The 72,089-nt window shown below is 46.1% G+C and overlaps 1 protein-coding gene and 1 long non-coding RNA gene across 7 annotated transcripts; both read left to right on the top strand.

Moving 5' to 3' along the window:
• The first annotated feature begins 7,350 nt into the window (after window positions 1-7,350).
• On the top strand, window positions 7,351-30,415 carry LOC129708732 (uncharacterized). 2 transcript variants are annotated; one of them, XR_008725400.1, is made up of 5 exons: window positions 7,351-7,556; window positions 10,067-10,180; window positions 13,142-13,241; window positions 25,148-25,218; window positions 28,260-30,415. It is a non-coding gene; the product is annotated as an uncharacterized LOC129708732 (long non-coding RNA). The 2 variants fall into 2 exon arrangements; XR_008725401.1 differs by lacking the exon at window positions 25,148-25,218.
• A 5,737-nt stretch (window positions 30,416-36,152) lies between these two features.
• On the top strand, window positions 36,153-46,691 carry LOC129708729 (hepatocyte cell adhesion molecule-like). Of its 5 annotated transcripts, none has more exons than XM_055654681.1 (6): window positions 36,154-36,303; window positions 39,431-39,748; window positions 40,791-41,075; window positions 44,580-44,765; window positions 45,055-45,114; window positions 45,707-46,691. In XM_055654681.1, the coding sequence occupies exons 1-5, from the start codon at window positions 36,255-36,257 to the stop codon at window positions 45,081-45,083; spliced, it is 867 nt and encodes a 288-aa protein (XP_055510656.1). In that variant the 5' UTR covers window positions 36,154-36,254; the 3' UTR covers window positions 45,084-45,114; window positions 45,707-46,691. The 5 variants fall into 5 exon arrangements, with proteins under 5 accessions (XP_055510659.1, XP_055510656.1, XP_055510660.1 ...); XM_055654683.1 differs by having other exon boundaries at window positions 36,182-36,307; XM_055654685.1 differs by lacking the exon at window positions 44,580-44,765.
• The last annotated feature ends 25,398 nt before the right edge of the window (window positions 46,692-72,089 follow it).

A 72,089-nucleotide genomic window follows, 5' to 3' on the forward strand; every position in this document is an offset into this window, starting at 1 on the left:
TGTCCACAGGCTCCGTCCCCAGCTGATCCAGGGAAGGATCAGGCACGGTACACCACGGCCGCATACTCAGTGGAGGCAATCTCACCCCGGTCCTCCGGGCTGACAAACTACAACAAAAACAAACCAGTCAATGCCACGCTGGGGCAGATCAGCAAGACGAAGCGAGGCAGGTCAGAGACAGGAGCTCGGTCACCGAGTCGGCACCGGCCCGCAGATATCAGGCACTTACCCTGAAGTGGTGTGTGGGGGATAGAATACCCCAGTAACTGGGTGTGTGGGGGACAGTGTACCACGGGTCTGTGATTGCCTGACTTGTGAAGATGGACAGTGATGGGGAGGAACATGTGCTTTCTCTTCTGCTTCATGCTGGTCTGTGGCCTGCTGGAGAAGCCCTGTCCTGCAGAATCTCTGTTGCGAATGTCTCTGAAATCATCAAGGAGGGTGGCGTGGGGAGTGTACAGTAGAGAAAGGGGAGTGTAAACGGGAGAGATGGGAGTGTACAGGGGAGTGGGGAGTGTACAGAGGAGAGGGGAGTGTACAGGGAAGAGTGGGGAATGTACAGGGGAGAGTGGGGAGTGTACAGGGGAGAGTGGGGAGTGTACAGGGGAGTGTGGGCAGTGTACAGGGGAGAGTGGGGAGTGTACAGGGGAGAGTGTACTGGGGAGTGTACAGGGGAGAGTGTACTGGGGAGAGTGGGTGCGTGTGTACAATTTGCGCAATGTCTGTCAGAGCGAACAAGGTGGACACTGAGGCAATGGTTGAACTGGGTAATTATGTGGGATCTTGCTTATGCCCAGTGGTCGTCAGGTCAACAGCAGTGGGTTGTGACGGGGACCTCGGGCTGATTCTGGGACTGAGTAGTTCACATGTGGGGCCTTGTGTATGGTCCGTCCCGGGTATAGTGGGGTCCCGCAGGTCCCCCCTCCCTGGTGTAAAGTGTCAGCCATTACCCTCTTGTTTCCCTCCGGCAGCGTCTGGTCAGCGCGTTGGTTCCTAATCCACTGAAGATCTGCATAGTCGATTTCAGTCTCAGCTGGGCCTGAGGGACAGAGGAGAGGTGACGAGGTCCGTACTGAAACCCTTGCTCACTCAGTACCCCATCTGCCCCTTCCCTCCATTCCCCCACCATCACCATTCATACCAATCCCCCCCCCCCCCCCCCCCCCCCCCCCCCCCCCACCCCCCCCCCCCCCCCCCCCCCCCCCCCCCACCCCCCCGTCAAACCACAGACTCGGACTGGGTGTCAGATCCACTCGCCTTCAGTGCCTGAAGACACTTCCCTTCCTGCGGCTCTTCTCCACACGAGGCAGAGAATCGTGGTGGAAGCAGAGATCAGGAGGGTCCCCAGCAGCGACAAATTGATCAGGAGGATCACTCTCTGAGACACATGTGCTGTCGTCTTGTTGGGCACTGTCGTAATATTGGTTGTTGTTGTTGTTGTTGTTGTTGTTGTTGTTATTGTATTTGGATCTGTAACAGGCAATGAGAACAGTTTTCGTGACTAATCCCATCCTCTCACTCCCAGTGACATAGGATTAGAGGATCCATCTCATCCAGCCTCAGGCTGGGAAAACTGTCATCCCAATTCCTTGCCTCAGTCCAACCCAATTAACTGATATCATTGCCTTCCATTCCCTCCCCACATTGTACTCCTCAGTCTTCTCAAATCTCTCCTCTCCATTCCCTCTCCTCCAATACCCATCACATCTACTCAATGGATCTTCTATAGATAACCACAAGGACAGCCATGGTGTTGACAGATGGATTCGGCAGAATCTGCAATGGAAATTAAGGAAAAGAATTAACCAAAGCTTTATGTCTAACTTCACAAAGAAAGGCACAAAAAACGTCCAGAAATACTGGAGATACAGTGGTCAGCGTTACTGAGGAATAAAATAAATTGTATTAGTGAAGGGATATTCCGAGAAGTTACTGAGCCTGAACGCTGATAAATGCAACACTGTCCCTCAAGTTACCCATCTTCCCCAGCACCCTGTGCCACTGACTGTATCTCCACTGATGTTACTCCCACTCCCTCACATTTTTGACACAAGGAACTGCTGACACTTAATAAGCCCCAACCCGAAACATCACTTATTGAAATTCTCCAGAGATGTTTTCTGACCTGCTGAGTTACTCCAGCACTTTGTGATTTTTGCAGCCTCATTCACTTTGTAACTGTGAATGAGGCTGCAAATTTACATTTCACATTTATGCTCACTTCTCACACTGCAGACATGCTGTGGAGAACCTGCCCACATAACCCTGTTCCTTATTGACATCTGCACTAGGGAATGGTCATGTTGGAGGTGGGACTAGCAGGGAGGGGTCCTGTCACATTGTTCAGTGAGGGGTCCGGTGCCATTGCTGTAGGGAGGGCTCCTGTCCCATTGTTCAAGGAGAGCTCCTGACACATTGTATTAGGGAGGGGTCCTGTCACAATGCTGCAGATGCCCTCACCTCCCCTGGATCCCAGGGAGCCTGTTGGAGGTGGGAGAGACCAGAGCAGCCCATGTCCTTGTGGTACATTGTGGGGTGGGCATGCCAACTTCTTGCAGTGACAGCCAGCACGAGGACGAGGATTCAGTGTGGGGCATGGGGAATAATTCTGATCAAGCTGCAGCGAGACTGTGGACCGCTTTGTGCCCCCTGTCTGGTAATCCCACATCTCCATGGAGGAATCCAGGTGTTCCTGGAAAAGACAGGAATGGCTGCACCAAGGTCCAGCTGTGCATCGATTGCTGTTTGGAATGGACACTGTTTGTGGATCTATCTGTCTGCGCCACCCTCACAAATATGGGGATGGACCCAGACGTGACTCCAATCGAGCAGCGCCGCTTCAAGGGTTTCCTCACTGGACTACTAACGGAGAGGAAGGCTATGAACATTTCCGCTGCTTCTTCACAGGAGTTAAAGTATTCTTGCCACGAAGATCATCACAGCCAACCTCAACAACAATGTCAGCAGGGGGTCTTTCTACAGGATTTGCAAACTCTCAGCCCAAGGATCGGGCAACCCAGACCGTTCTGGAAGAACTCACCAAGCGACTGGAGTGGAGAGCCGGGTCACATGAGTCACTTTGTGTACATGCACTCCCCCCCATTCCCAGCATGATACCCATAGCTTATTTTGAGAGGTGTCCACTCTCTTGAGCTCTAGCGATAGCAGAAGGTGTGTCATCAAAATACAGAGCGGATTAGTGCTCACGTAACAACTTGTCACTAAACACCTCCAAGACCAAGGAGCTGATTATTGTCTTCAGGAGGTCACCTAATGGGGAATACGCCACAATCTCCATCTACGGGGACAGTGTGGAGAGAGTGTCCAGCTTTAAGTTTCTGGGCACTCACATTTCAGAGCACCTCACATGGTCCACCAACACCGCTGCACTGGTCAAGAAGGCACAGCAACGACTGTTCTTCCTGAGAACATTAAAAAAGACTGGTCTGCCCCAACAGCTGCTGACAACCTTCTACAGCTGCACCACAGAGAGCATATTAATCTATGGCATCTCTGTGTGGTATCTCAGCTGCACGGAGGCGGAGAGGAGAGATCTTCAGCGTGTCGTCCAGAGCGCAGAAGATTATTGGGACACAGCTACCAGCCTTGGAGGGCATCTACCACACACGGTGCCTCAGGAAGGCCGTCAGCATCCATAAAGACTCCTCACGCCCTTGTAATGGACTGTTCGAACTACTTCCCTCCGGCAAACGTTACAAGGCCTTCTACGCCCGCACCTCCAGATTCAGGAACAGCTTCATTCGCAGAGCTATAGCGGCTCTGAACCGGCCCTGCTGAGTGCCCCCCACCCCCCATGGACTGTCTCCCTCGGATGGTCACGTCGCACAGACACATCTGCACTTTAGTCTGTTTGAACCGTTTTTACTATTTTACTGTTGTAATGTTCTTTATACAAACCATGTTCTCGGGGTATCTAAATCTAAATTTTATTAGTTATTTAAGTTATGACATCGGATGGAAGCTGCATACCAAATCTCGTTGCGCTTATATGAAATGACAATAAAATATATTATTATTATTATTATTATCATCATCTTCGGGGGAGGGGATATCAACTGTTTTCCCGAGGAGAGGCTTGCTCTAGTGTGGACAAGTGTTGGTAAACATGATGTTGGGGAAGTCCAGGAACGGGTTGGGAAAGAACAATACACCAATATCTCTTGATTTCTCCAAGTGGAATATCTGCATACTGACTTGCATGTGTCAGTCTCTCAGAGGGACATCACTGTTCACATATTGGTTTGTGCTAGTCCCTCGCTCAAACGGGCATATCTTTATTTTTACATCTCTCTCTCAATCCCTCAGAGGGATATCTGTACACTGACTGGTGTCTCTCAGTCCCTGTATCTCAGGGGGAAGTTCATAAGGAGCAGTATTAGGCTATTCAGCCCATCGTCTACTTCGCCATTCAATCATGACTGATCTATCTCTCCCTCTCAACCCCATTCTCCTGCCTTATCCCCATAACCCCTGACTGCCATACTAATCAGGAATCTCGATCTTTGCCTTAAAAATATCAATTGAAGGCCTCCACAGCTGTCTGTGGCAATTAATTCCACAGATTCACCACCCTCAAAAGAAATTCCTCATTTCCTGCCCAAAGGAACGTCTTTTTATTCTGAGGCTATAACCTCTGCTCCTAGACTCTCCCACTAATGGAAACATTCTCTCCACATCCACTCTATCGAAGCCTTTTACTATTCAGTAAGTTTCAATGAAGTCGCCCCTCATCCTTCAAACTCCAGCGAGTAGTGGCCCAGCGTTGTCAAAAGCTCATCATATGTTAACTCACTCATTCCTGGGATCATTCGCGTAAACATCTTCTGAGCCCTCTCCAGCGCCAGCTCATCCTTTCTCAGATATGGGGCACAAAATTGTTCATAATACTCCAAAAGTGATCTGACCAGCTCCGTATGAAGCCTCAGCAATACATCCCTGTTTTTGTATTCTAGTCCTCTCACAATAAAAGCATTGTGTAAAGGAAATCTGTTACCAACCGGTTGTCTCTCAGTCTCTCTATCTCAGATGGGATATCCGTCTCTCAGTCCCTCTATCTCAGAGGGGATATCTGTACACTGACTGGTGTCTCTCACCAGTGGTATCAGGAAGCTGCCGCAGCTGGACTGGGGAGGACCAGGTCAGGTCGATTTGTCCCTGGTCTTGGCTCACTCACTCACTCCCTGTCACTGACCCAGTCTGGCCGTTCTGTCGTTCAGGACTCGGCCAGCTTGGGCTATCATGTGGAGAAAATGCTTGTAGTACAGTAGTGGGAATGTGGTACTTGTTCCCACAGGGAGTTGCTGCACTGATTCTCACTGAGGGATTTAAGGGGAGCTGGATCACCACACAGGGGAGAAAGGAACAGGTGGTTCCGGTGATGGGGAGGCAAGGGTGGACGTATGATTCTTTCTGCTCCCCGAGGGTGTGGATTCTTTGGAATTCTCTCTCCAGAGAGCAGTAGAGACTGAGCCATTGAATGTATATATTCAAAGCCGAGATGGAGTTTGGGTCAGGAAGGGTCAAGGGCTTGAGAGGAACAAGCAGGAAAGTGGAGCCAAGGCCAGGGTCAGATCAGGCCATCCTACCCCCAACAATCCCCCCCCCCCCCCCCTTCCTTGAGGAGCCACCTATGGCCCCATCCCCAGCCATCAAGGCTGTGCTACCTGCCGATTCAGCCCCTCCTCTCGACCTCGGAGATACACGGTTCGATCCTTTGCGGCCCCTGGCCCAGTCTCCGGGGATGTGGTAAGTCTGTCCCCCAGCCTGGCACTGCCCCAGTCCCACTACACTTGTGCCGTGACCCCACTCTGGACACTGACAGTCAGTGGTGTTCAGTAAATTGGGGTACACGTAGGATTTGCCCTCACCCATTAATTAGGGGGGTTCAGGAGTCGGTGGGAGCCGGGCGTCCGCGGCAGTCACACTCACCGTACACCTCCAGTCGAACTCTTGCCTGAGTTCCACGTCCTGAACTTGTAACAACATCCACCTCGTAATCACCAGCGTCCTCTCTCCGTAGACCACGGATTTCCAGACTGAAGTTCTCGCGGTGAAGTGTTACCCGTCCCGTGTAGTTGGTGGTATAGTATTCAATATTCTCATTCGACTTCCAGTACGCTATCCTGGTTTTGCTATCTAGCTTCGCTATCCGCTTCCACACGACCTTGTCAACGTCCGATGTGACTGTGATCCCAGTAGGTAAGGAAACCGAGTGTCCCCGAGCTCCGGTCACGTTGGCAGCGGCGGCCCAAGTCCCAGCTGAGGAGACAAGAGAGGCAGGTAGACAAAAGTGCTGGAGAAACTCAGCGGATGCAACAGCATCTATGGAGCGAAGGAAATAGGCAACGTTTCGGGCCGAAACCCTTCTTCAGACAAGGAAGGCAGTCAGCAGGAGAGCTCAGAGACTGGAGGAGGAACTGGAGCTGGGAGAACCACAGAGCACAGGAGCTGGCCATGCAGCCCATCGTCTGGCTCCCGGCTCTGTTAGAGACCCGGCCCACAGTGAGCCCACAGGGGGAACAGAGTGAAGACTCTGCACCCGGGCCTGAGGAAGGAAGTTACAGCTGCAGCCAGTTATCGATGGATAGGCCGGAGGATGTCATTCAGCCCGGAATATGTCAAGTGAAAGCATCAACAAGCCTCAGTAGTGGGAGGAATCCAGACTGATCTGACCTCAACTCAGCTGGGATTACAGTCAGAGAAACAGGCCCGTCAGCCCATTGAGTCAGTACCAGCCATCAACCATCCACTGTATTCTGTTCCACTGCCCCAGATTATACCCTTCACTGATTAACCTGTATGGAAGAGAAACCCTGATGTCTCGTCTAACGTTCTCACTCCTCACCTGAAACCTATGCTGTCAGATTTTAGACATCTCTGTAATGGGACGAGGTTCCTCACTATCCACCATATCTATATGATAATAATTGTGAACATCCCCCTCAGCCTCTGTTCCAAAGAAAACAACCCCAACCTTTTCATTCTCTCCTTCAATCTATTTGTCCACCCAATTTCCAGGCAAATAAGTTTAATTCTGTAGCCTACAACTTTCTCCTTATCGTTAAAAATGCCATGAATGTTCATGTTATCTGCAAACTTACTAATCATACCTATTATATTCATATTAAGATCATTAATTAATATGCTACACAGTAAAGACCCCAGCACTTTGGGTTACCACTTATATAGGCTAGGCTTCCAATCACAAAAGTCATCCTCTGCCTCCTATCACCAAGCCAACTTTAGATCCATTGTGCTTTAGATCCCACAGACTTTATCCTAGCGCAGAACCTTATCGAAGGCTTTACTATATTCATGTGACTAGTCTCTCTCTCTCTCTCTCTCTCTCTCTCTCTCTCTCTCTCTCTCTTTTTGATGACAAAGGTGGTTTTTGTCCTTGTACACATCATTGAAACAGGCAAGGACAGCAAGCAGCTAAGGGGGCAGATAGACTGTCAGCCTTCGTCACAAACACAGAGCAGGAATGTTTCGCTGCAATCCCACCTGGGCCTGCTCGCCCCGTGAACCACAGAGGAGTGAGTCAGAAAGAAATGCTGCCTGACCTGCTGAGTTACTCCAGCACTTTGTGTCTATCTTTGTACTAATCCCTCTCCTCCACTCACTCTTTTTCCTCAGTTTGTCGAGGCCCATTCAGTCTCGATCAGTCTCTCTTTGTCAATATACTCTCACTCTTTCTGTGTCACTGTCGTTTTGCTTCAAGCAATTCACATTACCTCCTGGTCCCTTCATATTTTTAGTGTCTCTCTCTGTGATCTGTCAGTTTTTGTTTCTGTCTGTCTGTCTGTCTGTCTGTCTGTCTGTCTGTCTGTCTGTTACAGTCTGTATTTCTCTCGCACACTCTCTATATGTGGACTCTAGCTCCATTCTCCACTTCACACATCTCTCAAGTTGTTGATCACATTTGTTCTGAGCCTCTCTCGCTTCCTGCCACCATCACTTGTAATGTTTAATTAACACCTCACTTTGTGAGAACTAGCTCATAGCACCTTGACAGCAGCCTCTGACCTCCACTGTCAGGGTGTGATGACCTGGGGCTCTGGGCCCAGCACAATGTAGCAGTAACGAAAGCCCATCAACACCTCCACTTACTTAGACGATTGTGGAGATTTGGTATGTCAACGATAAGCATTTGACAGCACTGGGCCTCTACTCGCTGGAGTTTAGAAGGTTGCGGGAGACCTCATTGAAACTTACCGAATAATGAAAGAATAATGAGTGGATGTGGATAGGATGTTTCCACTGGTGGGAGAGTCTAGGACCAGAGGTCATAGCCTCAGAATTAAAGGCCGGTCTTTTGGAAAGGAGGTGAGGAGGAACTTCTTTAGTCAGAGGGTAGTTAATCTGTGGAACTCATTGCCACAGAGGGCTGTGGAGGCCAGGTCAGTGGATATTTTTAAGGCAGAGGTAGACAAATTCTTGATTAGAACGGGCATCAAGAATTAAGGGAATGTCCCACTTTCCCGAGTTATTCACGAATTCTCCCGAGTTTTCAAACTCGCAGAATGTTCGTAATATATACATAGAAACATAGAAAATAGGTGCAGGAGTAGGCCATTCGGCCCTTCGAGCCTGCACCACCATTCAATATGATCATGGCTGATCATCCAACTCAGTATCCTGTACCTGCCTTCTCTCCATACCCCCTGATCCCTTTAGCCACAAGGGCCACATCTAACTCCCTCTTAACTAAAGCCAATGAACTGGCCTCAACTACCTTCTGTGGCAGAGAATTCCAGAGATTCACCACTCTCTGTGTGAAAAATGTTTTCTTCATCTCGGTCCGAAAAGATTTCCCCCTTATCCTTAAACTGTGACCCCTTGTTCTGGACTTCCCCAACATCGGGAACAATCTTCCTGCATCTAGCCTGTCCAAGATGCAGGAAGATTGTTCCCGATGTTAATACCCGCTGGCTCGTTATGCCAGCCGTAGGTACTCGGGGCTATTTTTTTTACTCGTGGACATTTTTCATCAGGCCGATAAAACGTCCCGACTTACCTGATGCCCCGAGTAACTACGGCTGGCATAACGAGCCGCTACAATATATCCACGGACTCCTACGACCTCCTACGGACTTGTTACGAACATTCTGCGAGTTTGAAAACTTAGGAGAATTCGTGAATAACTTGGGAGAATTCGTGAATAACTCGGGAAAGTGGGACAGGCCCTTTATGGGTAGAAGGGAGGAAAATGGGATTAGAAGGCAGAGATCATCCATGATTGAATGGCAGAGTAGAGTCGATGGACCGAATGGCCCAATTTTATTCTACAACATGTGAACGTGAATATGCTGTTGAACTTCTACAGGTAGTTGTATAACAATCTTGTTCAGCAAGATCACGGTGGTGCAGCGGTAGAGTTGCTACTTTACAATGAATGCAGCGCCGGAGACCCGGGTTCGATCTGTACGGAGTTTGTACGTTCTCCCCGTGACCTGCGTGGGTTTTCTCCGAGATCTTCGGTTTCCTCTCATACTCCAATGACATACAGGTTTGTAGGGTAATTAGCTTGGTAAAGGTGAAAATTGCCCCTAGTGGGGGTAGGATAGTGTTAATGTGTGGGGATCACTGGTCGGCGCGGACCCAGTTGGGACAAGGGTCCGTTTTTGTGCTGTATCTCTAAACTAAACTAAACTAAACTGGAACATGCAGGAACAAAGGAGATTGTAAGAAGTGCTGAACACCACCAATTTTTTTAATCATGGGTACTGATCACTTCACCATCAATAGGACACTGCTTCAAAAAAAGCAGGGAGCATCATCAAAGACCCACAACCCCCTGGAATGTCTCTCTGTTCACTCCTAGAATCAGGAAGAAGGTTTAAAAGTCTGAATACCATGACCACCAGGTTCGATTATAACTCCGGCCCAACAAACATTAGGCTCTTGAACACAACAAAACACTAACTAAACTATAAACCGTGGACTGACTTTGATTGCTCTAAGGACTTCAGCCCTTTTTGCATGTATTTTTTGAACGGAGGGGGTGAGGTTAATTACAAATTTATTTCTTTTATTTTTGTTACAGGCCCTTTTAACAAAAATGAACAGACTGCAACTCCTGCCCTCACTCCGCACTTACAGAATGTCATGCCATAGGAGAGACAGTTTCTCACAGTGATGGGAAGCGAGACAGAAAAAGGTGGGTTGCCTTCTGTAATCTTTCTCTTTGCCTCTCTCTTTTTTCTGTTAAATGAATAATGGTGCTGTATATACTGTAGCAAGGAGGATTATCTTAGTTAACATAATGATATTGATCAGATGGAAAGTGTCGAGTTATGCTTGTAATAAGGCTCGTACCACGACGTAAACAGAGTATACCTTTAATCTGTACAATAACAGCAGCCACTGCAACAGCCTCGTGTAAGCCCAGGCCTCTCTCTCCAACTGCCGACACCCTGGGTTTTCCAGACACAACCGGTTACTGGAGCCTGGCTTCTGGCAGGGTCCTAGTGCCCCTCTGCTCAGCCTTACTCTATTATTGCATAATACCACAGAAAGTTGGGCAGAGCAATGGCAGATGCAGTTAAATCTTGTCAAAAGCAAGGTGACGCTTTTAGGAAGTCAAATAAGGGAAGTAAATGGTCAGACCCTAGGGAGTGTAGATGGGCAGAAGAATCTTCAGGTGCAAGTCCACAGATTCATGAATGTGGCAACACATATATCCTTCCCTTATTTGACTGCCGAAATGCATCATTTTGCAGAGAGATAGGATGGTGAAGAAGATATATGGATGCATGCCCTCACCAACTGTAGCATAGAATCTAAGAGCTGGAACATCATGCTTTATCCAAATGCTTGTAGATCCTGTTCCCTAAGGATTCCCTCCAATAGCACTTACATCAGGCTCATCGGTCAGTAGTTCCCCAAGTTATCCTTGCTGCCCTTCTTAAATACAACATTAGCCACCCTCTAGTCTTCCAGAACACCTGTGGCTAACAATGATGCAAAAATCTTTGCAAAGGCCTCCACAATTTCTGTCTTAATTGTACTGTATGTACTTGGTTAGACCATGGGGATTAATCCACCTTCTTGTGCTAAAATATGTCAACATCTCCTCCTTGGTAATTCTATAAGATTTAAGGCAACACAAATCATTTGCCTCAATTCCTTAGCTTCCAAGAGAATCATCTTCACCGTCGATGATAGCACTTACTTTAGTGTCATCTGCAAACTTCCTTCCGTGAAGCCAATTCTGTATCCAGTCAGCAAGCTCCCCCAGGATCCCATGCAATCTAACCTTCTAGAGAAACCTACCATGCTGAATCTTATCAAAGGCCTTGCTGGTCCATAGAAACAACATCAATGGCATTGCCCTTGTTTAATTTCTTGATTACTTGTTCAGAAAACTCAATCAAATTCAAAAGGCACTTCAATCACTTGTCCTACCTCATTCCCTGGAGAAGATCTAGTGTTGCGGCCCTCTCTATATTGACTAAGGGAACTTTCTTGAACACACAAAACAAATTTCATTCCAACCAAGCCCTTTACACCTGGAGATGCAGTCAATATTAGGGAAGGTGAATTTTCCCACTAATACCCACTAAATTTCCCACTAATACCCCATTAAATGTCCCATTCTTATTTTTACAGGTCTCTGCAATCACTCTACACTTCTTTAAATATCCTGCTGTTGTGGGGGTGTGGGGATGGGGAATCTATAATAGTCCCATCAATCTGATCACCCCCTTCCTGTTTCTAAGTTCTACTCATGTAGCTTTATTGGACACTGGCCCATGAATATCCTCTCTGAGCATAGTATTTATGTCTTCCTTGTAATTTTTTACCATCAGAGAGCTGATGGGTCTCAATATCCAGATCCCTGTGGAGATCAGGGGCTATTGTCAAGGTGATGAGCGGTTCTCACAGGACGAGGGGTTAATGAAACACTAATCAAATGGTGGCAGGAAATGACGGAGGTTCAGAACACTACTGATCAACAAGTGGAGAGATGTGTGAAGCAAACAATGGAGCTGGGCTCCATCTGTAGAGAAAAGGTGTGAAAAGGATATCGAGGCAGAGGTAGGCAGGAGCAAAGACAAATTTAAAGGCTGATAGTACAGCTGAGCGAGACTAAAGATTTTGCAAGACCAGGGAGGTAAGAATCAGCACAGGAGCACCACAGGAGCACCTCAAGGCTGCGTGCTCAGCCCCCTGCTGTACTCACTCTATACTCATGCTTGTGTAGCCGGACATAATGTGAACTCTATCAAGTTCGCCGATTACACCACTGTTGTGGGACGAATCACAGATGGTAATGAGTCAGAGGATAGAACTGAGATCGACCGATTGGCCAAATAGTGCCAGCACAACAACCTGGCTTTCAACACCAGTAAAACCAAGGAACTGATTGTGGACTTTTGAAGGGGTAGGATAGGAACCCACAATCCCATTTATATCAACGGGACAATAGTGGAAGGTCAAAAACTTCAAATTCCTGGGCATGCATATTTCCGAAGATCTTTCCTAATTCCAGCACACTGATGCAATTAAAAAGAACTACTTCCTGAGAAGATACGGAGTGTCGGTATGTCAAGGAGGACTCTCCCGAATTTCTACAGGTGCACAGTAGAGAGCATACTGACTGGCTGCATCATGGCATTTCCCTCATCCGCATTTCCTCTATGTCCTGTAGTTCTGCTCTTATTCCACCTACCTCCAGACAGAATAATGATAGAGTTCCCATGTTCCTCATTAATCACATCACCAGCCACCACATCCATCACATCATACTCTGACATTTCACTCATCGCCAGGGTGATCCCACCAGTAGACGGCTCCTTCCATAATTCCTTGGTTCACCCATCCTTTCCCACCCAATACACCCCTCCCCAGGTATCCGCAGGAGATATAACACCTGTCCCTATACCTCCTCCCTCACCTTCATCCAGGGACCCCAGCAGTCCTTCCAGATGGGTCAGAGGTTCACGTGCACCCCCTCGAAACTCATCTACCGCATCTGTTATTCCTGATGTGGCCTCTTGTACATCAGTGAGACCAAGCGTAGGCTTGACGACTGCTTCGCTGAACACATGCAATTGGTCCGCCAAGGCTTACTGGATCTCCCGGTTGCTAACATTTTAATTCTCCTTTGCATTCCCAGGCTGACCTTTCTGTCCTTGGCCTCCTCCATTGCCAGACTGAGGCCACATGCAAACTGAGGAACAGTATCTCATACTCCACGGATAGCTTACAACTCAATGGTATGAACACTGAATTTTCCCCATTTTAGGTAACCTCTAACTAACCCCCTCCCTCCTCCCTCCCCTGGGCCCCACCTGGACTCCCACCTATTCCCCTCCCTGACTCTTCCTTCACCCCCACCACCCCCGCCCGCTTAACTCAGCGGATCAGACAATAGTCTGAAGTGGGGTCCTGACCCAAAATGTCTCCTATCCATATTCTTCAGAGATACTACCTGACCTACTGAGTTACTCCAGCACTGTGTCCTTCTGTGTAAACCAGCATCTGCAGAACTTGCTGTTCTTTGTTACTCCATCTTCAATATTCTGCTAAACCTCCTCCACATCCTTCCTGTACAGTGGCTTGCAAAAGTATTCACACCCCTTGAACTTTTCCACATTTTGTCACGTTACAACCACAAACGTAAATGTATTTTATAGGGATTTTATGTGATAGACCAACACAAAGTGGTGCATAATTGTGAAGTGGAAGGAAAATGATACATGGTTTTCAAATTTTTTTCCAAATAAAAAACTGAAAAGTGTGGGGTGCAAAAGTATTCAGCCCCCCTGAGTCAATACTTTGTAGAACCACCTTTCGCTGCAATTACAGCTGCAAGTCTTTTGGGGTATGTCTCTACCAGCTTTGCACATCTAGAGACTGAAATTTTTGCCCATTCTTCTTTGCGAAATAGCTCAAGCTCAGTCAGATTGGATGGAGAGCGTCTGTGAACAGAAATTTTCAAGTCTTGCCAGAGATTCTCAATTGGATTTAGGTCTGGACTTTGACTGGGCCAATCTAACACATGAATATGCTTTGATCTAAACCATTCCATTGTAGCTCTGGCTGTATGTTTAGGGTCGTTGTCCTGCTGGAAGGTGAACCTCCACCCCAGTCTCAAGTCTTTTGCAGACTCTAACAGGTTTTCTTCCAAGATGCCCTGTATTTGGCTCCATCCATCTTCCCATCAACTCTGACCAGCTTCCCTGCCCCTGCTGAAGAAAAGCATCCCCACAGCATGATGCTGCCACCACCATGTTTCACAGTGAGGATGGTGTGTTCAGGGTGATGTGCAGTGTTAGTTTTCTGCCACACATAGCGTTTTGCATTTAGGCCAAGAACTTCAATTTTGGTTTCATCTGACCAGAGCACCTTCCTCCACATGTTTGCTGTGTCCCCCACATGGCTTGTGGCAAACTGAAAACGGGACTTCTTATGGCTTTTTTTCAACAATGGCTTTCTTCTTGCCACTCTTCCATAAAGGCCCGATTTGTGGAGTGCACGACTAATAGTTGTCCTGTGGACAGATTCTCCCACCTGAACTGTGGATCTCTGCAGCTCCTCCAGAGTTACCATGGGCCTCTTGGCTGCTTCTCTGATCAATGCTCTCCTTTCCCGGCCTGTCAGTTTAGGTGGACAGCCATGTCTTGGTAGGTTTGCAGTTGTGCCATACTCTTTCCATTTTCAGATGATGGATTGAACAGTGCTCCGTGAGATGTTCAAAGCTTGGGATATTTTTTTATAACCTAACCGTACTTTAAACTTCTCCACAACTATCCCTGACCTGTCTGGTGTGTTCCTTGGGCTTCATGATGCTGTTTGTTCACTAATGTTCTCTAACAAACCTCTGAGGCCTTCACAGAACAGCTGTATTTATACTGAGATTAGATTACACACAAGTGGACTCTATTTACTAATTAGGTGACTTCTGAAGGCAATTGGTTGCACTGGATTTTATTTAAGGGTATAGAAACATAGAAACATAGAAATTCAGGTGCAGGAGTAGGCCATTCGACCCTTCGAGCCTGCACCGCCATTCAATATGATCATGGCTGATCATCCAACTCAGTATCCCGTACCTGCCTTCTCTCCATACCCCCTGATCCCCTTAGCCACAAGGGCCCCACATCTAACTCCCTCTTAAATATAGACAATGAACTGGCCTCAACTACCCTCTGTGGCAGAGAGTTCCAGAGATTCGCCACTCTCTGTGTGAAAAAAGTTCTTCTCATCTCGGTTTTAATGGATTTCCCCCTTATCCTTAAGCTATGACCCCTTGTCCTGGACTTCCCTAACATCGGGAACAATCTTCCTGCATCTAGCCTGTCCAACCCCTTAAGAATTTTGTAAGTTTCTATAAGATCCCCTCTCAATCTTCTAAATTCTAGAGAGTATAAACCAAGTCTATCCAGTCTTTCTTCATAAGACAGTCCTGACATCCCAGGAATCAGTCTGGTGAACCGTCTCTGCACTCCCTCTATGGCAATAATGTCCTTCCTCAGATTTGGAGACCAAAACTGTATGCAATACTCCAGGTGTGGTCTCACCAAGACCCTGTACAACTGCAGTAGAACCTCCCTGCTCCTATACTCAAATCCTTTTGCAATGAAAGCTAACATACCATTCGCTTTCTTTACTGCCTGCTGCACCTGCATGCCTACCTTCAATGACTGGTGTACCAGGTCTCGCTGCATCTCCCCCTTTCCCAATCGGCCACCATTTAGATAATAGTCTGCTTTCCCGTTTTTTTGCCACCAAAATGGATAACCTCACATTTATCCACATTATACTGCATCTGCCAAACATTTGCCCACTCACCCAGCCTATCCAAGTCACCTTGCAGTCTCCTAGCATCCTCCTCACAGCTAACACTGCCCCCCTCTTAGTGTCATCCGCAAACTTGGAGATATTGCCTTCAATTCCCTCATCCAGATCATTAATATATATTGTAAATAGCTGGGGTCCCAGCACTGAGCCTTGTGGTACCCCACTAGTCACTGCCTGCCATTGTGAAAAGGACCCGTTTACTCCTACTCTTTGCTTCATGTTTGCCAGCCAGTTCTCTATCCACATCAATACTGAACCCCCAATGCCTTGTGCTTTAAGTTTGTATACTAATCTCTTATGTGGGACCTTGTCGAAAGCCTTCTGGAAGTCCAAATACACCACATCCACTGGTTCTCCCCTATCCACGCTACTAGTTACATCCTCAAAAAATTCTATAAGATTCGTCAGACATGATTTACCTTTCGTAAATCCATGCTGACTTTGTCCAATGATTTCACCACTTTCCAAATGTGCTGCTATCCCATCTTTAATAACTGACTCTAGCAGTTTCCCCACTACCGATGTTAGACTAACTGGTCTGTAATTCCCCCCTTTTCTCTCTCTCCTCCCTTCTTAAAAAGTGGGGTTACGTTTGCTACCCGCCAATCTTCAGGAACTACTCTCCAGAATCTAAAGAGTTTTGAAAGATTATTACTAATGATCCACTATTTCTGGAGCTACTTCCTTAAGTACTCTGGGATGCAGCCTATCTGGCCCTGGGGATTTATCGGCCTTTAATCCATTCAATTTTACCCAACACCACTTCCCAGCTAACCTGGATTTCACTCAGTTCCTTCATCTCATTTCATCCCCGGTCCCCTGCTATTTCCGGCAGATTATTAATGTCTTCCTTAGTGAAGACAGAACCAAAGTAGTTATTCAATTGGTCTGCCATGTCCTTGTTCCCCATGATCAACTCCCTGTTTCTGACTGCAAGGGACCTACATTTGTTTTAACTAATCTCTTTCTTTGCACATATCTATAAAAAACTTTGCAGTCAGTTTTTATGTTCCCTGCCAGCTTTCTATCATAATCTATTTTTCATTTCCTAATTAATCCCTTTGTCCTCCTCTGCTAGTCTTTGAATTTCTCCCAGTCCTCTGTTATGCTGCTTTTTCTGGCTAATTTGCACGCATCATCCTTCGCTTTGATACTATCCCTGATTTCCCTTGTTATCCATGGATGTTCAATGTACCTTCCCTGATTTATTTCTTTTGCCAAAAATGGGATGAACAATTTTTGTAGTTCATCCATGCAGTCTTTAAATGTTCTCCATTGTATATCCACCGTCAACCCTTTTAGAATTAATTGCCAGTCAATCTTGGCCAATTCACGTCTCATACCCTCAAAGTTACCTTTCTTTAAGTTCAGAACCATTGTTTCTGAATTAACAATGTCACTCTCCATCCTAATGAAGAACTCAACCATATTATGGTCACTCTTGCCCAAGGGGGCACGTACAACAAGATTGCTAACTAACCCTTCCTCATTACTCAATACCCAGTCTAAAATAGCCTGCTCTCTCGTTGGTTCCTCTACATGTTGATTTAGATAACTATCCCGCATACATTCCAAGAAATCCTCTTCCTCAGCACCCCTGCCAATTTGATTCACCCAATCTATATGTAGATTGAAGTCACCCATTATAACCGTTTTGCCTTTGTCGCACGCATTTCTAATTTCCTGTTTGATACCATCTCCAACTTCACTACTACTGTTAGGTGGCCTGTACACAACACCCACCAGCGTTTTTCTGCCCCTTAGTGTTTTGCAGCTCTACCCATACCGATTCCACATCCTCCAAACTAATGTCCTTCCTTTCCATTGCATTAATCCCCTCTCTAATCAGTAACGCTACCCCACCTCCTTTTCCTTTCTGTCTATCCCTCCTGAATATTGAATATCCCTGGATGTTCAGCTCCCAACCTTGGTCACCCTGGAGCCATGTCTCCGTGATCCCAACTATATCATAGTCATTAATAGCTATCTGCACATTCAACTCATCCACCTTATTACGAATGCTCCTTGCATTGAGACACAAAGCCTTCAGGCTTGTTTTTACAACACTCTTACCCCTTATACAATTATGTTGAAAGTGGCCCTTTTTGATTTTTGCCCTGGTTTTGTCTGCCTGCCACTTTTACTTTTCACCTTGCTACCTATTTCTTCTACCCTCATTTTACACCCCTCGGTCTCTACGCTCACACATTTAAGAAACCCTTTCCCTTTAACTCCATCCTCCACTATCCCATTCGACACCCCACCCCCCTTATTCAGTTTAAAGCCACCCGTGTAGCAGTGGCAAACCTGCCTGCCAGAATGCTGGTCCCACACCTGTTAAGATGCAATCCGTCCCTTTTGTACAGTTCCCCCTTACCCCAAAACAGATCCCAGTGATCTAAGAATCTAAATCCCTGCCCCGTGCACCAGTTGCTCAGCCACACGTTCAGGTCCCGTATCTCCCTGTTCCTGCTCTCGCCAGCACGGGGAACTGGAAGCAAACCGGACATAACAACCCTGGAGGTCCTGCTTTTCAACATTTTTCCGAGCTCTCTATAGTCACGCTGCAGAATATTCATCCCCTTTTTTCCGACATCGTTTGTGCCGACATGCACTACCACTTCCGGATGTTCACCTTCGCCCTTGAGGATTTTCTGCACTCTGTCCGTGACATCCTGGATCCTGGCACCGGGAAGGCAGCACACCATCCTCGCATCCCGTCTGTTGCCGCAGAAACCCCTGTCCGTACCTCTCACGATGGAGTCTCCCACTACAATGGCCTTGCCTGCCTTAGGCCTTTTTGGTTTTGGCTCAACAGCCCTATTCGCATCACAGGCCAGTCCGCCGCTCACGTCTTCTGTCCCAACAGCTTCTAAGCGGATGAACCTGTTTACAAGAGGTACACCACCCGGGGACGTTGGCATTCCATGCTTCCCTCCCTTTCTCACTGTTTCCCACCTTCTCTCTTCCAGTACCTTAGGTGTAACAATCGTACTGTAGGACTTGTCAAGGAACGACTCAGTTTCTCGTACGAACCGGAGGTCATCCACTTGCTTCTCCAGTTCCCCAACACGGCCCTTCAGGAGCTCTACCTGGATGCACTTTTCGCATTTGTAGCAGCCAGAGGCACCAGCGGTGTCCTTGACCTCCCACATACTGCAAGCATCGCACTGAATCAGCTTGCCTGACATCTCCTTCTTTGGTCTCTCCCCCTCAAGCGTATTGCCTGGTCTCCTCGCCGAAGACTCTCGAGCCAAAGACTCACACTTTACTCACAGGGCACTTCCCTCACAAGGCCGCTCACTCACTGCCGCTCGCAAAGAGCTGTCCTGCTTAAATTGACTGATAAATTGCCTGATTTACCAATTTACAAAGCAAATTCCTCAGTTTTCAACTGTTTTCATCCCTCTCCTCCCACTTGGGCTAGAGCCAAGTGGGAGGAAGTATCAGAGTAAAGGGGGCTGAATACTTTTGCACGCCACACTTTTCAGTATTTTATTTGTAAACAAATTTGAAAACCATGTATCATTTTCCTTCCACTTCACAATTATGCGTCACTTTGTGTTGGTCTATCACATAAAATCCCAATAAAATACATATACGTTTGTGGTTGTAACGTGACAAAATGTGGAAAAGTTCAAGGGGTACGAATACTTTTGCAAGCCACTGTAAATAAGCGAGCAGTACTACACACAAGACTCCATATGCAGCCTAACCAAAGTCCCATAAAGCTGTATCATGACTTCCTGGCTCTTGTGCTCAATGACCCGACTATGAAAGCAAGTACACCATGTGCCTACTTTAGCACTCAATCTACTTGTGTTGCCACTTTCTGGACTCCTGGATCCCTCTTACATCAATGCTATTAAGGGTCATGCCAGCAATTGTATATTTTCTTCTTACATTCAACATTCCAAAGTGCAACACCTCACAGGATTAAATTTGAGGAAGGACATTCTTGCTATTGAGGGACTGCAGCGTTGGTTTACAAGGTTATTTCCCGGGATGGCGGGACTGTCATAAGCTGAGAGAATGGAGCACCTGGGCTTGTGTACTCTGGAGTTTAGAAGTATGAGAGGATATCTTATTGAAACACATAAGATTATGAAGGGTTTGGACACGCTAGAGGCAGGAAACATGTTCCCGATGTTGGGGGAGTCCAGAACCAGGGGCCACATTTTAAGAATACGGGGTAAGCCATTTAGAACAGAGATGAGGAAACACTTTTTCACACAGAGAGTTGTGAGTCTGTGGAATTCTCTGCCTCAGAGGGCGGTGGAGGCAGGTTCTCTGGATACTTTCAAGAAAGAGCTAGATGCGGCTTTTAAAGATAGTGGAATCAGGGGATACGGGGAGAAGGCATGAACAGGGTACTGATTGGGGATGATCAGCCATGAGTACACTGAATGGCGGTGCTGGCTCGAAGGGCCGAATGGCCTACTCCTGCACCTATTGCCAATTGACACCACGTGGGAGTATTTGAGGGGACAGTGTAGAGAAAATTTCCTTCTGTGCCCAACCTGTGCCTTTTAAAAAAACATTTAAAAATTACAAATACTTCTATTCAGAAAACTAAAACAAATATACAAAATGGTAACACGAACAAAACTGCCTTTGTGGCAGTTTATAAAACAACAGTCATCAACTTTAAAATAACGTCATCCTGATCAGTAATACACTCGGTCTCCCGCGGCGACCAGTGTTCACGGGAAGGCCAGAGTCCCCGTCGACACCGCGTGTGTGTTCCCTCTCCAGGGACACGCGGGCACGGAAAAGTGGGAAGCAGCCAACCCCGACGTGGTCGTCGACTACCTGCTGCCTGGACCCGAGAATGGTCATCTTGTCCCTTGTCCCCTGGAGCAGTCCAACAGGGAGACCCCCCCCCCCCCCCCCCTCGCTCATGACCCTCCTCCCACTATACCAGATGCCCAAATCGCAGGAACGTGGGGCTAAAATTTAGCCAAAACGTGAGGAGCAGCCCCTTCAGAAAGTCGAACAGGGGCTGCAACCTCTCACACTCCATGTAGACATGGAAGTGACAGACAGCTGGTGAGTCCGTGAACCGGCTCAAGTACCTGTTACAGGCCACAACCTTGTGCAACATTCTCCACCCAGGTCCCCGATGTAAAGGGGGAGGACTCCCTTATAGAGAGACCTCCACTGGGTCCCGCTCCTGCTGTCAGGTCCAACCTGTGCCATTTTTTTTTACAAATTATTTTATTCATAAAACAAAAACCAACATACAGACTATTAACATGATCAAAGGCTGCCTATATTGGCAGTTTACAAACAAGCAATCATCAAATTAATATATCACCAACTTTAACAATAATACACTCAACCTGCCGCGGCGACCAGCATTCACGGAAGGCCTCCAGAGTCCTCGTGGACGTGTGTTCTACTCTCCACCCCAGGTCCCCGATGTACAGGGGAAGGACTCCCTGATAGAGAGACCTCCACTGGGGACCGTTCCCGCCGTCAGGTCCAACCTGTGTCCTGGGAGTGTGTGGGGACTCTATGGAGGGAGTTTCACTGTATCTAATCTGGGCTCTGGGAGTGTGTGAGGGGACGGTGTTGAGAGAGCTTTACTCTGCGTTTAACCCTTGCCCTGGGCGTATGTGACGGGACACTCTAGACGGAGCTTTCACTGTACCTAACTCATATGTTCTCCGCCTTGGGTGTGTGGAGTCCAGGGTTATACCAGCTGTGAATGTAATAAAGATGCCAGATAGAGGAAATTGAAACACAAAGATTTGCTTAGAAAAGAACTCACGGACTGAGATGTGGAGAATCACCCAGGTACAGAGCAGCAGTTCCTCAGTGTGCATCTTTCTCCAGGAACGGTCTGTTGGGAGAGAGGGCTCGGCGAGGTGCTCTCTTCCAGTGGGCACACGTTGTGAGCAGTCCGCTCATGTGACAAGAATGTAACAACACAAAGTGCGACAGAGGCCCAGGCTGGAGGAGCTGTGATCAAACACAGAAACCCACAATGTTGATTGTTACACAGCCAATGTGAGAAGTGTTTATGCAAAAGAAACAACTAATTTTTACCCACCCCAACCGCCAATAAGAATATAGATAGTTCTGCTACAGCATGTGTTTAAATAACGTGAATTGATGAATGAGAGAACGCTTATTGTATTACACTGGCCAAAATTGGTTACAACGCCATTTCCATCAGGAACCAACGAACCACATAAATCCACTTTGGAAATTAACACGCAGAAAAGAAAAGACACTGAGTGCTGGAGTAACTCAGTGGTTAGGCAGCATCTCTGGAGAATATGGATAGGTGTCCCGAAATGTTGTCTGTCCATGTCCTCCTGAGATGCTGCCTGACCCGCTGTTACTCCTGTAATTTGTCTCTTTTTTGTCATTTAGCACCTGCAGTTCCTTGTGTCTATATAAGCAGAAAGGAAATCAGTCTCGGGGAACAAAACTTTGTTTCCAACCAACACAACCCTAAACTGCCTCCTGACCCCTGGACCCCAACCCCCAGTCCCCATCTATGACCCCTGACTCCTGACCCCCTTATACCTGCTCCCCCTCTACGATGAGACCGTGATTTATCTATCTCAGCAGGACATTCCTGACAAAATATAGATTTTCTCAATTAACAAAAAATAAGTGATCTCTGCCCTGATCCACCTCAGGGATGAGCCCACACAACCTCTGGAGGCTCAAATTCATGATAATCACACCATCCCAGCAACCAAACTGTAAATCCATTCTGGACTCCCTCCTTTTCCTTTCCAAGGGAAGAAAGCCAGAATGGCACAGTTGCAATGAGGGTGGTGAGAAAACAGCAAAATAGGTAGGTGGGGGGGGGGGGGGGGGGGGCATAGTGATAGGTGGATACAGGTGAGGAGGGGGGATTGATTATCAGATGGGTGGACAAATGCTAGAGATGAAAAAGTAACAGGAGGCTGTAAGATAAGGAAAAAATGTGGGTAAAATGTGAAGCCAGAGGAAACAATGTTGGTGGAAATATAAAAATGCCTTACTGGTCAAACGCCTTGTGTTAAAATAAATGTAATATAATCTGATATCTAGTATCCTTCTAAATACTTTATCACGCCAATGTTTACTGTACCAACTGTATCGACTAGTTTCTCTTCGATGTTTGACTGCACCACACCTTTCAAATCGACATCTAACAAATTAGTTTAAACCCTCCAAATAGAACAGGCAAATGTTCCCCCAAGAATGTTGATTCGGTTTTAGCTTCAGCTGCATCTCACCCATTTCATGTAGGTCGCCTTCCCCAGAAGTGGCCCAGTGATCCAAAGATCTAAAGCCTACCCTCTTACAACCTTTTCGTCACAGATTATTCTGACCATTCCTCCTATTCCTGTACTCACACGACATGGCATCGGAATACACCCGGTCTTTAAACCACGACCTAGCTCTCGTTGCAGTACCTCATCCCTCTTTTTACATGTCATTGGTACCAGTGTTGACCATGACCTCCCCTGTTAACCCTTGCCTTGCAGCTGCCATAAGACACTTCTAACCTGCACGAGGGAATCTTGTTTGTGCCCACAGAAACATTTGCCTGCTCTCTTTATATCTGAAGCTCCTATGGCTGTAGTTCTCCTCACTGTTTTCTCCCGAGATCCCCTTTGCTGTTGCTGCATCGCCCTAATGTGTGACATCAATTCCAAACTTTTTCCCACCAAATCTTTATTTTTTTCGACATGTCCTCTGCTTCTCTGCCATGCATCCGAATAGTCTTAGAACATTCATGAATGACCACATCACCCTCCATCATCAATGCCTTCCAATCACCACGGAGTTGTGGGTACTGGCAGAAGTTTTATTTTCGCAATAAATCTCCCTATTGTCTCATCAGAATCATTTTTCACAAAGTTTGCTGTTATCAGATGTTCGTCTGATGGTTCTGTCAATTTCTTGTGTCTGATGGTGATCTTGTGTCTGATGGTGATCTGGATTACGACATAATACTAATAATATATTTTATTGTCATTGCACATAGGTGCAACGAGATTTGGTATTCAGCTTCCATCCGATTGTCATAACTTAAACAAGTAATAAAATGTAGATACCCCGAGAAACATGATTTATATTAAAAAAAGAACAATAAAACAACCTAAAGTGTAAATATGTCTATGTCGGGACGATGTGCGTGAATACAGTTCATGGGGGTGGGGGGCACTCAGCAGGGCCGGTTCAGAGCAGCGGATGAAGCTGTTCCTGAGTCTGGAGGTGCGGGTGTAGAAGGCCTTGTAACGTCTGCCAGAAGGTAGGAGTTTGAACAGACTATTACAAGGGTGTGAGGAGTCTTTGTGGATGCAGACAGCCTTCCTGAGGCACCGTGTGTAGTAGATGCCCTCCAAGGCTGGTAGCTGTGTCCCAATAATCTTCTGCACCCTGTGGTTGACGCGCTGAAGAGCTCTCCTCTCCGCCTCCGTGCTGCTGAGATACCACACATGACCTAGTAGAGAACAATTCTGGCCATTCGTTCAATACCATTTAGCAGAGGTAGCACCATAATGTTTTATCAGTGATATAGCAACACTCACAAAGGAGGCAAGAGCCTCTACATCAATTGCAACTTTACAGTTGTAATGTGTAAATCCACAACTAGACTCTATTGCATTTATTATCTCTTCTGGACAGGCCCAGAGATTCTCTCCTTGATGACATCTATCCAACCTCGTGCCCGTCGATTCTCATCTATTTAACGTAGGTCACTTTCCCCAGAAGTGTCCGGGTGAGCCAAAGATCTAAAGCCCGCCCTCTTATACCAATCCTTTAGTCACGCATTCTTCTGACATGTTTCCCTATTTCTGTACTAACTCGGTGGCATCAGTAATACAGGTAATACTCTTTAAATTATGACATAAACCTAAACATCAGAGGAAGATGACTGACTGGTGCCTTCCCTCACTGTGGGAAACTTTTGGGGATGTTTTATGTTGAACTCTATCGTGTGTTGAAATCTTTATTTTATTGTATGGCTGTATGTGGATCACATTTCACTGTGCCAACTGGCACATGTGACAAATAAATGTATCTTGTATCTTATATCTCTCAAAATTCTTGATGCAGTACCTTATCCCTCTTTGTATATGTCATTGGAACCCGTGTTGACCATGACCTCGACTATTTACCCTTCCCTTTTAGAATGCCCTGTAGCTGCCATAAGTCACCTCTAACCTGCACGATCACATTGCAGAGATGACAACCTACTCTTGCACCTATGGCCTAGCTCTCAGAATTGTTCTCATCCATCTTTCCACATGTCAATGAAACCAATGTTGACCATGACCTCTGGCTGTTTTCCCTCCTCTTTTAGAATCTCCTGCAGGTGCTGACTCATCCCTAACACAGTGATAGAGCTGCTGCCTCATAGTGCACGAGACCCAGGTTTGATCCCGACCTCGTCTGCTGCCTGTGTGTAGTTTGCATGTTCTCCCTGTGACTGTGTGGGTGCGCCGATTTCTTCCCACATCTCAAAAATGTACGAGTTTGTAGATTGATCGGCCTCTGCAAAATTGCCCATAGTGTGCAGGTAGTAAATGAGAAAGAGGGATAACATAGAACTAATATGAAATGAACTGTGCGTTACTGATTAGAGAGGGGATTAATGCAATGGAAAGGAAGGACATTAGTTTGGAGGATGTGGAATCGGTATGGGTAGAGCTGCACAACACTAAGGGGCAGAAAACGCTGGTGGGTGTTGTGTACAGGCCACCTAACAGTAGTAGTGAAGTTGGAGATGGTATCAAACAGGAAATTAGAAATGCGTGCGACAAAGGCAAAACAGTTATAATGGGTGACGTCAATCTACATATAGATTGGGTGAATCAAATTGGCAGGGGTGCTGAGGAAGAGGATTTCTTGGAATGTATGCGGGATAGTTATCTAAATCAACATGTAGAGGAACCAACGAGAGAGCAGGCTATTTTAGACTGGGTATTGAGTAATGAGGAAGGGTTAGTTAGCAATCTTGTTGTACGTGCCCCCTTGGGCAAGAGTGACCATAATATGGTTGAGTTCTTCATTAGGATGGAGAGTGACATTGTTAATTCAGAAACAATGGTTCTGAACTTAAAGAAAGGTAACTTTGAGGGCATGAGACGTGAATTGGCCAAGATTGACTGGCAATTAATTCTAAAAGGGTTGACGGTGGATATGCAATGGAAGACATTTAAAGACTGCATGGATGAACTACAAAAATTGTTCATCCCAGTTTGGCAAAAGAATAAATCAGGGAAGGTAGTACATCCATGGATAACAAGGGAAATCAGGGATAGTATCAAAGCGAAGGATGATGCGTACAAATTAGCCAGAAAAAGCAGCATACCGGAGGACTGGGAGAAATTCAAAGACCAGCAGAGGAGGACAAAGGGCTTAATTAGGAAAGGAAAAATAGATTATGAAAGAAAACTGGCAGGGAACATAAAAAACTGACTGCAAAAGTTTTTATAGATATGTGAAAAGAAAGAGATTAGTTAAAACAAATGTAGGTCCCTTGCAGTCAGAAACAGGTGAGTTGATCATGGGGAACAAGGATATGGCGGACCAATTGAATAACTACTTTGGTTCCGTCTTCACTAAGGAAGACATAAATAATTTACCAGAAATAGCAGGGGACCGCGGGTCAAAGGAGTTGGAGGAATTGAGTGAAATCCAGGTTAGCCGGGAAGTGGTGTTAGGTAAATTGAATGGATTAAAGGCCGATAAATCCCCAGGGCCAGATAGGCTGCATCCCAGAGTACTTAAGGAAGTAGCTCCAGAAATAGTGGATGTATTAGTAATAATCTTTCAAAACTCTTTAGATTCTGGAGTAGTTCCTGAAGATTGGCGGGTAGCAAACGTAACCCCACTTTTTAAGAAGGGAGGGAGAGAGAAAATGGGGAATTACAGACCAGTTAGTCTAACATCGGTAGTGGGGAAACTGCTAGAGTCAGTTATTAAAGATGGGATAGCAGCACATTTGGAAAGTGGTGAAATCATTGGACAAAGTCAGCATGGATTTACGAAAGGTAAATCATGTCTGACGAATCTTATAGAATTTTTCGAGGATGTAACTAGTAGCGTGGATAGGGGAGAACCAGTGGATGTGGTGTATTTGGACTTCCAGAAGGCTTTCAACAAGGTCCCACATAAGAGATTAGTATACAAACTTAAAGCACAAGGCATTGGGGGTTCAGTATTGATGTGGATAGAGAACTGGCTGGCAAACAGGAAGCAAAGAGTAGGAGTAAACGGGTCCTTTTCACAATGGCAGGCAGTGACTAGTGGGGTACCGCAAGGCTCAGTGCTGGGACCCCAGCTATTTACAATATATATTAATGATCTGGATGAGGGAATTGAAGGCAATATCTCCAAGTTTGCGGATGACACTAAGCTGGGGGGCAGTGTTAGCTGTGAGGAGGATGCTAGGAGACTGCAAGGTGACTTGGATAGGCTGGGTGAGTGGGCAAATGTTTGGCAGATGCAGTATAATGTGGATAAATGTGAGGTTATCCATTTTGGTGGCAAAAAACGGGAAAGCAGACTATTATCTAAATGGTGGCCGATTGGGAAAGGGGGAGATGCAGCGAGACCTGGGTGTCATGGTACACCAGTCATTGAAGGTAGGCATGCAGGTGCAGCAGGCAGTAAAGAAAGCGAATGGTATGTTAGCTTTCATTGCAAAAGGATTTGAGTATAGGAGCAGAGAGGTTCTACTGCAGTTGTACAGGGTCTTGGTGAGACCACACCTGGAGTATTGCGTACAGTTTTGGTCTCCAAATCTGAGGAAGGACATTATTGCCATAGAGGGAGTGCAGAGACGGTTCACCAGACTGATTCCTGGGATGTCAGGACTGTCTTATGAAGAAAGACTGGATAGACTTGGTTTATACTCTCTAGAATTTAGAAGATTGAGAGGGGATCTTATAGAAACTTACAAAATTCTTAAGGGGTTGGACAGGCTAGATGCAGGAAGATTGTTCCCGATGTTAGGGAAGTCCAGGACAAGGGGTCACAGCTTAAGGATAAAGGGGAAATCCTTTAAAACCGAGATGAGAAGAACTTTTTTCACACAGAGAGTGGTGAATCTCTGGAACTCTCTGCCACAGAGGGTAGTTGAGGCCACTTCATTGGCTATATTTAAGAGGGAGTTAGATGCGGCCCTTGTGGCTAAGGGGATCAGGGGGTATGGAGAGAAGGCAGGTACGGGATACTGAGTTGGATGATCAGCCATGATCATATTGAATGGCGGTGCAGGCTCGAAGGGCCGAATGGCCTACTCCTGCACCTAATTTCTATGTTTCTATGTTTCTATGTTTCTGACCCTTTGGGCCTGTTTCAATGCTGTATTTCTAGACTAAACCAAACATAGGTGCAACAATGTTGTGCCCACAGAAATACCTGCCTGCTCTTACATTTGAATCTCCTCATTTCCTTTCTTTCCCTAGGGCCACGAACGAGGAAACCATCACCCCAAATGGAATGCAATGCAGAACCAAAGATCCTAGAGGAGCAAGATAGACCACTCTTCCGAAATTCAATGGGCTGACGTGTAGTACGTGACGGAACGTCACGGCCGCCATTTTTCAATGCGACACGCGACTTCCGGTATGCCACCCGCTGTGATCCAAAGCAAAGATTATAGAGCTCCGCTATAATCTTTGATCCAAAGCAAAGATCCTCGAGTATCTTGTAGCGGGAACAGCCCCCTCCTTTGTGTAGTTTCCCTTGCATTGTATTGCTTTAACACACACTGCAAAAAATTAAATTTAACGTATATATATTTAATATATTTATATGAATGTGTGTCTGTGTGTGTGAGAGGCAAGTTAGAGATAATAAAGTTTATTCTCATGTATCAGAAGCAACTTTGATTTAAATCATCACTATTAATTTATTTGTCTTGTAAGATGATATACATAAACCATAAAGGCAATTATATATATAATTATATAGTAATAATAAATATATGCATATATATATATTTATACACACACATATATACACACATACACATACATATGCACACATACAAATGCACATACATATTGATACATTTATATGCATACATATATACACATATATAAACATATATATATATATATACACATACATATATACACACATATACATGCATATATACACATACATGCATATATACACATACATATATATTTATATATATTATCATTTTCCAACGATCAATAGATTTACGATCAGCTCCTGTGGATTGGATGATAGCTAATGCTATCCCACTTTTCAAGAAAGGAGCGTGAGAGAAAACGGGAAATTACAGACCAGTTAGCCCGACTTTGGTGGTGTGAAAGATGCTGGAGTCAATTATTAAAGATGCAATAATGGGGCATTTGGATAGCAGTAAAAGGATCTGTCCAAGTCAACATGGATTTATGAAAGGGAAATCATGTTTGACTAATCTTCTGGATTTTGTTGACACAAGGCTTGGTGTTGGGGCTGCAACTGTTTACCATATATATTAATGATTTGGAAAAGGGAAATAGGAGCAAAACTAATGCATACATACCTACATATTTAAATTCATCTGATAAGTTGGTCAAATAACATGGGCACCTTCTTGCTTTTTTTGAGACATGGATTTTTTAAATGTGAATGTCTCATAGCAACACATTTGTGGGTCAACAGTATTTTGTACCAACCCCCACAATTTCAAATAATTCTAAATAGAACTTCTTAAACAAGGAAAACAATTTTTATTTACATCATTTTGTGTGGCTGTCAAGGTAGCTGTGTTGACTGTAATTATGAGACTGCCGGGCAGTATCACTGTGAATGGTGGTGGCTGTGTGTTTTAATGCAAGTGTGAAAAGGATAGTCAATTTAAAGAGACAATGTGAGAACCATCAGGGTTTCATCCAGGAACCAATTTAAAGGCAAGTTTCCATCAATTACAGTATTTTAATTGAAAATCTTACTCTTAATATTCTTCCTAATTTAGGCTTTTTGTGTTCCCTCTTGAACCTTGTGTCTCCCAGAGCCTCTGGGGAGGTTCTGGAGATACAATCACCCAATCTTGAGGCAAATAACCATCTTTAAAACTGGCATTGCCTCTGCCTTTAATTCTACATTCTCCGAGGATGCTGGATGCCGCGACAATCTCTTGCAACAAGTACAGAAAGGCAGTCAGCTGCAAAAAGATCAAAGAGAGGAAAGAGTATGGAAGGGAAAGGCTTTTCAGAATCATAATCAGATTTTATTTTCCAAGTATGTTTTGCAATATACGAGGAATTTCATTGGCCAGGTCAGTCATACAATTAAAAGCAACAGCACTCAAAAACACATTTTAATACGGACATTCACCAAAGTGACTCCTACACATTCCTCACTGTGATGGAAGGCGAAATAAAGTTCAAGTCCCTTCCTTTTGTTCTTCCTCGGTCGGGGGCCTCAAGCCCCCCGTTCAAACTCCGTTCAATGGTGAACTCCTCTTGGTCTCCAGGCCTATAGTGCTGCACAAATCACTGCACCACATGCATCTATTTATTCATTTTTCACATGGTTCATATGCAGCTGGATATTAACTTGCTGACATGGAAAGAGATGCAGTGAGCATTCAATAGTTCAGACTTCTGTGCGAATTAAGGGGCTGCTTGATGGGCTGAGGGTAATCGAGATTGTCTGATTGTCATTCTTTTGGAAGAACTGATGGAAGTTCTTATGGAAAAGCTGATGAATTGACTACGGGATGAGCTGGTGGGCTCGAGGATTGCTGGATGAGTGTTCTAGAAATATAGAAAATAGGTGCAGGAGGAGGCCATTTGGCACTTCGAGCCAACACCGCCATTCATTGTGATCATGGCTGATCAGCCCCAATCGATAACCCATGCCTGCCTTCTCCCCATATCCCTTGATTCCACTAGCCCCTAGAGATCTATCTAACTCTCTCTTAAATCCACCCAGTGATTTGGCCTCCACTGCCCTCTGTGGCAGGGAATTCCACAAATTCACAACTCTCTGGGTGAAAAAGTTTTTTCTCACCTCAGTCTTAAATGGCCTCCCCTTTGTTCTAAGACTGTGGCCCCTGGTTCTGGACTCGCCCAACATTGGGAACATTTTTCCTGTATCTAGCTTGTTCAGTCCTTTTATTCATTTAGATGTTTCTATAAGATCCCCTTGCATCTAACAAGAGTGTTTTATTGTCATGTAGAACAATTTCCTGCATCTAGCTTGTCCCAGATAGAACAATTAAATTCTTACTTTCAGCAGCACAACAGAATCTGTAAACATAGTACACCGTAAACAATATGATAAGATCCCCCCTCATCCTTCTAACCTCCAGTGAATACAAGCCTAGTCTTTTAAATCTTTCCTCATATGACAGTTCTGTTAGGTTATTTGATGGTTAGGACAGGTTTAGAGGGGTATGGGCCAAATGCAGTCATGTGGGACTAGTGTAGATGGGACATGTTGGCCAGCGTGGGCAAGTTGAGCTGAAGGGCCTGCTTCTACGCTGTGAGACTCTATGACTAGGTGATCTGTTGAGGCTGGTGGTATGCCATGAGGAACAATGGGCATGGACCTTTGTAAACCACCACCTGGTTGAGTCTCCTTGAGTCACCATCGGCATTGATAACATCAGTCAGGGGTTGATGATCTGCAAAAAACAAGTTGGTCTCATTCTTGTTCTCTCATGCGATACAGGCAGCAGCTCTGAACTGCCTGTGTTTGCCTTCTTGGCTGTCTTGTCAAATTACGCTGGAGATTAGAGTCACCCCTGAAACAAACAGTGCCTTGTGATCCACAGGGGAAAAATAAAATCTAAATGCAAAACAATGGATGGTTTAAATCAAAGAAAATGATACAAAGAAGCCATTAGAGCAATACCGATCTAGGAAACTGAGAGCAGATTTTACAATGCATTTAAACCTCTCCCATTTTTATGAGATGCATTCCTGGAATATGTAGGAAGTTTATTGTAACCTAGTGCCCTAGTGGATTAAGGGCGTCATGGTGGTGCAGCAGTAAAGTTGCTGCCTTACAGTGGGTGCTGTCTGTACTGAGTTCGTACATTCTCCCCGTGACTGAATGGGTGTTCTCCGAGATCTTCGGTTTCCTCCCACACTCCAAAGACATACAGGTTTGTAGGCTTGGTATAAGTGTAAATTGTCCCTCTAGGATCTTTGTGCAGAACCTCTGTCAGGAAGGGATTGGTCACATGGGATGCCTCTACTATCTACGCTGGCCTAGTACTCCACCTAGTGGCCACCCATTGATTTCTGCCTGTACAGATATCGCTGGTGGGACTGCTCACTGAACCTGCTGCTCACAATGTCCTCACCATCACTGGTGCTCCATAGTGAATCCATCCAGTGTGTGAACATGGTCAGTCAGGTGCTGCAGCTAGACACAGAGAAAAGGCAATTCTGGATTCAGTGTTGTCTAATGAACCACATTTGATAAGAGAACTCGAGGTAATGGAACTGCTTGGAGGCAGTGATCATAATATGATTAGTTTTAATCTGCAATTTGAGAAGGAGCAAGTTAAATCGGAAGTGGCAGTGATGCAGCTGAACAAAGGGGACTATGAAGGCATGAGAGAGGAGCTGGTCAAGGTAGACTGGAAAGGGATCCTAGCAGTGGAACAGCAATGGCAGGAATTTCTGGGCATAATCCAGAAGACGCAGGATCATTTCATTCCAAAAAGGAAGAAAGATTCTAAGGGGAGTAGGAGGCAACCGTGGCTGAAGAGAAGTTACAGATAGAATAAAACTAAAAGAAAAGATGTATAACACAGCAAAGAGTAGCCGGAAGCCAGAGGATTGGGGAAAATTTTATAGGACAACAGAAGGAAACAAAACGGGCAATACGGGCTGAAAAGATGAAGTACCAGGGGAAGCTGGCCAGGAATATAAAGAAGGACAGTAAAAGCTTCTTTAGATATGTTAAGGGAAAAAGAGTAGCAAAGTCAAATGTGGGTCCCTTGAAGGCAGACACGGGTGAAATTATTATGGGTAACAAGGAAATGGCAGAAGAGTTGAACAGTTACTTTGATCTGTCTTCACTAAGGAAGACACAAACAATCTCCAAGATGTACTGGAGGACAGAGGATCTAAGGGGGTAGAGGAACTGAAATAAATTTTCATATCCTCTGGTGGGTGTTGTGTATCTGGACTGTCAGAAAGCCTTTGTTAAGGTCCCGCACGGGAGACTGGTATTGGGGGTAGGGTGTTGACATGGATAGAAAATTGGTTTGCAGACAGGAAGCAAAGAGTAGGAGTGAACGGGTCCTTTTCAGAATGGCAGGCAGTGGCAAGTGGCGTGCCGCCGCAAGGCTCGGTGTTTACCATATATATTAATGATTTCGAAGAGGGAATTAGGAGCAACACAGGCAAGTTTGCGGATGACACAAAGCTGGGTGGCAGTGTGAACTGTGAAGAGGATGTTAGGAGGTTGCAGGGTGATCTGGACAGGTTGAGTGAGTGGGCAGATGCGTGGCAGATGTAGTATAATATAGATAAATGTGAGGTTACCCACTTTGGCGGCAAAAACAAGGGGGCAGAATATTATCTCAATGGGGTTAGGTTAGGCAAGGGGGAGGTGCAGCGAAACCTGGGTACACCTTGTACACCAGTCACTAAAAGTTGGCGTGCAGGCACAGCAGGCAGTGAAGAAAGCTAATGGAATGTTGGCCTTCATAACAAGAGGATTTCAGTATAAGAGTAAAGAGGTTCTTTGGCAGTTGTATAGGGCTCTGGTAAGACCACATCTGGAGTATTGTGTAGTTTTGGTCTGCTAATTTGAGGAAGGCCATTCGTGTGATTGAGGCAGTGCAGCGTAGGTTCACGAGATTGATCCCTGGGATGGCGGGACTGTCATATTAGGAAAGAATGAAAAGACTAGGCTTGTATTCAGTGGAGTTTGGAAAGATGAGGGGATATCTTATAGAAACATATAACATTATAAAAGGACTGGACAAGTTAGATGCAGGAAAAATGTTCCCAATGTTGGGCGAGTCCAGAACCAGGGGCCACAGTCTTACAATAAAGGGGAAGCCATTTAAGACTGAGGTGAGAAAAACCTTTTTCACTGGATGGATTTAAGAGTTAGATAGAGCTCTAGGGGCTAGTGGAATCAAGCGATATGGGGAGAAGGCAGGCACGGGTTATCGACTTGGGACGATCAGCCATGATCACAATGAATGGCTGTGCTGGCTCGGGAGGCCGAATGGACTCCTCCTGCACCTATTTTCTATGTTTCTTGTAGACATGTACAAAATGATGAGAGGAATAGATCAGGTAATCGCACAGTCTTTTGCCCAGAGTAGGGGAATCGAGAACGAGAGGACATAGTTTTAAGGTGAGGGGTGATAGATTTAATGGGAACTCGAGAGATAATTTTTTTTACATAAAGATGTGTGCCTGGAATAAGCTGCAGGACGAGGTAGATGAGGCAAGTACTATCGCAATGTTTAAGAAACATTTAGGCAGATATCTGGATATGCTAGGTTTAGAGGGACATGAGCTGGCAGTTGGGACTAGTTTAGATGGGGCATGTTGGATGGTGTGGGCAAGTTGGGCCGAAGGGCCTTTTTCCTTGCTGTATGACTCCATGACCCTATGACACAAGAAGAGGCCTTTTGGCCCACAATGTCTTTGCCAACAATGATGCCAATCTAAACTAATTCCATCTGCCTGCACAAGGCCTATCTTCCTGTGTTCCGTGCTGTTCATGCATCAGTCTACATACTTCTTAAGCATTACTTTCATATCTGTTTCCACCACTTCCCTGGCAGTGCATTCCAGCACGGACCAGTCTCTGCATAAAAATAAAAACTTGCCTCTTCAAACTCCTTTGAACTATCCACTTCCACCATAAACCAATACTTTCTAGTGTTTGACATTTCCATCCTGGGGAAAAAGACTCCCTGTCAACCTACCCGTTTATGCCTCTCATAATTTTATGTTTCGGTCAGGTCGCCCTCTCAGTCTCTGAAGTAACAGTGTAAATAAACCCAGTTTGTCCAGCCGCTCCTTAAAAAATGCCCTCCGGCAGCAGTCTGGTAAACCTTTTCGATATTCTTTGACAAAGCCACATCCTTCCTGTAATGCAACGACTAGAACTGCACACAATTCTCTAAATGCGGCCTAACATAGCACATAGAATAAAGAATAGGGCTATTCAAGCCTTCAAACCTGATTCTGCCTGATCTGCCTCAGATCTCAACTCTTCTTATGTGTTTGTTTCCCATAGCCCTTTTCCCAGATCATTCAAAAATGTATCTACTTCCTCTTGAAATATCTGCACCATAATGTCCGCTTGGTTGTGTTGACACAAAGATATCACCAGGACTTGAGGGTCAGAGCTATAGGGAGAGGTTGGGAGAGGTCAAACTCCTCTTCTGAAGACACAGGGATAGCCCCAAGCAAAACTAATACTCTTAAGGCTGGTGCTTGCACCCCTTCCCCCCCCCTTCCTGCCCTCCCCAGGACGGAATAACCCCCTATCCCGCTCTGCTCTCCCTCCCGAGTCTCTTCCATTTCCTCCTCCCCCTCTCCTCTTCTCACCCTCCCCGTCTCCCCCTCCGCCCACCTGTGTATTTGGGGGTTGGTTAGTGTGAATGTGATGCCACAGCCTCCCCTCCCCCCGCAAACGCACGTTGGGGAAACAGACCCCAAACTTGGTCCAGTATGTGAATAAAAGTCACCTTTCCATGTTCTCTAGAGATAGGGCAACACAGTGGCGGAGTTGCTGCCTTAAAACGCCAGAGACCCAGATTCGATCCTGACTATGGTTGCTGTCTATGCGGAGTTTGTCCGTTGTCCCTGTGACCACGTGGGCTTTCTCTGGGTGTTCCAGACGTTGTTTCCCCACATAGTTGTCCTCCAGTGTGTAGGATAGAGATAGTGCACGGGTCGGCAGGGACTTGGTGGGCACTGTATCTCTAAACTAAACTACACTGCCTGATTCGCTATTATTCCAGCGTGTCTTTTGTGTCTGTGTTTGTAAACCAACATCTACAGCTCAGTCTGAAGAAGGGTTTCGGCCCGAAACGTCGCCTATTTCCTTCGCTCCATAGATGCTGCTGCACCCGCTGAGTTTCTCCAGCTTTTTTGTGTAATCTACAGCTCCTTGTTTCTCCAGTTCAACTGGGGCGGGGGGGGCAGGGGGACTAGAAGAGAGGGGCGAGGGGGGGGGGGGGGGGGGGGGCCGAAGAAAGGCGCTTGCTGAGAGGCAGACGGGCAGAGTAAAGGTGAGGGAGGAGAAGAGGTTGGGGTATAAAAGACGAGCAGAGGAAGGGGGAGTTTGCCGGTTTCGGAGACTCGCCCCCCCAGACCCTGAGCTCACTATCCGCTTCCCGACGCCTTTCCTTCGGGAATGTTCCCGCCACAGTGAACCGGAAGTTCTTCCCAACAACACAACCCCATCCTGCTCCGCGCGATGATCTTTGCTCCAGGAGAGGGTTAAAGATGTCGCTCACCTGCCTGTTCCGGGCCGCCGTGTTTGCGGCCTGTCTGGGTGGGTAAGCTCACATCGGATTTAGCTTCCAGCCAAGCACTTCCAAACCACCCGTGACTCCAACTTCTTACGCCCCGAGATAGGAAAAACTGATCTCTGCCTCCATCCATCCACCCGTCCCTCCCTCCCTCTAGACCACCAATAATCGCAGCCTCTCTGTATTTCTCCATTCTATCTCTGCCTCCTTGGCTTTTGACAAGTTATGATTTTTCGTCATCAGTCTTTATTAAGACGGTGAAGAAAGCAAAAGGCCAGAGGACCCGAGCGAGAACAGCAAACTGGATCCATAATGGGCTCCGTGGGAGGGAGCAAATGATAAAAGAGATTTTAGACGGAACAAGAATTGTCCATGCGGATGGCAGTGAGGAGGAGAACTCCAAGAACGCAGGAGGTCTGAGATGGTCTGGTCAGTCTGGCAGAGTTAGTGTGTGACTTGGAGAGGACCCTGCACTTGTCCCTTCCCAGTGGGAGAGGTGGTGGGTTTGAGAGGTTCTCATCCAGGTGAGAAAATGCAGCGTATTTTGTATAACAGCATGGGACTGGGATAATATGGTTATTCTATGCAATATTGGTGGGTTGTCACTGGCACCTCGGGGCTCTGGAGGTGTTCAGATCCCCCAGAGTTGTCAGAGGTAGGAGAGGTGAGGTGCTACGGTATTGATCTGGTAGAACAAACTTGGCAGTGCCTGAGAATATTGCTTGTCTTTTGTTCTGTGTTTGTAAGCCATCTACAGATAGAAGGGTTAGAAATTGTAAGGAGCGACCCGCTTTCTCCAGCTTTTGTGGGTATTACAGTACTTGTTGGAGGAATTAGGGGGGCGATTGCAGATAGGTGTTGGAATAATAGGGTTGTAATCGGAGGAGATTTTATTGACAGAGACAGCTACATAGAAACATAGAAGGGGGGAAGGGGGAGTTTGCCGGTGCAGAGTAGGCCATTTCGGAGCTCACTATCTTCGAGCCTGCACCGCCATTCCCGCCACATATGAAGTCATGGCTGATCCCATCCAACTCAGTGATCCCTCCAGTAAAGATGCCGCTCACCTGCCTGTTCCATACCCTCTGATCCCCCTTGGGGTAAGCCACAAGGATTTAGCCACCATCTAAAACCACCCTGACTTAAATTCTTAGCCAGATAGGAAAAACTGATCTGGCCTCCAACCCTCCCCCTCTGACCACCAATAATCGCAGAGAGTTTTCTCCATTCATCCACTGCCTCTGTGTTTTGAAAAAATGTTTTTTCATCATCAGTCTTTTAAAGGATTTCCCCCTTATCCTTAAGCTGTGATCCATAATGGTCCGTGGACTTGATAAAAGAGATTTTAACGGAACAAGAATTGTCCATGCGGATAGCAGTGAGGAGGAGAGCTGCATCTAGAGTGCAGGCGGTCTGAGATGGTGTCCAAGTGTCTTAGAGAACCCTGTAAGGGGTGGTGTCTCCCTTGCACGATCCCCAGTCTCAGATCTCCTAAATTTGAGAGAGTATTCAACCAAAAATGGAGGGTAAAGGTGAGATGGGGAAAAAAATTAAAGGGGCCATGAGGGGCAAGTTTTTCAAGAGCATGGTGGATGTCATATGGATCAAGTCAGAAATTGTCAATCACTTTTTGTATTTGTCACATACTTTTGGACATACGGAGATGTGCAGTGAAATGAAAGTAGGCAATGCTCGGAGGAGATTTTATGCAAAAGACAAACAACTGGAGGGCAAAAGATTTGGAAAAAAATTATAAAGGGGCCAATCATAACACAGATTTTTGGATGTATGGATCAGGCTGCCAGTGGAAGTGGTAAAACTGGATACGTTTACAATTAAAGGAACGATACATGGATAGAAACAGGGATATAGGCGAAACAATGGGGACTAGCTTAGGTAGGCAGCATGATCGGCATTGGTGAGTTGGGCTGATGAGTGCGTTTCAGTGTTGTGTATAACTACAACTGCAGCCACTGTAAACCAGTAGTGGAGGGAGTGTTTAGGGCACTGGATGGGGAGCTGATCGAGCACGTGCTTTGTTGTTGATGATGTTGAACATCTCGAGAGTTGTTGGGAGCTTCAATCACCCAGGCAGGCGGAGAGTGTTCCATCACATCTCGACGTGTTTTGTAGATCGTGGAGAAGCTGTAGGGTTTCAGGAGGAGAGACACTCAGTGCAGCCGGACAGAATAGTTACAACTGTTTGCAAATCTGCAGAGTGTATGCAAGTGCTACAGAGAATTACAGACACGTCCTGTGTTCAGATCAATTGCGATAAACATTACGGAGCCTTGGCAGCTGGACTCCCTGCTAGAATAGATGAGACCTTTTGCTTGCCGCACCCCCCACCTCCTCTACCGGGGCGTCTACCTGAACCCCGTTGATGAAGCATAGCCAGCAAACGGGCAGGATTTGGTGGTGAAATTCATCACCTGGCAGAACTGCTCTGAGTGCTTTCCTACACGGACTGAGCACTGGTTAAAAACCAACTGGTGACCTCCATGCCGTTGTACCCGTTAGAGACTTTGGCCATTCCCCATGCCACCAAGGTCCAGAACAATTTGATGGATTCCTTTTGGGACAAGGGGAATCACTGGGTCTCTACTGGCTCAAGGTATACCCCAGGATTTGACTTGCGGTAGTGAGAGTACAAAAGACTTATCCAAATTGATTTGTGTGGAGGATGAGGCCAATGTCCCACTGGCACTTGCGCATCTTCCATGACTAAACAGGATCTGTGCTTGTGAGGGTCATGCTGTCAATGTAAGTGGAGAGGACAACCTCCATGTCCAGCCTATGTAGGACAGTTTAGAGGAGCTTCCCTCTGTATCTAATCTGTGCACTGATGGAATTTCGTAAACCCTCAGCCCTTCACCAGGCTGGGTCCCATTTGCCGTGTCTGCCCCCTGACCCGTCCGTCGATATCTGGCTGCAGGCTGTAATTTCCTTCCTCAGCCCCGGGTGCAGAGAATCTTCACTCTGTTGCCCCCGTGGGCTCACTGTGTGATGTAGGAATTGTGGGCCGGTCTCTCACAGAGCTGGGAGCCAGACGATGGGCCGCATGCCCTGCTCCTGTGCTCTGTGATTCTCCCAGCTCCGATTCTTCCTCCAGTCACTAAACTCTTCTAACTGCCTCTCTTGTCTCCTCAGCTGGGACTGGGGCTGACCCTCGCCCTGTGATCACAACTGTGGGACAAATGGCCTTGTTACCTACTGGGATGGCTATTGGACCACATATTACTGAGGTGGTGTGGAAACGGTTACCCAATATCAGGATAGCGGAATACTCAAAGAACAACATTGAATACTTTGGTACTATGGAGTACAAAAAACGGGTAACTTTTAAAGTTAGGAACTATGAACTGGAAATCCGTGATCTACGGATAGAAGACACTGCTGATTACGAGGTGATTTTTGTAACAAATTCAGGATCTGAAACTCCAACGATAGTCCGACTGGAGGTGTACGGTGAGTGAGACTGCCGCGGAGGTCCTGGGTTTCACCGGCTCCTGAACCCTCCTAATTAATGGGTGAGGGCAAATCATGGGCATTCCCCAGTTTATTGAAACCCCCTCGGTCACGGTCCCCTCATCATTTTACACCCCTCAAACTCTTTCCTCTCAGCCGCCTCTATTCCGGGGAAAACAACTCTGCCTCTCCCATGATTCTGCACAGCGATAATATCCCAGTTTGTAAAATCTTAATAAATCCCCTCTGTATCCTCCAACACAAGCCTGTTCCTCCCGGGATGTGGTGATGAGAACTGTCGTCAGTGTTGGGCACGGCTCCAGCATTCTCTCCTTCCTCCTATACTTCCATCTCAATGAAAGCAAAGCATCCTGTCTGCCTGATTAACCCATGCTGATATCCCAACTCCATCAGGGTTCTTCGCTTCCAGCTCCTTGTGTCCTCCACCACACTCCCACCCTCCCATTTATTGCCTATCGTCTGGACCTGTTTCAACTCTCCAATTGTATCACCTTGTACTTCCATCCATTAAACTCTATTTACCACAACCCTACTCAGCTAACCAGCCCATCTCCACCTCTCTGCAGCCTGGAGCTCTCCTCCTCACTGCCATCCACATGGACCAGTCATGCACCACCCATGTAAGATGTAAGTTGAGGTTCCCGGAATCAGTGGTTACATTCTCAGAATAAGGAGTTGGCCTTTCAGGACAGAGAAAGGGAGTAATTTATTTACTCAGAGGGGCGTGTCTTTGGAATTCTCTCCACCAGAGGCTAAGTTTAGTGGCTGAGAAGATTTATGACATTGTTGACGAGTGAGGGCAGTGGTCGGGAAGGAAGCGCAGCATATGTACAGACTTCCTCCTGCACCAGTGGGCTGAACTGAAGAGGGTGGGGATGAGGAGAAGAGTTTAAACTGGTGGAAGGAAATTAATGGGATCGGCTTGAAATTCACTTGTGGCTGTTGGCGATGGGGGTTAGTTGGGGATTTTTGGAAGGGGGAAAGCTCCTTTACTCATCTTTAATTTCCGTTCCAACCTCAGAGCCCATATCAGGAACACAGGTCAAGGCAAAGAACATCACCAGTATCTGCAACTTCTTCCTCCTGACCTGCTCCGTGACCTTGGGCAACCCCACCAGATTCAATTGGTGGAAGAACAGTGAACCTCTGGGAAACGACAGCATCCATTACTTCCAGGAAAACAGAGATACGGTAGAGATTCATCACAGTGGAGCGGTCGCGGGCATTGTGTACAAGTGCGAGGCCAGTAACCCAATCAGTAAGAACAAAGCAGAGATCCTGCTGAAGGACATCTGTGAACACCCTGGTGAGTGTCAGTGGGGGAATTGGGTTTGGTTTGGAGACGTTTTAAGTAAAGAAAGTGGTTTATTTAAATATTAGTGATAGGTCATACAGGACATTTGGCCAATCATGTCAACGCCAACTTGCGGGACACCTCATTATGAATCCCCCATAAAATACACTAAGTACTGGAGTAACTCAACGGGTCAAGCAGCACCTTTCAAGAATGTTGGAGGTAGACACAAAATGCTGGAGTAACTCAGTGAGACAGGCAGCATCTCTGGAGAGAAGGAATGGGTAACATTTCGGGTTGATTATAGTAGGGGGGTGAAAACTGGATGGGGGGGTGGCAAGTGATCGGTGGATGCAGGTGAGGGAGTTTTGATTGGCATATAGTTGGACACATTCCAGAGATGGGAAGACAAAAGGCTTTGCGATACAGAGAGAAGAGACATTAAATTTGGAGTGAGGGGAAGTGATATGGGAAACGGGACTGGGACAGGGAAAGGGGTTGTTGGTTAACTACCTAAAATTGGTTAGTTCCACCCATCTCCCTTCCTCTGGCTTCACATTTCAATCTATGTTCTCCAGAGATGCTGCCTGACCTGCTGATTTACTCCAGCACTTTGCATCTTTTTGTCTGTGTCTTATTAATCCCATCTCCAAGGACTTGTCCCGTAGCCTTCTGTGCCTGGGCTTGATTAGACACTTCTTAAATTCTGTTGGTGACTCTGCTTTCATCACTCTTCAGAAATGTGGTCCAGGTACTTACCACAGTCAGGGTAAAGAAGGTCCTCGTTGCATCCCCTTTAAATTTCCGCCTTGTCCTAAACCTGTGTTGGAAAAATTTCCTGTAGTTCACTCAATCTATATCTCAGTCATTACCCCTTTTTAACCACCTGAACTTAAGGAAACATAATATCTTCCTCTCTCACCTATTACCAATTAATTTCCATCACAATACTCACATGGTTCTCGACTTAAGGATGCACTTCAGTCCTCACCGGTCCCAGAAAGCTCCAAGGAGCCAGTGGACACCAACCTTCCACAGCCCACTGCCTGCTCCCATGAATGTCCACCTTGGTCAAGCTCAGCAGCAGATGGATGATCTGTTGAAGATCATCTGAATAATCCACTCCCCTCAGTAGCAGGTGCCCAAAGATCAGGAGAGTGGGGCTGAAGTACAACACGACCTGAGGAACAACCCTGAAAATACTCATGTATGGGCTGCAACCTCTCGCATAGCTACAGGGCGGCATGGTGGCGCAGCAGTAAAGTTGCTGCCTTACAGCACTTGCAGCTCCGGAGACCCGGGTTCGATCCCGACCATGTGTGTTGTCTGTGCGGAGTTTGTACGTTCTCTCCGTGACCACGTGCGTTTTCTCCAAGATCTTTGGGTTCCTCCCACACTTCAAAGACATACAGCTTTGTAGATTAATTAGCTTGGTATAAGTGTAAATTATGGTGTTAATGTGCGGGGATGGCTGGTTGGTGTGGACTCGTTGGGCCGAATGGCCTGTTTCCACGCTGTATCTCTAAACTAACCTAACCTAAACAAAACTATACTAGGGACATGGAGTTCTCCAGTCTAGAAATAGCAGAGTGCATGAATTGTGAAAAGTCTGGTGATCTCCATGCTGAGCTGTGTGTCATGCTGAAGACAGTGCCCTTGTGGGAAAATTAAGTCACAATCTGGGAGAACGTTCAACATGCAGGTACTTTTGCAAAGTGCGAAGGGGGAGTGTCACAATATGGGTACGGATGTTCACGGGATTCTGCTCACTTGGGAGAATCGGAAGTATAGCAGAGACCCAGTATTTCCACCAACGTCTTGTGAATCTTGGCGAGAAAGAAAGAAGTCGAAGGGACCGGGGTTGGGCAATCTTGCCTTCCACGCTCTCAAGGTCGACTGCGGGAGGTGCACCCTGGGGTACAAGGACTGAAGCGGGTCAGGTGAGTCACATTGGTTCGGAGGACGATTGAAATGTAGTCGCTGGCTGCCACAGGCTTTTGTGGTGTGGGACTGTAAAATGGAGCCAAAATGGCACCTCTTGCGTATAGACTCAGTGGGCTGCTCTGCATATTCTGTACTAACTGGGGAATTGTGCTCCTGAACGGGGATAGTCGTGCTGAATTCTATACGAAATGTATTTCATTGTACATTGGTACATGTGATAATAGAGAAACCATTAAACACTATTATCTCCGGGTGTTTCCGGGTTTTCGTCCCCGTGTGTCCGCTGCCCGGAGCCGCGGCCCCGTGTGTGGGCGCTGGCAGCCCACATCCCGTGACCGTGTGGTTGCACAGGTGGAGGGTGGTTGGAGGGCAGCTGTGACCAGACAGCGCTGACTCCAGGGGGGAGAGTGGGGGCTGTCCCGAGGGATGCGCTCCTTCAGCCGCCTACACCTTGCTGTTCGGGTTCAGAACAAAGATACTAGAGCATTTGGTTCAGCGCACTCAGTCACACTCCACAATTATTTACAGCGCAAATATTGACCATTTCGGCAGATTTTAACAGGTAAGAAAGTACGCGTTTCGTGCGTTAACAGTGTATGCCGGAGGCTGCCATGTCCTCCAGAAGGATTAAGCTGCTTCGTGCGTCACGCCCTTTGACCTGATGACCTTGCGTGCAACCTCCCTATTGTGTTCAGTTTTGTGCACCATGCTTTTGGAAGGATATTGTTAAGGTAGAAAGAGTGCAGAGAACATTTATGAAGAAGTTGCTAGGACAAGGGCCTGAGCTACAGGGAGAGGTTGAGGAGGCTAGAACACTATTCCTTAGAGCCCAGGATTGTATAGACGTGTAAAGGATCACGACAGGAATAGATAGGGTGAATGTACAGTCTTTTTTTCCCAGAGTAGCGGAAGGAGGAACGAGAGGACAGAGGGGAAAAGAACTTGAGGGACAACTTTTTCTCATAGAAGGTGGTGGGTATATTGAATGAGTTGCCCGAGGAGGTAGTTAAGGCAGGAAGTAGAATAATACATAAAATTCAGGAAAAGTTGGGAAATATACAGGTCAAATTTGGGCAGGTGGAACCAGTGTTGATGGGCCTTCTTGGTTGGCATGGGCTATTTGGGCTGAAAAGCTTGTTTCCATGCTGTGCGACTGAGTGGTCGCTGAGAGATTGGGCTGGTAAGACCACCATTCACTGGTGTTAAAAGAATCCAATCTATGAAATTCTAATGATTGGGCAGACTGTATACAGGGAGGGAATGTGTTGAAATAAGGGGGAGTCGAAGATGGGGTGAGGACGTGTGGCAGATGGGAGATGGTTGAGCTACTGTGGCCATGCGACCTGTTGCTGATGTAGTTCTGGCCACTGGGACATGCCCAACAGGACTGGCTGTACAGGGAGAGGAAACCGGATGGCAGGCACTGGTTTGGGGTTTAGTGGGGAGAGATGGGAGTGGCAGGGGGGGCATGATACTGGGGTTGGGGGTGGGGGGGGGGGAGTGGATCTGTCCACCCCGTGTCACTGGGAGAGACGATGGGGTTGGAGTCACTGAGTCTTTTCTCATCACCAGCTACAGGATTGCCGTGGTGGGTGATAATGCTGATCGCCATTGGGGTTCTGATTGCGATTATTGGAGTTCTCTTCATCACTTACCGTTGCGTGCTGAGTGCAAGACATGTGACATGGACCGAGCTGCATGCCGGCTGGGTCGACTGGCGCCAAGAAGATCCAAAGAGCCGTGCTTCATTCTGCACCTGTGAGTGTCTGCACCAGTTTGGGGAGTGTGGGGGCGTCAGGGGAGTGCAGAACAAGGGGTAGGAAGGGTGGGAGGAGCTGATGCGGTGACGGGGGGGGGTGGCAGGGAATGTGGGCAAGACGATAGAAAGGGCAGGAGAGTAGGTGGGAGGTGCAGGGTTGTGAGAGGAATGGGCAGAGAATGGGCAGAGAATGGAAGATGGGGAAGAATTTGTAATGTGGATTGTAGAGGGGTTCCTTTAAGCAGATCGCTGATTACAGTCTTGTAACCTGTGTTCATCCCCCTACAGTCTTGTGGAATCCAAAGTCAGTCATCTAGCTTGGCCAGAACAATAGGATGAACAGGAATGGTAAGCAAAAGCAAGGTCCCCAGCGGGGGTCTCCTGTAGCCCATCACTGACACCCCAGAGTGGAACCAGGAACTGAGAAAGGACCACAGGTGGGAAACGACAGAAGTCCCCCACACACCCAGTTACTGGGTTACATTGTCCCCCACACATCCAGTTACTGGGTTACATTGTCCCCCACACCACCAGTTACTGGGTTACATTGTCCCCCACACCACCAGTTACTGGGGTACACTGTCCCCCACACACCCAGTTACTGGGGTACACTGTCCCCACACACCCAGTTACTGGGGTACACTGTCCCCCATAGGCCCAGTTACTGGGGTACACTGTCCCCCACACACCCAGTTACTGTGAAGTTGGAGATGGGGTGTGTGTTGGCGTCAAGACGTTTTCCATGGCATTTCGTGACGATTTGGGTCTCGGAATGGGCAGACTCACAAGAGTAATACCGGGGCGCACGTGTCGAATGGGACAGGGACAGTGTGTATTGAGCTGCTGCTTTGTGAGGGAAGGGGGGTTGGAGTGGGGACACTGAGAAGTGTCTGTCAATGGGCACTCACTGGTCTCTTCACCTCTGCTCTCTGTCCTACAGAAATGGCGGAGATGCTGTGATTGAAGAATGGATTGGACGTGGTTCGTTAAATTCCAGCAGTTAAGCAGATAGAGAGACCCCATTCACAGACACCGCCTGGGAAGAGACACCAACTCGGTCACCCCTTGACAGAGAGACTCCAACTCGCGGCCATCTGCTACGTCCATTGGGCAGTGAGTGCCTCTGCACGTGCCCAGTTACTGGGGACCGATGCCCATCTCCAGTGCAAAGGGAGGATGATAGGAGTGAGTTTCCCTCCGACTGGAACCTCGATCATTTTCTCATTGGGCCGCTTAGGAGAAACGTGTTCAACACCAGGGGTTCTACTGTGACCAGTGATGACCCAACCCCCAGCCTCCCTGACTCTCTGTCCCAGACTGTGGTTTGTTACACATACCTGCTCTGTGCTCATTGTTACTGACCGTATCTCCGCTGATGTTCCACAGACGCTCCAGGGACATTCGTCCCAATTTTAGTTTTCATTTATTTACATCCCGGGGGAAAGTGCCGGAGTTCAGGACCGAGTGAGGAACCAAAAGAAAATTCCAGGGTGACTCGAAAGCAGACACAAACTGCTGGAGTAACTCAATGGGCCAGGCAGCATCTCTGGAGAGAAGGAATGGGTGACGTTTCTGGTCGAGACCCCACCCAGGTTCTGACACCCCTCTCCCCATGGTTATGAGAAGCGACCTTGGACTGTCTACACCTCCCTAAAGCTCCTGGGTCCCTCTCTCTAGGGCTGAAGAAGGGTCACCTATTGCCAATGGCTTATTGCTGATGTTTTACATTCTCTGCCAACACTAACCAGTGAACATTTCATCAGTGAAGGCACTCTTGCACAGCCTTTCATTACCTGATGATGTGGTGCATCAGACACTGGGAACATTATTCACCTGTTCACTGTCACACATTGGGCGGTTCTGATTTTTATGTATTTCATGAATCTAGATATTTTATAATAAAATCCCTAAGAGCTTCTTCCAAATCATTCTGTTGCTGGCCATCTGCGGAATTGGAGGAAGCTACAGAGATAGGGAGGGGTACTGGCGATAGAGGAGCTTAGAGAGATCAGACGGGTGTCGGGCTGATCGGCTTTAGAGACGTCGGGAAGAGTTTTCTTCATTTTACAAGCATCTTGATGTGACTGTCAAGCCGAACATTTATCACCCACCACTAGTTGCCTTTGAGCTTTTGCTTATGTTCTATCCAATCAAACCTGATAATACTGTACATTAATACAATCAATCAAGCACAACAGGTATAGCAAAGAGAAAAATACCAGAGTGCAGAATATATTTTCTCAGCATTGTAATTAGTGGAAACTGATATTTTAATCATTGTGCCTCATTGTGGACATTGGACTGTTTCTCTGGAACTCTTAGGTCAAGGAGTTTGTAGATGAGTTTGGATGGGTTTATGGTGTGAATGTTGAGCTATAGTTAATAAATAGGATGCTGCCATAGGTCCTTGTTGTGTAGGTGTTCTAGAGATGAGGTTACGACCAGGAAGATGGTGTCTGCTGTGGGCCTGTTGCAATGGTAGGCAATCTACAGTGGATCAAGGGTGCCTCTCCCTATTGCTCAGTCCCTCTAGTCCTAGCAACATCCTCGTGAATCTTCTCTATACCCTTTGCAGCTTGACCTTTCCTAAAACATGGTGCCCAGAACTGAACATAATACTCTAAATGCAGCCTCACCAATGTCTTGTACAACTGCAACATGACCTCCCAACTTTTATACTCAATACTCTAACTGATGAAGGCCAATGTGCCTAAAGCCTTTTTGACCACCTTACCTACCTGCAACTCCACCTTCAAGGAGCCATGCACCTGCACTCCTAGGTCCGAGAAGCAACCTTCCACCATCATCCTCTGCTTCCTTCCATGAAGTCAATTTTCTATCCATTCAGCTATCTCTCCTGGGATCCCATGCGATCTAACCTTCCAGAGCAGCCTGCCATGCGGAACCTTGTTTTTGCTTAAGTCCATATATACATCTGTAGCTCTGCCCTCATCAACTTTTTTGGTCACGTCTTCAAAAATGTAATCGGATTTGTGAGACACATATATGTGAGGTACAGAACCAAGCTGACTATCCCTAATGAGCACTTATCTGTCTAAATGCCTGATAGACCTCGCGCATTTGTACGTGGCCTCCACATGTGGCAGCAGGCACCCAACCCCCAACCCCCTCCAGGGTAGTGCTCCAACTGCCCTGCTCTTTCTCCCCGACGGCCCTGTTTGCTCTTCTACGGCCCCCTCATTCTTGGCAGTTGCTCGCAGGTCCCTCCCTGATCTCGGTGGCGCGGATGCCTTCTTTGCTAGTGGCTAAGGGCCGTTCGGAGTCTGCGGTGGATGAGCCAGGCTTACTGGGTGGATCCTCCTTCCTCGTTGAGCAAGCCCAAGGCAGGCAAGGCCTGCTGGAGGGCTTGGTCCCATTCACCGAGTTACTCCCGGTGCATGGCTCGCCGCGATACTCCTGGCACATGCCTCGCAGGGATTATGGTGCGAATGTTCAGCTAGTGAATAAATAGAAGGCTGATGTAGGTTTCCTTTTTGTCTGAGGGTCTCCATTCTAGAGATGGGTTTAGGATCAGGGAGATGGCATCAGCTGTGGACCTATTGTGCTGGTTGGCAAACTGCAGTGGATTAAGGGGGTGGAGTTAATGTGCCATAACAGGCCTCTCAAAGCCGCCTTAAATCAGGTGGGGACCTTAGAATGGAGTGGACTTCTAGACCTTTGGTCCAACCACTTTGTTGCCAGATATAGCATGCAAGCCTTGCCACAATCAATGAGTGTTCATTGGGAGGATGTCCATTGGGAGGGAGGGAGGGAGGGAGGGACAGTTTAGGATGATGTGGGTGACTGGTTAGGGTGGTGGGTGGAGAGAGGGCGTGTTTAAGGTGGAGGTAGTCAGTGTTTGGGGTGAGGGCGTGTGCACCACGGTAGATTTCAAGCCAGTAGATCGACAGGTTGAGTTTCTCAACACTTGTTGGAACTTCACTCACCCAGGCAAGTCGAGAGTGTTGCTTCGTACTGTCTCCCAGAGGAGACCCGATGTCTCGCGTGTCCTGTAGCCATGGTGTCAATTGGAGTTACAGGTTAATCATGTTCCCAGCTTGTTGATGGGTGGGACTGGATGATGGAAATATCATTAAACATTGCGGGTAGGTGGTAAGATGTACCTGTTGAGGATGATCATCGCCTGGCACGGTGTGAGTGTTACTAGTCATTTCTCAGCCGCTGCCTAAATGTTGACTGGGTCTTGCTGAGGAGTTGTGAATGTATCGCACCCTCATTGCATTGTCATTAAGGGCTAACAAATCATTTATTGCAAGTACATTGCAGACTCACAGTTCAGTTTATTCACAGCTTCAAATCACAGTTGTGAACTCTCCCTCGCGACCTTCCTGAGTGACTAACTCACGTCCAAGTATCCGGGATTTTATAGTCCTGCCCCCCCAGGAAGGGGCATTACCTTCATCGTGGTGATTGACAGGCGAGAGGAACAATCAGCTGATCTCAAGATTTTGTGAGCTGGAGGACTCTCTGTCCAAAGTTGTCAGTGAGCTGGAGTCTCTCTGTCAGAGGGTGTCTGTGAGCTGGAGTCTCTCTGTCAGAGGGTGTCTGTGAGCCAGGTTCTCTCTCAGGGAGCGTCTGTGAGCTGGAGCCTTTCTCTCAGGCGGCGTCTGTGAGTTGGAGTCACTGTCAGAGCTGCCGATCTTCGTCTGATCCATTCTTCAATCACAGCATATCTGCCGTGTCTGTGGGACAGAGCAGAGGTGAGGAGACCAGTGAGTGCCCATTGACAGACACTTCTCAGTGTCCCCACACCAACCCTCCTTCCCTCACAAAGCAGCAGCTCGATACCCACTGACACTGACGCTCCCTGTCACACTCAATCCATTCACCCTCAGAACTTACCCTTGTGAGCCTGTCCATTCAGAGACCGAGACTCTGGTCCCATCAGACCAATCTCCCACAAAATTCCATGGAAGACGTCTCGACAACAAAACATACCCCTGGGTATGTACTGGGTGTGTGGGGACCGTGTACCCCGTAACTGAGTGTGTGGGGACAGTGTACCCCAGTAACTGAGTATGTGGGGGACAGTGCTGACATTTCCCACCTATAGTCCTATCTCAGCACCTGGTTCCACCATAGGGTGTTAGCAGTGGTCTACAGGAGCCACAGCAGCGAACATTGCTGTTGCTTACCGTTCTCTACATTTAATTGCCTTGGCCAGGATTGATGACTGATTTTGGATTCCACAAGACTGTTGGGGAAAGAACACAAGTTACAAAGCAGTGATCTGCTTCTTGGAACCCTCTCACATTACACATCCTTCCCCATCTTCCATTCTCTGCCTATCCCTGCCACAAACCTGCACCTCCCACCTTCTCCCGCTCTTCTCCTCCGAGTCTCCTCTCCCCTGCCCTTTCTATCATCTTGCCCACATTCCCTGCCCCTCCCCTATCAGCTCCTCCCACCCTTCCTACCCCTTGTTCTGCACTCCCCTGATGACCCCACACTCCCCAGACTGGTGCAGACACTCACGGGTACAGAAGGAAGCACGGCTCTTTGAATCTTCTCGGCACCAGTCGACCCAGCCGGCACGCAGCTTGGCGCACGTCAGATGTGCTGCACTCAGCATGCAGACATAAGCAATGATGATGACCACAATAATCACTTTCAGAACCACAATGGCGATCAGCATTATCGCCCACCACGGCAATCCTGTGGCAGGTGAAGAGAAAAGACTGAGTGACTCCAAACCCATCGTCTTTCCCAGTGACACGGGGTGGCCAGATCCACTCCCCCCCCACCCCAGTATCATGCCCCCACTGCCAGTCCCATCTCTCCCCACTAAACCCCTAATCGGTGTCTGCCATCCTATTTTCTCTCCCTGTACAGTACAGCCAGGCCTGTTGGGCATGTCCCAGTGGCCAGAACCACATCAGTAACAGGTTGCATGGCCACAGTAGCTCAATCATCTCCCATCGGCCACACATCCTCACCCCACCTTGGACTCCTAATTTCACACATTTCCTCCCCCACTCCAATCGCACCTCAATTCTTCATCTCACAGTCCTGGTGAAGGGTGCTTCATCTGAAATGTGGACTGTTTGCCTCTCCATGTTTTGTCTGATGTTTTCTAGCATTTCTTGCTTATAGATCTCAACCTTCTGCAATTAAAAAAAAAATCCCCTCCATTCCCTCCTCCACCTTCCAAATCTCTTTGCAAGCTCCCCTCTATTCACACAGATTCAATTTTAATTGTTATTGTCAGTGTACAGTACAGGAAGACAGTTGTGGTTTGTCGGTCAACTCGGTGGGAAGTTCCATTCACACCAGTGTCAGGCAATAACCATCTCCAACAGGAAAGAATCCAACCACCCATCATGACATTCACAGAGACAATAAATTGGAGCAGGATCAAGATCTGGTCCCAGGCTGCTGCACCATCCGTGAGATTGTACGCTTCAAACTCATTTCCTTCCCTCATCCCCTAACTCATTCAGCATTACAAAATGGATCCAATAATGGGATGAGTGCCTCTGGTCGGCATTGACGTGGTGGGCCAAATGCTGTGAATGGTTCTATAACTCTAAATACTTAAATAATCCACTTTTGGGGGGAAAATGGTGGGGAATCACAAACTTGTCCAAACCAAACCTATTCTCCCCCACTGAAGCTCACCAGATGTGGTCTGTTTACAGATGTCCTTCAGCTGGATCTCTGCCGTACCCTCGCTGGCTTGGTTCCTGGCCTCGCACTTGTACACAATGTGGCTGAACTCTCCTGTGTGATTAACGTCTACCATCTCTCCATGTCCCAGGATGTGATGGGTGTTGTCGTTCCCCAGAACCTCTCCTTTCCTCCACCACTTGAAGCTGGTGGGGTCACCGGAGGTCACAGAGCAGCTCAGGGTGAAGTTGCACATGCCGTTGAGAACCGCGGGGTTCTCAGCCTGAATCTGTGTTCCTACTATGGGATCTGAGGTTGGGACGGAGATGAAAGATGAATAAAGAAGATCCATGTGCTCCTCAATCCACAACTACTTTCCCCCCATCCCCAACAGCCACAGCAAATTTTAAGCCGATTGTATTAATTCCACCCTCCAGTTTAACTCTTGCACCAACTCCTTTCAGTTCAGCCCATTGGTGCTGGAGGAAGTCAACACATGTGCTGCACCCCGTTCCCGACTACTGCACGCGCTCATCAGCAATGTCATGAATCTCCTCAGCGACTAAACTCATGGCCTGTGGGGAAGGGAATTTCAAAAGACACTGAGTAAAGAAATTAGTCTGAAGGAAGGGTCCCAACCTAAAGAGACACCTGCCCATGTCCCCCAAAGATGTTGCCTGAGCTGCTGAGATATTTGTATCTTTTTTTCTAGTGCTGAGTGGATGATCTCCCTCGGCTTCCTCTGGAGATCCCACTCCTCACAACTCCATTCACTCCATGTGATATCAGGATACGGCTGAGAGCCCCAGACACAGCACTGGCTCCAGGACCAGGCTACAACCCAGCTGTAGTACTCATTATCTACGCTCCAGAACCAGTTGCTCTTCCAGCCGAGCTGTTCCTGCACAGTAGCTACACTAAGATCACCCACAATTTCATGGTTGCAAAGCTCCATCTTGGCTTCTGGAGGGGGGGGGGGGGACGACGGAAACGAAAGCTGCAAGACAGGAGGGCAGGACAAACTGTGACAGGAAATAGGTGAACATTGGCGAGGGGAGATGTTGATAGGCAGATGGTTGGACAAAGGCTAGGGCTGAAGAAACAAGGAATAAGATAAAAGTGATTTAAGTGGTGAAAATTGTGAAGCTGGACAAAGGACTGTAGATGGAGGGGGAGAGTAGAAAGGAGCAAGTGGTGGAGAAAGAGGATGGGGTTGGGGGAGTTGTTAGAGGCTACCTAAAATTGGTGAATTCAATGTTCATACCATTATGTTGTAAACTACCCAAGCGGAATATGAGGTGCTGTTCCTCCAGTTTGCGTGTGGCCTCACTCTGCAATGGAGGAGGACCAGGACAGAAAGGTCAGTAGGTAAATGGGAAGGCGTGTTATAATGGTTAACAACCCAGAGATCCAGTAGGCCTTGGTGGACCGAACACAAATATAAGGTGAAACCATCTTTGAGTCTATGCTTGGTCTTGCAGGTGTACAGGTAGCCCCATCTAGAACACCAGATGCAGTCGAAGAGGTTAGATAAGGTGCATGTGAACCTGTCTCACCTGGAAGAACTGCTGGTTCCCTGGATGGAGGTGAGGGAGGACGTATAGGGACAGGTGTTACATCTCCATTTCTTCCAGTTTACTGCCCGTTCTCCTTCCCCTCCCCCCCACATGTATCCATCAATCACTTGCTAGCCTTTGCCCTGGCCCACCTCTCGCCTACAATATGTCACAGACTACATAAAGATTGCAACCCGAAACATCACTACCCATTCCCTCCACAGATGCTGCCTGACCTGTTGAATTACTCCATTAAATTACTTTTTACTCAAAATCCAACATCTGCAGTTCCTTGTGACTTCACCAGGATGTTGCTTGAATGAAAGAGTATTAGATAAAAGGAGAAGTTGGATTGTTTTCTCTGGGGTACCGGAGGACAAGGCTCAGACTGATAGATGTAAATTGTAAGAGGCATAGATGGTCAAGTGTGTTTTGCAGAAACAATTAACAGCAAATAATGGTTTTCAAAAAAAGATATAAAGTGCTGTAGTATCTCAGCGGGTCGATGTTAAAAGATCCTGGGGGGCAGTGTTAGCTGTGAGGAGGATGCTAGGAGACTGCAAGGTGACCTGGATAGGCTGGGTGAATGGGCAAATGTTTGGCAGATGCAGTATAATGTGGATAAATGTGAAGTTATCCACTTTGGTGGCAAAAACAGGAAAGCAGACTATTATCTAAATGGTGGCCGATTAGGAAAAGGGGAGATGCAACGAGACCTGGGTGTAATGCTACACCAGTCATTGAAAGTAGGCATGCAGGTGCAGCAGGCAGTGAAGAAAGCGAATGGTATGTTAGCTTTCATAGCAAAAGGATTTGAGTATAGGAGCAGGGAGGTTCTACTGCAGTTATACAGGGTCTTGGTAAGACCACACCTGGAGTATTGCGTACAGTTTTGGACATTATTGCCATAGAGGGAGTGCAGAGAAGGTTCACCAGACTGATTCCTGGGATGTCACGACTTTCATATGAAGAAAGACTGGATAGACTCGGCTTATACTCGGTAGAATTTAGGAGATTGAGGGGGGATCTTATAGAAACTTACAAAATTCTTAAGGGGTTGGACAGGCTAGATGCAGGAAGATTGTTCCCGATGTTGGGGAAGTCCAGGACAAGGGGTCACAGCTTAAGGATAAGGGGGAAATCCTTTAAGACCGAGATGAGAAAATCATTTTTCACACAGAGTGGTGAATCTCTGGAACTCTCTGCCACAGAGTGTAGTTGAGGCCAGTTCATTGGCTAGATTTAAGAGGGAGTTAGATGTGGTCCTTGTGGCTAAAGGGATCAGGGGGTCTGGTGAGAAGGCAGGTACGGGATACTGAGTTGGATGATCAGCCATGATCATACTGAATGGCGGTGCAGGCTCGAAGGGCCGAATGGCCTACTCCTGTACCTATTTTCTATGTATCTATGTATCCTGATCGGATTCATGTATATTGTATTCTTATTTCTGACTGGATGGCACAGAAACAAAAGCTTTTCACTGTCTCTGCACATGACAATAATAATCTAAACTAGATATGAAAATAGGAAAAATGCTTCCATGGGGCCAGAAGACATATGAGCAGAATTAGGACATTCAGCCCATTGTGTCTATTCCACCATTCAATCATGGCTAATCTATTTTTCCCTCACAACCCCATTATACTGTCTTCACAAGTTCTCAAGTTATAGGAGTAGAGTTAGGCCATTTGGCCCATCGAGTCTACTCTGCCATTCAATTATGGCTGATCTCTGCCACCTAATCCCATTTTTCTGTCTTCTCCCCATAACTGTTGACACACGTTCTAATCAAGAATTTGTCTATCTCTGTCTTCAAAATATCCACTGACTTGGCCTCCACAGCCCTCTGTGGCAATAAGTTCCACAGATTAACTACCCTCTGACTAAAGAAGTTCTTCTTCACCTTTCTAAAAGAGTGCCCTTTAATTCTGTGACCATGACCTCTGGTCCTATACTCTTCCACCAGTGGAAACATCCTTTCCTCATCCACTCTATCTATGCCTTTCATTATTCTGTAAGTTTCAATGAGGTCCCCCCAAAACCCTCTAAACTCCAGCGAGTAGAGGCCCAGTGCTGTCAAGCACTCATCATATGCTAACCAATATCTTCTCCCTTACCCTTTGATGCCCTTCCAAATCAAGAATCAATCAATCTCCACCTTTAAAATACCCAATGTCTTGGCCTCCACAGCCATCCGTAGCCATCCGTTCCACAGATTCACCACCCTCAAGTACAAAGCCAAATACATTTCTTGTCCCCATTTTGAAGGTATGTATTTTTATTCTGAGGCTGTGCTCTCTGGTTCTAGATTCTCCCATTACTGGATACATCCTTTTCTCATCCACTCTATCTAGGTATTTCATCATCCGGTAGGTTTCAACGAGATTCCCATCATCCTTGTAAACTCTGTTTGTGAGAGCGACCAGATCAAGGGACCATTGATAAGACGGTGACAAAGTCCAATGAGGAATCTGTGCGAAACTCCCCTCCCTATGGAGCAGGGAGTGACCTCACTGAATATCAATGAGGGTTGGATAAATGTGTGTGCGAGAGTGAGGAACAGATGGATTCTAAGGACTTTCTTTTCTGAAGGGCACCATAATCTGAGTACTGAGAGGACAGTGTTCTCGCTTATAGGGGTGTGTAGGATGAGAGCTATAGTTTCAAAATAAGGAGTCACACCTTTCAGATGGAGATGAGGAGAGATTTCTCCTCTCCAACGCTTTGGAATACTCTCCCCTGAAGAGCTATGGATGCCGAAGGGATCTGAAAGGGAGTCAGAGGGTTGTGGGGAGCAGGCAAGAAAGTGGAGCTGAGGTCAGGCCAGTCCTGATCTCAATGAGAGACAGTTGAATGGCCTCCTCCTGTTCCTACTCTCGTGTGCTCAGCATCTCCCATCCCAGAGCCATGGGGCTGCCCATTGACAGTGCGATCTTTGGCAGCCCCTGGCCCATTCTCCTAGGATGTTGTGAGTGCGTCCCTCAGCCTGGCACTGCCTCCTCTCCACCACACTGGGATCATGACCCACCTCCAATCCTGGACAATGACAGTTAGTGCGATTCAGTAAACTGGGGAACCCACAGGATCTGCCCTCCCCCATTAGTTCAGAGGTCAGTAAACCCCAGGACCCCTGTGGCAGTCTCACTCACAGTACACCTCCAGGCGGACTTCCACCAGAGTTTCATCTCCTGATTGTGATGAAATAGTCAGCTCATAATCACCCACGTCCTCTCTCCGTAAATCATGCATTTCCAGGTTGTAGTTCTCAAGGTGAAAAGTTAGCCGTCCCGCGTAACCGAAGTAAGGGTACGTTATGTTCCCATTCCTGTATCTCGCTATAATGGTTCTGGGGATTAAACGTCTCCACTCAGCTTCAGAATTCTGTGGTGTGACTGAGATGCCAGAAGGTAACATGGCCGATTGTCCAACAACTCCGTTCACGATGGGAGTGGCAGCCCCAATCCAAGCTGGGGAGACAAAAGATGCAGTCAGCTGCAGAGCCCAATGCTGGGGGGGGGGGGGGGGGAGAGATCCTCAGAGCTGCTGCAACCTCAGAGCACAAGAAGTAGCCATGCGGCCCATTGTCTGACCATGCAGGCATCGACACAGCAAATTGGACCCAATCTGGAGAAACATAGAAAGTAGGTGCAGGAGTAGGTCATTTGGCCCTTCGAGCCAGCACCGGCATTCTATAATATCATGGCTGATCATCTAGAATCAGTACCCTATTGCTGATTTCCCCCCATATCCCTTGATTCTGTTAGCTCAAAGAGCTATATCTAACTCTCTCTTGAATACATCCAGTGAATTGACAGAAATTTCCACAGATTTACAACTCTCTAGGGGCCAAAGTTTTTCCTAAACTCAGTCCTACATGGCCTACCCCTCATTCTTAAACTGTGACCCCTGGTTCAGGACTCCCCGAACATGGGGAACATTTTTCCTGCATTCAGCCTGTCATTTTTCTCCAGGAGCTCCGGTTTCCTCCCACACTCCAAAGACGTAAGGGTTTGAAGGTTAATTTGCTTGGAAAATTGTAAATTGTCCCTAGTGTGTGTAGGAAAGGGTTAGTGTGTGGGAATCGCTGGGCGGCATGGACTTGGTGGGCCGAAGGGCCTGGTTCCATTGTGTATCTCTAAACGAAACTAAACTGGATCCTCAACATCCTCATCAACAGACCACAATCTGTACGAATCAGCAGCAGCAAGAATCTCGTAGATAACCATCAGCATGTGAGCACCTCAAGGCTGTGTGCTCAGCCCCTGATCTACACACTCAATACTCACTACTGTGCAGCTGGACACTGTTCAAACTCCATCTTCAAGTTCGCCAATGACACCTCCGTTTTTGGACGAATTACAGATTACGATGATTCGGAGTATAGGAGGGAGATCAAATCGACAGATTAAATGGTGCCTACACGGCTCCTACACACTGGTCCCTAATTGTTCTACGTATAAAATGATGCAATTACCAATCGATTTTAAAAGGAGCTATAAAAGCTTAACACATTATCAAAAACAAAAGATATACACAATGTGTTAGCATTCAAACTACTTCTTTCTTCTTTCGCTTCTTGAAGCAGACATATCTGGTCTTACCAAAATGTCGTTCTTAGTCTGAAGTCGTACTGAACACACAAAACCCTTTGCGTGTGGTATGATTTCCAATATTCTGCCCGTCAGCCAGGAACCTTGTGGTGCAGTTGAATCAACCACCAAAATGATATCACCTGGAATAAAGCTTCTTCTTACCCTTGACCATCGTTGTCGTTCTTGGATTAGAGGCAAATATTCCTGTATCCACCGTTTCCAAAAAAGGTCTGCCATATCTTGTACATGACTCCATCTGGGTTTAATGTACAAATCTTCCTTCACAAAGAGCCCAAGGTGGTAGTATTGGCTTGGTTTTCAACAGAAGAAGGTGGTTTGGTGTAAGTGCTTCTAGGTCCCAAGGATCATCAGAACTCTTGGTAATGGATCGATCATTTAAAATTGCTTCAATTTCACAAAATAAAGTTTGCAATCCTTCATCATCCAGAACTTGTTGTTTAAGAACAGAGAGCAGCACATTTTGAACCATGCGGATCAATTCTTCCTAAACACCGCCGTGATGGGATCCAGCTGGGGGATTAAAATTCCACCCTATCCCTTGCTGAAGCATAGCATTCTGGATTTTATTCGGATTTAAGGCTGTGTGCTTCTCTCAATTCTCTTTCCGCCTTGATAACATTTGTGCCATTATCTGATATTAAAGATTAAACTTGACCTCGTTGACAGAAAAATCTTCATAATGCATGAATGCAGGAGTCTGTGTCAAGTGTAGATGCAACTTCAAGATGTACTGCCTGCCATGCAAGTGAAGATTACACCATACTTCTTTACAAGACTCTGTCCTCTCTTGACTTCTATAGGATTGAAGTAGTCCTACATCTGTAAATGGAAGCTTATCAGGTAGAATCCAAACATTTTGGAACAAAATATTTGAAATCTTCACAAAATTATTTAACATAAAACTTGTACCAAAAGCAGAATTGATCATTTTTTAAAAATCGGAAGGTAACCCTGAATTAAACGTGTTTCAAAAGAACTTACTTAATTACGGGCTAATAATGGGAAAAAAGCTTATACTCAAATTTTGGAACAATGCTCCAATACCAACAATAAAAATGTGGATTTCAAACATGTTTGAAACACTACACTTGGAAGAGATGAGACTCCTCCTAGCAAAGCAGACCACTTCCAAAAGACGTGGTCTGCATTTATGGAACTATTACAAGCATAAGGTGCAATAGTAATTTAAAATATAAATGGTACCAGGATCTGGTAACGGGGGGTATAAAATAAATTTTTAAAAAAACAGTTGGTCTATCCTTTTTTGCGAGTTTTGTGTTACAATAGAGCGATTGTTTTTCCTTTTTTTTCCTTTTCTTTCTAGGGTCTTATTTCCTTTACTTCCTTCTCTAACTTCTTCCCTAAGGGGCTTTCTTTTCCCAACACTTTCCTGCACCTTCACGATTCTTGCTCAATTTCCTTATTTCTTTTATTTCTATCTTTTTTAAAGCTCAAAAAATGAAGTGGTACAACAAATGTAATAAGATATATCTGATATGTATTATTGTAATTTACTGTAATTCTAATAAAAATAAAATTTATTAAACAAAAAAAAAATCCTCTGCCATTTTCTGATCTCCAACTGTACCACGCTGTCGTCTACACACAACACCACGAGTTGTGCTTTTTATGACTTTTCTCGCAGCAGAATTAGATTTGATAATCCCGTGTTTTTTACAAAGTTGTGACAGCATAACATTTCTTCTTCCATGTTCATGGATATGTCGTAACAATAATGTTGATATGTGAAAGTCCTTCAAGGTTTGATCTTGATCTCGGGTGTCAGTATGGAGATTGGCCTTTCGCCCTGTGACTGCGTGCATTTCTTTTGGTGCTCTTTTTCACAATCACAATAATACTTTATCAGCCAAGTATGTTTTGCAACATACAAGGAATTTCATTTGCCAAGTCAGTCATACAAATAAAAAGCAACGGAACCCACAAAATACATTTTAACATAAACATCCACCACAGTGACTCCTCCACATTCCTCATTGTGATGGAAGGGGATACCATGTACAAGTAAAAATATCTTCCCTTCTATGCTCTCCCGTGGTCGGGGGCCTCTGGACGATCTTGACTCCCCTAGCCAGCAGTCGGGCCCTTCGCATTGGGGAGATCAACTCCTGCATTGGGGGGGGGGGGGGGGGGGGGGGGGGGATGTCAGCTCCCCCACGCCCGCGATCGGACCCCAACGTCGGGGCTGATCGAGTCTCTACGCCGTTGGAGCTTCCGACTAACTCCCGACTAGCCTCTCCCAAGACTGCAAGCCCTTGATGATAAGTCCGCAGACGACGGTTGGAGCGGTGAGGCACTAAGTCAGTCCGAGGAGGCCTCCAGCTCCATTGATGGTAGGCCGCAGTGCGACCGGATATATCTCTGGCAAGGTAGGAAACTGAAAAAATGTTTCCCCCGACCTCCTCACCCTCCCACTCCCCCCACCCCCACATAAAACAAACTGGAGAATATTTCCTCATATATCACAAAGACTCACTGGTTTGTAAATTAATTGGTCTCAGTAAATAGTCCCCTATGTGTGTGGAGTGATTGCAAAAGTATGATAAAACATTACTAGTATGAATGGGTGATCGATGGTCGGCATAAACTCAGTGGCCCAAAGAGCCTGTTTCCATGCTTTATCTTTCAATCAATAGTCCTTGTTTTTTGAAATGCAGATAGACCGTCTCTTGAAATCTCTCCAGTAGCACTTACTCTTTTATAATGCTGGCTTGCTGTTGGTTATCACTGTTATTTTCTCTGAACTCGCCCGTTTCAATGTCATGCTCCACAGCAAACGCAAATGAGGTATTAATTTAAGACCTCATCAATTCCCTTGGTGGCACATAAAGATTCTCACACTGATCCTTCACAGGATCTACTCTCTCCCCAGTTATCCTTTTGCTCTTAATACCTTTCGAGATTCCCCTTTACCTTATCTACCAGAAATATCCCATGTCCTCTTTTTGCCCATCTAATTTCATTTGTAAGTGTTCCTGTTCCCCTATATCCTTTGTACTTCTCAAAGAGTAACCAACATAGTTCCATATCTGGGCACAAGCTCATTGTCTCTCATCAGACAGGGTTCCTTAATGCTTCGAACCTTGCGACCAGGAACATGCAGTTACTTCATTTTCTCAATCTCATTAATAAAAGTCACCCTGCTAACAGCCTGTCCCAATCAAACATTGCAAATTCTTTCCTAATGCCATCAACATTGGCCTTGCCCCGATTGTGGACTTTAACTTGAGGTTCAGTCCAATCTTTTGCCATGACTATTTAAAATTAAGGTCACTGGTCCCAACGTGCTCCTCCATTTATATAACTGTACCCCATCAGGCATAATCCCCAATATGAGGTCCAGCATTTTGTGTCTATCTTCAGCGTCTGCATCTGCACCAGCATCTGCAGTTCCTCCCTCCACACAGGACCATCAACATATTGATTGAGGAAACTTCCCTGGACAAGCAGAACAAATTCTGTGTCAGCACTATGGCCATCCCTGTCAATATTAGGGATGTTCAAATCATCTCCTATTACAACCCTATTCTTCCAACACCTATCTGGAATCTCCCTAATTCCTCCAAAAGTACAATCCCATCAGTGATCTCCACTTTATCATGTCTATCCAGAGAGCCTCACAGAGGCTTAGGAGTATTCTAAGTACTGCCAAGTTGTTCTCCCAAAAACAATACTGTAACTCGTCTCCTCTCATACCTCCATGCTGTTATACAAAATACACTGCAGTTACCCACTCAGGTTGCTCTGAAAGAACTTGTCAAACCCACCGGGAAGAACAAGTGCAGCAAGTGCAAGGGAACACCACCAGTTGAAGGTTCCTCCCCAAGTCACACACTATCACTGTCAGGCTGACCAGACCACGTACATCTCCCTGTACTCTAGCTCTCCTCCTCACTGCCATCCACATGGACAATTTTTGCTGTATCTATAATCCATAAAGACCAATCAAATTGTATCCCAAAACCAAGTGTGGATTTCTCTCTCTCCCTCCCTCCCTCCATCTATCTCCCCCCCTCTCCCTGTGAAGAACTGTCTTGAGATGTTCTGTCAGAGCAAAGTGAAGACAGGAGTTGGAGTCTGTTCATGTTATGCTATAGGGTGATTTCACGAAAGGTCACTGGAGCGTAGATCTGCACCCACGTGACCGAAAATCTCAAGTGGAGGACATGCTAGACATCCGGTACATGTTAGTGGATGGGAAAACACGCACTTTCCCACCTGTTAAAAACATAGAAAACGGCCAGGTTTTGATCTGCAATTTATTGTGCCAGTTGGGGTGACCGTGAGGCACAGCTACTTAGATTTACAGTAAAAAAAAAGATAGAAACTAAGGTAAATTAAAGAGGGAGCTGAAGGTGCCAATCCAGCGGACATTTGCCGTGGAGATTTAAAGGTCCAAAATATCGGGAATTATCGCGTTTGCTCGCTGAATTTCATCAAAAGTAAGGCGTTATTGACTTACTTTTGATGAAATTCAGCGAGCAAACGCGATAATTCCCGATATTTTGGACCTTTAAATCTCCACGGCAAATGTCCGCTGGATTGGCACCTTCAGCTCCCTCTTTAATTTACCTTAGTTTCTATCTTTTTTTTTTTACTGTAAATCTAAGTAGCTGTGCCTCACGGTCACCCCAACTGGCACAATAAATTGCAGATCAAAACCTGCTTAACAATAAGTTTAATTTGACACCTAATTCACTTTCATATCTCAAGTAATAAAAAAGTTATGGCCATTTTCATACTCGGAAATTAGCATCTTGTTCCCTATTGATTTTCTATGGACATAACAAAAAAGCTGTGATCGTGGACAGTCAAAAGCCCATAAAAATTAAGAGAACTGAATGAAATTTTCAGTTATCATAGATTGAACCATTCTGAAACAAATATAAAATAATCTTATTTGGATGACCTGAAATTAAAGCATATAATTAGTTAGTTACCCAATTGTAGCTAATTTCAAACTTCAATTACTAGATCTAAACATCTATCCATTTCTTAATAAATGATTAACATTTTTAAATAGCCCAAGTGTCCAAATAATATTCACAAATAATTCATAATAAAACATGATTTTTAAATCTCATTTACATCAATTTATAGGCCAAATGGAAGGAATTTAGTGTTCAATTGCTGTAAATTAAAGTCAATTTAAATCAGCTTTCTAGTGGGTTCCTGTGAACGCGCTGGTTTAGAACGTTCACATTGCGCTGGATTTGTGCCCTCAAGTGCCCAGAAAAATACTGCGGGATATAAAGAGCCCAAAATGAACTACTCGCTATAGAAAATTTTATATACAGGGTTATATGCAAGCCCCATTTAATGTAAAAATAAGGTACATACCTTTAATTGTTTGCTTTATAAAACCCTGGGGCTGCGAGAGGTTGCGGGTTGAGAGAGTGATTTTTAAACTACTATAACTAGGTATGTTACAAAACCTACCCGAATCGTCGATGAGAATCTGCCCCCAGTCCGTGTGTGTGATTTTGGCGCTGTTTTGAGGGGGTGGGTTTAAAACGCGATTTTTACTAGGCTGTTGCAATCGAAAATGTTCAGCCTAGTAAATCATTAACGGAAAATCGCTGAAAGACCCCACCGCAAAAGGTATTATTAGTTTTTATGGCCTTGTATAATAGTTATAGTAGTTTTAAAACCACTCTCTCAACCCGCGACCTCTCGCAGCCCCAGGGTTTTATAAAGCAAACAATTAAAGGTATGTACCTTATTTGTACATTAAAAGGGGCTTCTTAAGAACCCTGTATATAAAGTTTTCTATAGCGAATAGTTCATTTTGGGCTCTTTATATCCCGCAGTATTTTGCTGGGCATTTGAGGCACAAATCCACTGCAATGTGAACGTTCTAAACCAGCGCGTTCACAGGAACCCACTAGAAAGCTGATTTAAAATAGACTTTAATTTACAGCAATTGGACACTAAATTCCTTCCATTTGGCCTATAAATTGATGTAAATGAGATTTAAAAATCATGTTTTATTGTGAATTATTTGTGAATATTATTTGGACACTTAGGCTATTTAAAAATGTTAATCATTTATTAAGAAATGGATAGATGTTTAGATCTAGTAATTGAAGTTTGAAATTAGCTACAATTGGGTAACTAACTAATTATATGCTTTAATTTCAGGTCCTCCAAGTAAGATTATTTTATATTTGTTTCAGAATGGTTCAATCTATGATAACTGAAAATGTCATTCAGTTCTCTTAATTTTTAAGAAGGTTATGGGCTTTTGACTGTCCTCGATCACAGCTTTTTTGTTATGTCCATAGAAAATCAATAGGGAACAAGATGCTAATTTCCGGGTATGAAAATGGCCATAACTTTTTTATTACTTGAGATATGAAAGTGAATTAGGTGTCAAATTAAATTTATTGTTATGCTTTATCTGATGGGATAAATTGCAGACTTGATTTTTTAAATCTCAAAATTTTGTAACATTGCTACTATAACTATTATACAAGGCCATAAAAACTAATAATACCTTTTGCGACGGGGTCTTTCAGCGATTTTCCGTTAATGATTTACTAGGCTGAACATTTTCGATAGCAACAGCCTAGTAAAAATCGGGTTTTAAACCCGCCCCCTCTAAACAGCGCCAAAATCGCGCACACGGGTTAGGGCAGATGCTCAGCCACGATTCAGGTAGGTTTTGTAACATACCTACAGTCAGGGTGATGAGCTGGTTCTGATGCACTGTTTGGTCAATCACTGTTACAAATGGTAGTGGAAGTGAGGATGGCTCAGAATACTTCTGGTCAGTAGGTGAAGAGAAGTGCTGGACTCGGGATATGGAGTAAAACATATACAGTGGGGGGAAAAAGAGAGGATGAAGGAAAAGAGTGAGTGAGAGAAAAAAAGTGGAAGGGGATAGGTTGTGACCTTACCCAGAGAGATGGCAAGTAGGACGGGGCGGAGCAGGCAGGTGAGCCGCCCCATCTTCAACCGTCTCTGGGAGTCGGGGCGGGAGGCTTGGATGTTGTCGAAAAGAGCTTCCGGTTGACTGTGCCCGCCCGGGGGAAAGGCGGCCGATCCGCGGGCGTCGAGCTCACGGAGTCTGGGGCCCGTGTCCCTGCAGCCGGCACACTCCCTCTTCCTCTGCTCGGCCTCACCCACAATCTCTCTCTCTCTCGCCCCAAATCTCTTTTCCAATATCTCTCTCTCTTAATTCTGGCTCCCCGATTATCTCTCCCCAGCCCATATTCCTCCATTTCTCTCTTCGCCATCCATGGATTTGGCGCGACCCCATCTCTCCTCCCATTGGTCTCCCGCTATTTCTCTCCTCCCTGCCCATGTTTCTCTCCTATTTCTGTTCCTACATAACGCAGGTTTCAATCCAAACCCTCATGTTCCTGCCCCACCCCATGCCTCTATGTCACTCACCCGCATCTCCATCCTGTCACACTCTTTCCCCAAGCCTGGGTCCATTCGCTCTGGGAGTTGGCAAGGCCTTGGACTCGAGTAGAGCCATGATGCCTGGTGTGTACAACAAACCCAGGTTCTTGGTCCTCCAAAATATTCCAAATGGAATTTAAACTGGTGGAGGGATGACCGATCACTTCACCCGCCACCCCCGCTATCTGGTTCACTCATTCCATGCTCCCAATTTTCATTGTCATGTACCCCAACCCTTTAATCACCCCCACTGTCCAGTGTTGCGTGTACATCAACTTATACCCTATTTCAGTCTAGTATTGTATACACACCAACCCCATCACCCATTTACTGTCTAGTGATGTGTACACCAACCCCACCCCTCCCCAATATCCAGTGTTCTGTACAGATCGAATATATGGTAGGGGGATAAGGATTGATGAGGTGTGAAATGTGAAGCCAGAGGAAGGATGGAATGGGGTGCGGGTGGGAGAAGGGGAAAAGGAGAATAGGTGCACATCTAGATGGGGCACAGGGAAGCAAGGTTTGTAGGTTGGTTATGTAAAATTGGAACTAATCTACAAACACCGCCCCCCTCTGTGAATTCACCAATATCCGATAACTAACCAACTAACACCACCCCCTTCCTTTCCCCCCCCACTTCACCACTCTTTCCTGTGCCCCACCTGGATACACACCCATTTTCTCTATCCCCTTCCACTTGTATTCCTTCCTCTGGTTTTACATTTCAAGCTTCTTCCATCCTTATCTCACATATTTTGTCTTTTCCTCTCTGGCCTTTGGCCAGACATCTGCCAATCAATCCTCCTTGGCTGCACCCACCTATCACTACCAGGCTTTTTCCCACCCTTACCTCTCCTCCAGCTTTCTCTCCCTCCCCCACTATAATTAGTCTGAAGAAGGGTCCCGACCCAAACGTTGTCTATCCATGTTCTCCAGAGATGCTGCCAGACCTGTGGAGTTAATCCAGCACTTTGTGTCTTCTTCTGTTGGCAGGACTTGCTGGCTTGAGTTGTAGGGAGAGGTTGGATGTAGTGGGAGCCTAGAAATCTAGGGGTGACCTTACTGAAGTGTACAAAATCATGAGGGGCATTGATAAAGTGAATGCACAGTCTTTTCCCCAGTGCAGAGAATTGTGAACGAGAGGGCACAGGTTTAAGGTGAGAGGGTGTTGATTAAGAGACCATCTGCGGCAACCTTTTCACTCAGACGGTAGTGTATATCTGGAACGAGTTGCTATAAAAGGATGCTATAGAAACATAGAAATTAGGTGCAGGAGTAGGCCATTCGGCCCTTCGAGCCTGCACCGCCATTCAATACGATCATGGCTGATCATCCAACTCAGTTTCCCGTACCTGCCTTCTCTCCATACCCTCTGATCCCCTTAGCCACAAGGGCCACATCTAACTCCCTCTTAAATATAGCCAATGAACTGGCCTCGACTACCCTCTGTGGCAGAGAGTTCCGGAGATTCACCACTCTCTGTGAAAAAAGTATAGAAGTGATGGGAAAAGATCTCATTATGACATTGTGAGGAAAGAGTTAGCAGGCATGGTTGATTTAGACTAGGGATAGAAAAATAACTTAGAAAGAAATAAGGCAGAAACCAGACTGCTAGTAGATTAGAAAGTAACGATATAAGAACAGAGAGAAATTCTAGATAAAAAGTAGCAGTAGAAAGACTTCAGCAGGAGATAGTAAAGAAATTAGAACGAAGGGGAAAAGGACACGAAGTCACGCTCAACTACGCATGCTTGATGAGATTACATGAATATGTACGCACACCCACTATGACAAGATGCCTAATTTAAATGCACATGCGATGCATGATATGGGAGGTGTCTTTGACGTTAGGTGGGCGTTCCGAGACGTTCTCGTGGGAAACAGGGCTTTATGTTATGATTGGAAGAAGCTCAATGGGGAGGGATGAGAATGTGATAATAATGAAATGAACTGTATAAAGATAGAAAGCATCTCCATCTTCTTTGTGCCTCCAGTGGACATCAGAGGAGAGGCACCTATTCTGCAGAATATGAAATTAATAAAAACACTTCTTTGTCTGAATTTGTCTCAAGAGCATTTGTGATTTTTGAATCTCACAACTTGGGGGCTCGTCCGGGATCCAATACTCTAGACAGCTGACGGGAGTAGACGGACGAAGGGAAGGTGCACCCTGCTGAGTTCAGCGGTCTCAGACTCCTTGCTTGCCATCAGCTGTTTAAGCAGTAGTATCCGGACCACACAGAGACTCGGCAAAGAAGTGGGAGTAGTTGGAAATCGTGAAAAATCAATCGAGCAATTTCTGTGCACAGAACCCAGGTAGGAACAATGACTAATAAAGTACTTCCTGGGCGATTGTGGAAAGACCTTGTACGGGCAAGGCAGGTATGATGAACACGGTATTGAGAATATGATGAACATGGTATTAAGAATATGATTATGATAAATAAGGTAATTAAACACGGTATTAAGAAAAAGGGAGGGGAAAAGGCTGTGGGCCAAATCCCCGCATTCTGCCCAATAGTCCGTTGGGGCAAATGCTGGACCCTGGAGGGCAGGAAATTCCCAGGGGTTGGAGAAGCCAACAATGATAAGGTATAGTCCGTTGGGACAAATGCAGAGCCGGAGGGGGCCAAAATACCCAAAGGAAAGAGAGACAGGGGCCGGGGTGGACGAAGATCACCCAGCCAACAGGACGGGGAGTCAAAGGGCAGAAGGGGAAGATAAGTTTGGTTGAAATTAGACCTCTGAGGGAGGTACCTAGGAGAGGACCCTGAGAGGGAAGGGGGTTTGTTAAATAGCCTCCTTGAAGATCCTTTAGGTCTGACAAGAACAGTTAGATCAATTCCTTTTCACAGAAGTGAAAAACAAGTAGTAAAGATTATGTTGCAGGCAGTAGAAGAGAGAGACAGGATGATGAGGGAGTTACTCCCGAAAGTAGCAGATAAGAAGACGGCAAAGGCCGGGGACAAGAGTGCAGGACAGGGAGAAAATATAAAATGAATAATCTATTTGAAGTAAGAACGGAACGAATGTGATTTGTATGTAAAAACCGGTTTGGAACGAATGGTTGTAAGATGAAAGGTTGGAATGAGCAAGTTGTAAAATTGAACACAGTGGCGGGAGCGAGCATTTCCACTGTAGTTCAAATTGGATTGCGAACAAGCTGTAAAATTAACTCTTTGTATCCTCGTAACCTGAAAAAGGGAAGTTGTAAAAATCAGCTTTTGATTTTCTTTTAATCGTTTCTTGATGTTCTTTTAGATTTCTTGTCAGTAAAGTTAATTTGGAAAATTGTTACTAGTGCTAGGAATTGGACATTTAAAATAATGGTGAATATGGATTGAAATAATTGGAAATAAGTTAATTGATGAAACATGACCAGCTTTTATGGTTTGTTGTTTTATGGTAGACATTCAAGTTAAGAGACAGAGCGAGAGAGAGATGCAGACAGAGAGAGAGAGAGAGCCAGAGAGAGAGAGAGATACAGACAGAGAGAGAGAGAGCCAGACCACAGAGATACAGACAGACAGAGAGAGAGAGCCAGACAGCTTTACTCAGAGAGTGGTAGCTGTGTGGAATGAGCTTCCAGTGAAGGTGGTGGAGGCAGGTTCGATATATGGTTATATGGTATACCCTTAGAAAGTATTTGCTGATGTGGACAATTTGTTGGTTTGTTCCACAAGTGAAGAGAGAGAAATACTTCAGAATATAAGACAGCAGATGATGACCTTGGGAAAGGCAGGATATAGTTCAGACTAGATTGGAAATTTTGAAATTGTATGGTGAAATGGAAAAAGTACATGTCAAAGAAGTTAAATTAAAAGGCAGACCAAGCAGCTGAAACAGCATCTGGAAGAGATGTCCAGGGTAAGTCTGAATCGATTTAGGTATGAGCACTGTAATGTCGTTTATGCTGAATAAGGTAATTAAGAGGTTTGGTAAACCCACAGAAATCAGCTTTGACAACGGATTGTTTTCATTTGATGAAAAGAATAAATGGAACATTGAAGGTTAAAATAAATAAGATTTGTGTAATGCTCTGCCATTGGCACTGAAGAAATGTTGCATGCAAACTAACCAGCAGGTGACACAATGGAGAAGTTCCTGCAAGGGACCGAGTTTGGAACAGTTACAGATAGAATTTAAAAAGTATATGAAACAGTTAATAATGATATACAAGTCTATTTATGAACAGGTAAAGTAAAAGCTGTCGGAGATGGACCAGGAGGAAGGACCCTTTAAACCTGAAGACAAGGTGTATGTATTTATTCGGCCAAATTTTAGAGCAGGTATAGGAGGATTTCCCAGGTCACGGGGAAACGCAACTATTACAGTATGTGGATGACCTCCTTTTGTCAGGAGCAAGAGAAATGGAAGTGAGGGATGCCACAATAAGCCTGTTAAACTTCTTGGGAAGGAAGGGGTTAAGAGAGTCCCGTAACAAGCTTCAATTTGTGAAACAAGAGGTAAAATATCTGGGACATTTGATAAGTGGAGGATAGAGACGAATAAACCCCGAAAGGATAGCTGGGATCACGAGAGTACCACTACCAAAGAATAAGAAAGAGATCCGAAAATTCCTGGGATTGATAGGATACTGTCGACTGTGGATAGATGATTACTCCAGACAAGTAAAATTCCTGTATGATAAATTGGGAGAAGAAAAAGACAAAGTTCAGTGGACTCCAGAACAGGAGGTGAAATTTGGGAAATTAAAGAACAGCTTGATTACTGCTCCCGTGTTGGCTCTGCCCTCAGTAGAACAACCTTTCCACCTGTTTGTAAATTCAGACAAGGGGGTGGCACTAGGGGTACTCACCCAGAAAAGAGGGGGAAATCGACAGCCAGTGGCCTTCCTCTCAAAAATATTAGATCCAGTCTGCAGGGGATGGCCGGGATGCATACAAGCGGTAGCAGCTACCGCGATATTGGTGGAAGAGAGTAGGAAATTAACCTTTGCAGGCACTCTGGTTGTTTCTACACCACACACAGTAAGAACCATACTCACTCAGAAATCCAACAGATGGTTAACAGACTCCAGACTTTTAAAGTATGAGGCCATCCTGATGGAAAAAGACGATTTGATGATAATTACGGATAAGAACCTTAACCCGTCCCAATTCCTGTATCCAGCAGAGAAACAGGGTGACAAGGAAGAGGGCCCAGTACACTGCTGTAGTGAAATAATAGATTTACAGACAAAAAGTAGAGAAGACTTAGAAGAGCAACCTCTGGCTGAGGGCAGCCGGTGGTTCATAGATGGATCCTCCAGGTGCATAGATGGAAAAAGACATAGTGGGTACGGTATAGTGAACGGGGAAACTATGGAGGAAATTGAAAGCGGCAGGCTGCCTGGTAGTTGGTCAGCTCAATCTTGTGAATTATATGCATTAATGAGAGCTTTGGAATTATTGGAGGGGAAGGAAGGAACAGTATATACCGATTCAAAATACGCTTTTGGAGTAGTACACACCTTTGGGAAGATCTGGAAAGAGCGAGGAATGATAACAACTCGAGGTAAAGAACTAGCACATGGGCAATTGATAGGACAGACACTGGAAGCATTGCAAAAACCAGAACGAATAGCCATAGCACATGTGGCAGGGCATCAGAAGGGTAACACCCTGGAGGCCAGAGGAAATAGGGCAGTGGATGAGGTTGCAAAAAGAGCAGCCACAGAACAGATGGTAGAAATGAAGTCACTAATACCGTTAAGGGAACCCGAGGAAAATATACCTATCTTTAGTGAGAAAGAACAGGAAAACATGAAAGAAATGGGGGCTCAGCGTACTTCAAATGGGAAATGGTGGACACCAAATGGAAAGCAGCTATTGAACAAAGAAATAATGAGGGAGTTATTAGGGAGATTACATGGACAAAGCCATTGGGGAACACAAGCCCTCTGTGACACCCTCCTCAGAACCTACGCTTGCTGTGGGATGTTTACCATGGCCAAACAGGTCATAAGGGGCTGTGTGATATGTCAGCGAATTAATAAGAAAATCATGAGAGCAGTCCCAGGTGGAGGACAACCATTAGCAGTTAGGCCCTTCCAAAGAATACAGATAGATTTTACCGAGCTGCCCCGGGTACGAACATGGAAGTACCTGTTAGTGGTAGTGGACCATTTCACCAGATGGGTAGAGGCATTCCCCACGGCAACTGCCACCGCACAGGCGGTAGCCAAGATATTATTAGAACAAATTATACCCAGATATGGGATTGTGGAAACAATAGACTCAGATAGAGGGACCCATTTTGCCTCAAAAACACATGAAATTATATGTGAAGCACTGGGAATAGAATGGAAATTGCATACACCATGGCATCCCCAGAGCTCAGGAAAGGTGGAAAGAATGAATGGCACCTTAAAGACCCAAATTACCAAGTTGATAGAGGAAACGAGACTCCCCTGGACTAAGTGCCTCACGATAGCCCTGTTGAGAATCCGAACGGCACCTCGAAAAGACATAGGGATATCACCATATGAAATGTTATTCGGGCTCCCATACTTAGGGAACATAGAAGGAGTCCCACCAATACAAGGGAACGATGTGTTCCTGAGGAACTATTTACTGGCAGTGTCCCAATCTCTTGCAGAACTAAAAATTAAAGGATTGCTGGCCCAGAGCCCATCACTGGACTTCCCGATTCACTCAGTCAAGGCTGGAGACTGGGTATTAATAAAAATGTGGAAAGAAGAAAAGCTGCAACCTAAGTGGACTGGACCCTACTTGGCATTACTAATCATGGAGACAGCAGTACGAACAAAAGAGAAAGGTGGACACACGCAAGTCGAGTTAAGGGTCCTGTGGAGGCCCCACCAGACGATATCAGCCCGTGGACAGTGCGCAAAGGAGAAGAACCATTGACTTTAATATTTACCAAGAACCCGCAGGAAAAATGAAGATTTCGTGTTGGTGGGTCGTGTGTTGGGTGGTTACCCAACTTGTAAGTAATGTAACATGCATAAAAATCACAATACCACAGAATAGAAGGTCCACCACCATCCCATTTAATGTATGTAAAGGAAAAAGGTGGTGCGGCTATAGAATGTATGTATGCACCCATCCCTGTAAAGATTGGCATGCGGTGTTTA

This window comes from Leucoraja erinacea, chromosome 24 (assembly GCF_028641065.1).
Source record: "Leucoraja erinacea ecotype New England chromosome 24, Leri_hhj_1, whole genome shotgun sequence".
Classification (NCBI taxonomy): Eukaryota; Metazoa; Chordata; class Chondrichthyes; order Rajiformes; family Rajidae; genus Leucoraja; species Leucoraja erinaceus.

What these genes read in the sequence shown, in the direction of transcription:
- LOC129708729 (XM_055654681.1), top strand. Translation starts at nt 36,255, where the DNA reads ATGTCGCTCACCTGCCTGTTCCGGGCCGCCGTGTTTGCGGCCTGTCTG. An exon ending in CGTGTTTGCGGCCTGTCTGG is followed by an intron (nt 36,304 to 39,430) that starts GTGGGTAAGCTC and finishes TTGTCTCCTCAG; the next exon opens with CTGGGACTGGGGCTGACCCT. An exon ending in AGTCCGACTGGAGGTGTACG is followed by an intron (nt 39,749 to 40,790) that starts GTGAGTGAGACT and finishes TTCCAACCTCAG; the next exon opens with AGCCCATATCAGGAACACAG.